General features: G+C 35.6%; 1 protein-coding gene across 5 annotated transcripts; it reads left to right on the top strand.

Annotated features, from left to right (window-relative positions):
• The first annotated feature begins 37,238 nt into the window (after window positions 1-37,238).
• On the top strand, window positions 37,239-53,175 carry Mmadhc (metabolism of cobalamin associated D). 5 transcript variants are annotated; one of them, XM_005007701.4, is made up of 9 exons: window positions 37,297-37,370; window positions 37,693-37,738; window positions 38,050-38,128; window positions 40,990-41,134; window positions 45,672-45,889; window positions 49,840-49,945; window positions 50,521-50,651; window positions 51,680-51,766; window positions 52,659-53,175. In XM_005007701.4, the coding sequence occupies exons 3-9, from the start codon at window positions 38,123-38,125 to the stop codon at window positions 52,857-52,859; spliced, it is 894 nt and encodes a 297-aa protein (XP_005007758.1). In that variant the 5' UTR covers window positions 37,297-37,370; window positions 37,693-37,738; window positions 38,050-38,122; the 3' UTR covers window positions 52,860-53,175. The 5 variants fall into 5 exon arrangements, with proteins under 5 accessions (XP_003478634.1, XP_005007758.1, XP_005007757.1 ...); XM_063259052.1 differs by having other exon boundaries at window positions 37,318-37,430; XM_003478586.5 differs by lacking the exon at window positions 38,050-38,128 and having other exon boundaries at window positions 37,239-37,370.
• The last annotated feature ends 18,914 nt before the right edge of the window (window positions 53,176-72,089 follow it).

Raw genomic sequence — 72,089 nt, 5'->3', positions numbered from 1 at the left:
TTCAGTTTTTGGTCATTTAATATGATACTGGTTGTTGGTTTGTCATAGATGGCCTATATCATTTTGAGGTAAAGGCCATCTATTTCAATTTTCTGTAAGGTTCTTAAAATGAATAAGGGTTGGACTTTATCAAAAGCTTTTTCTGCATCTATAGAAATGATCACGTGATTCTTTTGGCTCTATTGATATGGTGGATTACATTTATTGATTTATGTATGTTGAACTATCCCTGCATGCCTGGGATGAATCCCACTTGGTCATGGTGTATAATCTTTTTGATGATGTGCTGCATCCTATTTGCCAATATTTTGTTGAGGGTTTTGTATCTATGTTCATTAGGGAGATTGGCCTCTTTCTTAGTTGGGTCTTCCTCAGGTTTTGGTATTAGAGTAATATTTGCTTCCAAGAATGACTTAGGAAGAATTTCATTGAAGAGTTTGAGGAGTGTCAGCACTAAGTCTTCTTTGCATTTCTTGTAGAATTCCACAGTGAATCCCTCTGGACCTGGGCTGTTCTTTTTAGGTATGGATTTAGCTACATTTTCAATTTCATTAATAGAAATTGGGTAATTCGGCAGTTTTACATCTTCTTGACCCCTCTTTGGTACTTCATATGTTTCTAGGAATCTGTCCATTTCTTCTGTGTTATTGAACCTATGAGAGTAGAGATTTTTGAAATAGGTGCTGATGATCTATATTTCCACAGAGTCTGTAGTAATTTCACCTTTTTCATTCTTTATTGCATCAATTTGAGTTTTTCTTTCCTTTTTAAATAAGGTTGGCTAAGGGCTTATCAATTTTATTTATTCTTTCAAAGAATCAACTCCGTGGTTCACTGATTCTTTGGATTGTTCTTTTAGTCTCTATTGCATTAATTTCTGCTCTGATTGTTATAATTTCTTCCCTTCTTTTGGCTTTGGGTTTGACTTGCTCTTCTTTTTCTAGATGTTTGAGGTGTAGCATCAGGCTGTTTAGCTGTGTTCATTCTGTTTTCCTTATGTGTGAATTCAGTGCAATAAATTTTCCTCTGAGGACCACTTTCATGCATCCCACAGATTGTGGTAAGTTGTATTTGTATTTTAGTTTTGTAGGTATTGTTTAATTTATTCTTTAATTTCCTCTGTGAACCATTGATTGCTCAAGTGTATTATGCAATTTTCATGTGTTTGTGGGGTTTTTGCAGTTTATCATTAATTTCCAATTTCATGGCACTATGATCTGATAACATGCATGGGATAATTTCAAGTCTTTTGCATTTACTTAAATATGTTCTGTGGGCTAGCATATGGTCTATTTTAGAGAATGCCCCATGTACTGTTATGAATGTATTTTCTGATGTTGTTGGATGGAACACTCTGTATATGTCTATCAAGTGCATTTGTTCATAGGTAAGATTCAGTTCTGTTATTTCTTTGCTGATTTTCTGTCTGGTTGACCTGTCCCTTGCCGTCAATAGTGTGTTAAGGTCTCCTGTTATAACTGTGTTATTGCTTATTTGATTTTTCATTTCTGTTAATACTTGCTTTGTACATCTGGGTGCTCTGGATTTTGGTGCATACATATTATTTAAGATTGTTATCTCTTCCTCTTGAAGTTTTCCTCTAACTAGTATGTAGTGACCTTCTTTATATCTTTGGATCATTCTTGGTTTGAAGTTCACATTGTCTGAAAACAGAATAGTTACTTCCACTTTTTTTGGGTTCCTGTTGCATGAAATATTGTTTTCCACCCTTTGACTGTCAGTCTATGAGCTTCCTTTTGGGTTAGACGGGTTTCTTGTAGACAGCTGGATGTTGTTTCTTGATCCATTCTGCCAGTCTGTTTCTTTTAATTAGTGAATTAAGATCACTATACATTAATGGTTATAACTGTTACATATTGGTTTGTAGTTGACATGTTATCTTTCTGCTGTTGTATCTTTCCATTTCCATTCTGTTTAATTGTCTGACTTGCTTAGTGGTTTTTTCCAATGTGTATCTAAAATGTCTTTTAGTATTCTTTGCAGGGTTGGTTTGGTGATCATGAAGTTCTTCAGCTGTTCTTTGTCATGGAAGTATCTTATTTCTCCATTTTGAATGGCAGTTTTTCAAGGTACATCAGTCTGGGTTGGAAGTTGTTTTCCTTTAGGAACTGAAATACTTCACTCCATGCTCTTCTTCACTTCATTGTTTGTGTTGAGAAGTCTGCTGTGATTCTGATAGGTTTTCCTTTATAGGTGCTCTGTCTTTTCTAACAGCTTTTAATATTCTGTTCTTATGTTGGTTTTCTGGGATGGTGATGATTATATGTCTGGGTATAGTTTTATTTTGGTTATGGCTATTTGGAGTTCTACATGCTTCACTAATCTATATGTCAGGTTCCATTCTCATGTTTGGAAATTTTTTAGCTATTACTGCTATAAATAGCCTCTTGATATCATTTGTGTTGTCCCCTTCTTTTTCAATTATCACTATCAATCTTATGTTGTTTTTCTTTGCATCATCTTGCAGCTGTTGAATTGTTATTTCCTGATTCTTTGTTATTTTAAAAAGATCTTTCCTTTCTGTTCATTAGCTGCAATCTTGTCTTTGGTTCTGAAATTCTATCTTCACTGTCACTGAAACGGTTTTGACAACTTTCAATGGAATTTTTGATTTCCTGTATATCTCTTTGAATTTGTTTCATGTATTCTGTTTGTTTCTTAAATTGTTCATCCAGGGATTCTATCTTTTTGCATTGTTCCTCTAATTTTGTAACTTTGTCTTCTTTAAATGTGTTCAGCATTTCTTTCATTACTTTTATCATTTTTCTTTTACTTGGGAGATTATTTCTAATTTCAATACCTTTATAGCTTCCCAGAGTTACTTCTTTATTTTAGTTGTTATTATTTCAGGTATTTCAGGTGTATGGCATATATTTTCTTCTATGTACATGCCACCTAGGCTTTCTTTGAATGGGCTGAATGTTTGAGATTGTATTTTGGTCTTTCGTCTTGTCATTTTCCTATATTTTCTTGTTTCAAGTTATGTTCCAAAGCTTTCCCTGGGCGTGTTAGAAATTGCCCCTTATACTCTCAGCTCCTGGGACTGAATGGAGGTTGCTGTAGTCCAGTGAGGACTACAGGACCTCCCATGCGACCTCCAGTGTTTCAGGAAGCTTGGTGGGCTCCTATCCTCTGTGAGTGATGGTCCAAAGCTCTCCCTGAGCTAGCACTGACATGCTGGAACTCACTTTGCTCCTCTGCTTGAACAAAGCTCCTCTGATTGAACAAAGGTTGTTGGGCATGGTCTACTCACCCCAGAAACCTCCCGAGTGTGTCTGGAAGCTGCACAGACACTTAACTGTTGGGAGTGATGATCTTAAGCTCTCCCAGGTCCCATAGTGCACTGGAACTCACCTCATGAGGCCTCATCTCCCTGGATTGAAAGAAGGTCGCTGGGGATGATCCAGTTAGTCCTGTGACACCTGCTGAACCTAGTCTAGTGTGGCTGGAAGCTGGGCAGGCACTTAACTGCTGGGATCTATGATCCCATCTTCCCTGGCCCATGCAGGTATGCTGGAACTCACCTTGTGCAGCCTCAACTCCCCGAGTTGAAAGCAAAAATAGCTATTGATAAATGTTGCAGTCATCTTTACATGTTAATGATAAAAACTAAATGTGTTTAAAAGATTATTTTAAGTTAACTTTAGGACATTGTAAAATGGAAATTCAATTAGACAATCTATTTCTGATCTTTGTCTAAAATATACCAAGTTGCCATTTTATAGGCTGGAATTTTTTTAGATAATGATGAATGGACATCATTAGAAATATAATCAGATATTTATTTCTGGAGTTTCATTTTTACTAGTTTTGAAGTAAGATGGTCAAGCTTAGAATCATTCTATAAAATCAACTCTAAGCCACACTCATAGGAAAAATGTTGGCTGAATGCTTTGTAAGAACACATACAAAAAAATTTACAGGTACTTCCCAGTAAGAACACATAAAGAAAGGTAAGGAGAAAGAAGGAAATAAAAATAAGATGCTAGATTTTGCCTCCATTGTACCAAAGAAAGGAATAGTTTAAAAAGGAAAATGATAGTTACTTTTCAGGACCTATTTGATTCTATTTGTTTTCTGGGCTTATTCCTACTGGTTCTTTATATAAAATGCCAAGAAGTTAGAATGCAGCAAGTTATTATTATTAATACTATTAGGAAGGCCTTACTTTGCACTTTTCATATATTTCATCAAGTCCTACTACTTATAATGTTACTGAAATTTATGTTTTGTTTATTCATCCTGGCTTCTGATGGCATATGACTTAGAAAATCTGTTCTTTATTCACCTCCTCAGTCAGACTATTTTATTTCCTATCCCAGAACACTATTGACTTCACAAGTCCACTTTCAAATAGCTTCCATCATGTTCTCTTTAAATATCCCATTTCTCCATAAAATGCATTTATATGTTTATGAAGGGATATGTGAACTTACCACATTTATTATTTATTAGCAGTGGTGTACTGGTAAGTGTTTAATAGCTAGTACTCCTTGAATGAGAAAGAGATTTATCATGTTTAGTTTTTGATAATGTTTGTGGTATAAATTCTATCACAGCCAATTTCAAAACTTGAAATTGGAAAAGTGCCCACAATTGCTCTTAATAGTTTTTGAAAGCTGGATTGAAGACATAACTGTTTTATGGAAAAAATTATCCATAACACCATGGTATTGTCTCAAGGTGTTGTGTTGTTAAGAGAGATGATATACAGTATACTAAGCAGAAGTTGAGAGCTGAGTTCTAGCTCTAGGTCTAGCAGTACACAACTAGGCCACACTACAGCCACTTAAGCACTCTGGCCTTCTCATCCATAAATTTCTCATCTACAATTAATAAATATGTATTAAATAAGATTCTAATGCTACAATCCTATATAATACTTCATATGATCAAGTCCTGAATTCACCTGAAATTCACTTGATAGTAGACTGTACCATAACACATTATACTTTTAGCACATGAAACATGATGCTGTGTACTGAATAGGTACTTCATACAGAACTGCTAAATAAATGATTCACCTGGAGAAATGGATGTGGATTAAGTATGTGGAAGGTTAATGAAATAGAATACAATATGAAATTATACTAAAGTAAGGAAAAAGACTTCAGTGATTAATTTGAAGAATAATTTTTCTATAAATACAGGTGTTTTTTAGACTGATAAAAGACTAATTGGGAAGTGCCACATCTAATTGCTCATGATTTTTATTCTTCCCTTCACTTTGGGCACCATCCTGAACAGGTGTCAAGCTGTCCTCATTTCCATCTTCGAGAGGAAACTTCCTTTTTTCTGTCTTCGAGGGGAAACTTCCTTTTCACAACCTTTTTTCTACTTTCAAGATCAACCCATATTGTTTTCAGCCTTTCTTTGCTATTTGCATTTACCCCCAGCATGTTGTTATCAGATTTATTTCAGAGAAAAAAATACATCTTTTTAAACCAATTTCTTACTTTATTTCCATTTTTTCCTAATATCATTTGTGCAAATAAAATACCTTAAGGGTGGTTGATTAGGGCACTATCATTAATACCAATGTGATAAAGATTAAGAAGACTATCTACTGAAGTAAAATTGGACATTTGAAAAGATAAGAAATGAAGTTCTTTCTACTCCAGCTTTGGTGAAGTCTTCAAAAGTACAGTGAGGTAAGAAGACCCCTGCAAAGAATTGCTAATGCTTCAGCCAGCATTAATTATCTCTGAGAATAAGAAATTGTTATGGTTTGTGTTTGGATGTCTTCCCAAAACCTCATGTGGTCATGGGGAGTAGGCCTCTTTAAGGCAGCTGAATCTAGTATTTGTGATTGGTTTATTGTCTAGCACTCGGATTGGCTGTATGAGTGCTGTACCTGCTCAGGGGTAGGTAGCCAGCATAAAATATAAAGGAAGGAAAAAGGGATACTTTCCCCTTTTTGCTTTTGTCACCTTTGGACCTGCCACCACATGAAATGTTGCTCTGGTGCCATGCCAGCCTGCCTTTGAGCCTGCTGATTATGGACTAAAACCCCATAAACAATGAGCTAAATAAAGCTTTTCTTCCCAAATTTTAGAGGTCGAGTATCTTGTCTCAGCAATGAGAAAAAGTAACCAAAGTAGAACTCTTGAGCTGGAGGAATATGAAAGAAAGAATTCCGTTGACAGAGTTATTGGAAACATGATTTCCAGTAAATATGTAAAAATTCCAAGTAAAAGAAGACATTTGGAGAGTTTGATAAGTGTCTCCTAGAGTTCCAGGTAATTCAGAAAAAATAAAGAACACATGGCTAGACTGGCCTGAAAGAGTCATGCAAAGCAAAAGAAAAGAATCAGATTTTCAGTAGATGAGAGGTATGTCCCACAGAGAGGAAAGGAATAGAGGTATTTAGAAAGAACCATGTGGAAGAACAATGTGCCCAAAAGCAGTATTAAAAGCAAACAGCTGCATGAAAAAAATTATTGTTGTAAAGTTATAGTTGTAACTGAGAGTCCAAGGAGAGGAATAACCCCAAATCACCATCATGATAAAATCAGCTTTAAACATGTATGATATTAGATCCAAATTACATCAATGCGATCTAAGCTGATCCCTCAGCTGTCCTCTGTCACCCAGTTATAGTGCTGGAAAGGCCAAGAACCACTGATAGTGAATGAAAGAGGATTAGAAGAGATAGAGGAGGTGCTGTCTTTCACACATATGCACCATGGATATCTATGGACACACATACACATTCATATATAGGCACTCATACACACACACACACACACACACACACACACACACACACACACACACTTACCTGAGGCTTCCAGTATTTGAATAGGCCCTGCCTGGGTTATGGAAGAAAACATAAAGAAGACAATAGATTTCTGTTATCATACTGGACAGACCTTTCAAAGCTTTAAAGTGACTAGAGGACCACTCTGTCACTTTTTATTAATTATCACAGAGTAAAGAATAACTTTAAAAACTCAGAAATCTACTCAAAATTTTACCCAAGTCAAAAGGAAAACTACTCAACAGTATAGGTTAAAGAGACAGTGAGAAAACAAAGTTATTTTAGGTACTTTCTTCTAATAGTACCAGCTTTTTACTGGAACAATTAGAGATTTAACAGAAAAAGCCTGGTGTCCAACACTTGAAGTGATTGCATGTTTTCAAAACCACTTTAAACATCTGAAAGCATTGATTCACTTGCCAATTCACTGCCTGCACTAAGCTGCAAAAACTCACATTTGAAAAAAGCACAACACTCTTTCTTGTTTGGTTCTTCTATTTTGCCTATTTACAGTATTATATCTTGTGCTTTCTACCACTTTTGGTTCAAAATACGAAGTGCATTTTACTTCCTTTAGATTTTTATGTGAGCTTGAACTAGGCTCTGAAGATTGCTTGTAATATTCCTCATAAAGTAAAATGTGTGCACTTTCCAAAATCAATAGTTAGAACCCAACCCACTTGGTGACTTAAGTTTTGCTGCAGTCTGTACATTCTCTAGTGATGACTGAGAGCAAAATAAACCTCCTTATTCAAAAGGATAATCCCTATGTATAATGTGCTATACGGATTTCCCAAAGGATGTAGATGCTTTTCCCCAGCAGGTTGGTCTCTAGGATAAGAGAGACTCACTATTCCATCTGTATTAATTTGTCATGGTGTGTATGTTCATATACTCAGCATAGAAATGCTACAGCAGATTTCCAGGCTGACTGTCTCTTGAGAGTCCAAGACACTATTAGTTGACAGAATGGATAAAGATATATTCTAAGAAATATGAACCTGCCCATTATTTTTCTGGGAACAGCAGCCAAAACCAATAGCCAAAAAATGACCCAACAGTGTCAGGCTGGCAGGCATTCTTTACAACACTTCATGCCAATTATTTTTTTTTCCACATGACAAGCACGCATTAATTTTCAACTCCTGACCTATTTCACATACCTGGGTTTCAGACCAAAAGAAACACTAGTTACCATAAAAATTCTATGACAGCCTGCCAAATGATGAGGAATCCTTTTAGGCCTCCAGCCATCTAGTTGGGTCTGAGTCTGCAAAACTTTTAGAGACTAGAAAAGTGAGATGGGAAAGAAAGAGGGTAAGTGTCCTCCCTTCCTAGAGGGACATATTTATTGCAGTGTCTTCTACATTACAGAAGTAGAGAAAATGATGGAAATAATACACTGATGTCTGCATGTTTCCATGGTGTCTCAGGGGCCAAACAGACCATATCTTTGTCTGCTTCCCCTCTTCCAAGCCCATACTAATTATTTAAATAAAACTTCCAAACAAAGATATCATGCTTGCCTGCAACATTCCAAAATTATGGGACAGGAAGTAGAGAATACATCTAGACTGAAACCTTAGAATAGAGCAAGGCATTTTCTACATGAGCTGTCATTACCACTGACATTTTTAGTGGCTGAGCAGGGATTTGAATGTGATGGTACGGGTTCACTAAAAGGTTTCCCAGGACTCCTAAACAATAAAAAGTAATACTCAAAATTACTCAGTATCTTCCAAGAGTAGATTTTTCAGGGGAAGGATCTCACCCAGTAAGGACTCACAGTGTGCTAGGTTGAAAAACATAACGAAGACACATTCCCAGCTCTCTAGAACAAACGCCAAACATAGAGAAAGAACCAGATCATAAAATAGTCTCCTATTTTAGTCAAATTGTAGTTATCAAAGCCCAATAGGAGATCCATTTAAATTTCTAAGGTAATACAGTAAATCCAGAAATAAGTATTTTAAATGAAATACTTTTTGCCTCACTATAGGCAAAGTCTATAAATAGTAAGTCAGTACTATCTCCATTGTTTCAAATTTCTAATATTATTTCTAAGCATAATAAGAGAAGCATGGGGGAAAGGGTCAGATGGTATGCTACATTGTTATTCAAAGTAAGACCCTCAGCATCTTTCTGCATGCTATTCACTTCATTCAAATATTTATTCAGTTACAAACATGTATGAACTACTACATGTAATGTAGTGTGCCAGCTCATATAGCCAAAACTATAAAAAGACTCCTGCTGTTTTGAAAAGCCAAGAGAGCACAACTGTACTTCAAGCCACAAACAAGTTTAGTTCAGCCAAAATCCAGGGACTATCCCTTAACATACCTGGTCAAGAGGGCCAAGCTTTGTAGAAAAGTAAGAATTATACTTTTGGTTCTCTCCAATACTACTAACCTAATAAGTGACCTTAAATTAGTCATGAACACAATAATTTTCTATCTCTCAATTGCAAGACAATGTACCTGTTTTAACTCTTATTATATGGAGCTCTCAAAGAAGATGATAAAGCATTACAAGGCATTGTATAAAATTCTTTCTAGCAAATGTTAGAAAACAACTGTAACAAAAATACTTAAAGAGTTACCATTATATTTATTACCTAAATTAAGCCTAGCTCCAAAAAAAATCTGCTGTCAAGTGATGAGAGCCAAAAGGGAGAAGCAGAGAGAAATAATAACTAAATATTGATGCAGTGCATTCTGAAGCACATATAACACTGGGTTCTGTGCAGTCACAAGCCAGAGAATAATCATGTTTTACACAGAGTTGTCTTTGAATTATTCATCAACTAAGAAAAAGAAAATAGATTCTTCCATCTAGTAATTTTCAGCGTAAAACAAAAATAAGAGAAACAAAACAGATGGTCCTTTTTAAATAGCTAAATATTATTTTCTTTAATGAACAAATAGGTTCATTTTAGTGAATAACAAGAAAAAGCAAAGTAAATGGAATTGTTCATGGAGAGTCGGGTTTAGAAATTATTTTTCCTTCCTTCCACTTCTCCATTAAAACAAGATAGTAAAGAAGAATATTGAAGGGGCTGTCTTTTTCATCCCTCAATAATTCAATTTCTTCCAATTTAAAAGGAGACAAGTGTGATCGAGAATGATGTGTTTCAGCTTCAGAGAGAATGATTAACAGCAGTAAATATGTAGTGCTTGTGCAACTGTAGTCACATATAAGAATTTTTCCTACATTGGAAACATACATGAATCTAAATAATTTGGGTAGCTTTTCCTCTAGATAGAACACCTATTTTTAATAGAGGGAATATGTAAAAAAACAAATCAGAGGTGAGTCTACCAGGTTCCTTTCATGGCAATAGAAAGACCAAGGGTTTTTATTTCTAGGTAGTGAGGACAATAGGTTTATAGTCAAACCCACTGAGAATCAAAAATTGCTCTGTGAGAGTAATCTGTGTAAAAAGATTTTCCATCAATGCTTTTAGCTCTGGAGACATTGTAGTGCAGTTCATGAGGACTGGCTTCTTGTCTGCCAGTCCTGGCACACATCTATGGGAAAGCTCTGACTGCTTTGTGAACAGTCAGTGTGACTGCCTCACCTTTGGTGTGGTGGGGCCCGCCTCGCCCTCTAGTTCACTTCCCATAGGGCAAAATATTAGCTTGGCATGAGATGATTTATCATGCAGTTACTCTAGGCATGGCAGGGTAACTACAAGGGGCAAACATTCTAATGCACTCTCACTCCAGGAAAGCATAGATAGGCTAAAAAAAGACCATTATAAGCTTAAATCTTTCACAATTTGATGAAGTAAAGATTTCAAATCAGCTCCTTGACAGCATAGGTTAGACATGGAAAGGAAGGGTCCCAAGTAAGCAGTGAACAAACAATAAACACACACACACACACACACACACACACACACACACACACACACATACATTTTATGAAATACAGTTCTAAAAATTACAGAAAAGCTGCAAAGAAGTTTTCAATAAAGATTGTTTAAAATGTAAAATATCACTGTAAAAGAGCTATGAAAATATGATAAAAAGGAAGACACTGATCAGTTGGATAATTGCTGATTTATTCACAAAAATGTGTTAGAAAAATATCATAAGAAAAACTGTATCTTAAACAAAAGCATCTGATGACTGAACACTAGGTGCTTGTATATACATTTTTTTTCTTTTACTTTTGTCTTAGCAGCCGACTACAATTTTGGATTTAATAAAAACTATTGTTTTTTTCTACAGATGAAACCTGTATATTTGAATTTCTCTTTTCTGAAATCTTTCTTTAGCCATATAAGATTCCAGTGGATATGGAAATAAATAAAAGATACACAAACACATATACCTATATTAAACACTTGCGGTTTCTCATTTATTCAAATCTTGGGAATAACAACATATTTTCTGATGGTATAAAATATCCTTAGGGAAAATTTATCATTTCTGGTTAATAAATATTACAGTCTTATTGCACTTTTCCAGCTGTATCTCAAAGAAAGTAAAGGGTTGATTTTACCTACACTACACTTTAAATTTTCTGAGTTCACCAAAGATTAGCCTGAGTCTACCAGCATGCAGGACATAATAGGCACTGCACAAATTTTCATTAAAGCATTAAAAGTAAGACCAATCAGCTAACTCATCATTTCACTGAAATTTTATCTTAATTATTTCAATAATCTAACTTTTTTCACAATATTACTAGTTACAAAGTTGTAAAGATCTACTTTGATTTCACAAATGTATTCAGATTTTATGTCTTCCTCTGCCTTGGCAGCACACAAGCCTCTGTCAATAAGTGCTTAGTGATATTTCAAGTCCTCATATCTTAAGCTAACAAAACTAGGAAGGTAAGAAGCAAATTTATGAGAAATTATGTGATAGTTAAAGGATTGCCTAAAACTATTTTTCTTTCAATTTACTATTGGTGTAAACTGAAATTGCTACCATCAATCTACTTCTTAGACTTAAAGCATTTGAAGGCTTTTGTAAAAGGCAAACGTGTTAATAGCTATAATAATCTGAATTTCCTTAGGCTCTAGCACCTGTGAGTTGAAACAAATTCCATTTAAAGAATAATTTAAATATTCCTGGCTTGTACATCCATTTGTTTTGACAAGCCCTCAGGCCCTCAACCATTCCTACACTACTCCCTCAGTCCCCATAAACTCCTTTCCAGTGTCTCAGAGAGCATCTAAACCTGTCCCTAAATAATCACATTCCTGCCACTCCTGTGATGACCATGGCTAGGCCCAACCATTATCCTGTAAAGAACCCTAATTTGTAATAAAGTCCCCAAAGAGTCAAATCTATGCAAAGTACTGTGTCACAGTGAAGCACATGTCCTTCCATTTTTCTTTGGAAAGGCACTCAAGGACTATTTCTTAAATCCCAGAATATTCAGAGTGTTCTCCCTACCCCCAACATCTCTTACAATTTTAGTTAGCATGGCCTCACTCTCCACAGAGATCAGAGGTATTCTAGAAGGGCTGGGAGACACATGCAGATCCAGGCCACCCAAAGACCAAGGCCCTCTGGTGAGAGTTCATCCTTCAGGTTCCTTCTGCTAGAACATTTCTCACTGTTTATGCCAAGCACTGTCAAGCACTGTCTATCAAGTACAAGATAAAATTTTGTCAAGTGTGCCTGAATTAAATTTCAGGTGAGATTACAACACATATAAAAGATGAAAAGTTAAGCATTAACCCAATGGCATCCATAAACATCTTCATGAGAGCTGCATTCAGACCCTGCAATAGAAAGTAGATCTCTGAATGACAAAACACATGTGATTTGACAAAAGGGAAGAGATACAGAAACACTAAAATGTTGAAAAGCTGGAGCTCCTACCCAGGGAGAAAATACCCAGGGGTCAAATCCCTTTGAGGTGAATGATTATGAGCAGCCTGAGGATATGGGATCCACAGAAGGGGGACACTGAGGTACAGAAAGCTGAACCAGAAAGGATAGACTCCAGAAATAAACTTGTCTATGTCAAAATGCATAGAAAACATAAAAATGTTTAGGGGTGTGGCTCAGAAGTAAAACACCTGTGTTGAATTCTCAGTCACAGACACACACACACACACACACACAATCAAGATCAGTGAACTAGCCAGCTATTTTCTGTACAAAATACCTAGTGAGAAAGTAGAAATTTTCATTTCTAGATTGATAGGAGTGATCAGATGTTCTGGCATTGTGTAAAAGTGCCAGGCACAAATAGGAGTGTGTGTTCTCATTTTGCACAGTCTTGAAATAAGTGCTTGCTATTTTCCCTAGCTAGAACACAAAAACAAACAAGATATCACATAAATACAGGCAAGTATATGGACACATCTATACTGAAATTGTAGTAAGTATGTGTATAGGAACATCACAGAGGTGGCGCTGGTCTGCTAAATTAATCTGCATGATCTCCATTTCACAAAACATATTTGAAGGGCCTGTCTTTTCCCAGTCCGTACTCATCCTTGCCCTTGCCCTGCTCTACTCTGGATCTTAGATCTTGACTCTTCCAGGATTTTCTACCTTGCAAGGAGACTGGGATCAAAAAGCAGGAGGAAGAGAATAGCTAGAGTCCCCCACCCTTTCTGTGACTTTGATGCTTCAAAAGCTGCAGCTAGCCCTTCCAGTCAGACAGTCCCTCCTTCCTCAGGTCTGCTACCCATCTGAAAGCCCTATTGGAGTCCCTCACACTTCCGCTCCTGCATTTGTTTAATGATTTCTGAGAGACTTCACAAACATGACTTATTTTTCTGGCTGTATCCTTACTGAAACATAGGTAAAGGAGCTTTTCAAACTACTGTTTCCCGGGCAGCTGAGGCTTAGTAAGAGAAGCCAAGGTGCTGAGCCAATAAAAGACGGCAGAGAAAGGAGACTTCCTCCCTCCCCCACTTTTTTTTTTCATCTCTTTTCCATATCAAGTATTCCAACTAGCAGGAAAAATAAAAGTGATTTATTGCTTACTTTAGAAATACTAGAATTGGAATGATACAAAGAAGATTAGCGTGGTCCCACGTAGGCATAACAGAGAGATTCACAGAGCATTTTTCATTTTCTAGATATATCCCATAAATTGTGTGGCATACACTACATATACATAATAAACCTACCTTTTAAAAAGCCATTTCTCAAATTCTGCTCCGAAAGATTCCTCCAGTACTTCTTGTGAGACAAAACTCCCCAACAGAATGTCCAGAACAATTTTCAAAACCAGCAAGCCCTCTTTTATCTTGCCTCCGCTGTCTATCTGTAAATAAACTTATAAAATAAGATAGCTCTTACTTCCCCTCCCTACCACCGGGGAAGAGATAGTAATGGTTTCTTCCAATGGCCCCCAAACTGTAATTCAGGGTTGACAGCTTTTCGATTTTAAGTCACAAGTCATTTGAAAAATCTTATTCATAAATTTAAGACGTTCCTACATCATTTAAAATAAGATTTTATTAATGTTAGTATCTAGTTTCCCTAGAACAGTTTAATAAAGTATATTCACACAATCCCTTAGCATTTACACAGATAAGGGAAAAAAGGAAATGCCAATATCAAAAGTAAAGAAAATGTCAGTGGAGAAAGGAGAAATCATTAACATGGACAAAAGCAAATGGGATAAAGTCCTTCTACACACACTTGCTGAATACTCCTGTGTCCATTCTGTGATGTGTACAGAATATATGGTTTAAAATATGTGCCTCCTAACCTGAGAAAGCTCACATGTGTAAACTGAGAGTGACATATTGTAAAAATGTAACCTTTCCAGCATGCTGGTGCACACAGTACTCTCAGCTGGCGGGAGTCTGAGAGAGGAGGATGGCCAGAAATTTGAGGACAGCATGCGCTATAAAGTGAGTTCAAGGCCACTCTGAACTATATAGCAAGAACTTTTCTCAACCCCCCAAAATGTTTCTTTCTAAATAATCTATGTGTGTTATAAAATAATATGAAATATAGCTAAAAACAGAGGATAAAACTCATCTACACTGATAATCTGACTCTATTCTTAACATATTTGCATATATTATTTCTAGACTCTATGTATGCATATATGAATGTTTTTGTCCATAAATTATACAGCTATTCTAATTGTTTTACACTAGCAATATATTATGAACATATCTATGCATTAATAAATATGATAATCATTTTATACATATATCTTATTATATGGGATATATATCTTATTGCTAAATAGATAATATCCAGTGCATTGGAATTTTAAATTATATTGCAATGTAGGTCTTACACACACACACACACACATATATATATATATATAGTTTTGCACTTGTACCAACAATGTAAATATATTTCTAAAAGTAAAATAGAGTAAAACTCTTTTACAAAGCTAGGTGTGGTGGCACATGCCTGTAATCCCAGACTCAGTAAACTGAGGCAGGATTTTTGCCAGTTCCAGACCAGCCTGGACTATAAAGTGAGTTCAAGTCCAGCCTAAACTGCATAACAAGACCCTATCTCAAAAAGACCAAAAGAAAAAAAAAAAAAAAAAACCTCTTTTTACACATCATAAAATTACTCTTCCCTGAAGTCTTATACCAGTTTATAATACCATCATCTGTATATGTGAGTAAACTGATTCTTTTCCATCCTTACCAAAGCCAGGCTTCATGATTCACTGAAATCTTAAGCAATTACCATGATAATAAATGATACTTTAAATTTATTCTTATTTCTTTGCATATCTAAATTAGGAAAATTCTTCATGTTTTTTGGTTATATTTTTTAATAATCATTTAAATATGCATGTGTATAAAGATATTTATGTAGAAGCCTTAAGCAAAGAAAATTAAGAAACTTTTTTTGGTTAGTATACCAAAAAGTACAATACAAAAAGACAATTATATGGAAAATAAAACAAAAATAATAACATAAGGAAAACAAAAAGGTTTAAACATTTTAATAATAACAAGAGTTCAGAGAAAACAAAGAGAAAAAGGAGAGAAGGCAATCATCAAACAAAGAATCCAATACCTTTTAACAGAGTTGAAGGATCTGAGTTTCAAGGTTGAAGTTTCTAAGCAGGACTAAATCAGGACTACATCAAATGCTACCACTATGAGATTTCAGGACACACAGGAAGAAAGGACCAGACAATCCAGTAAGAGTCTAGAAAAGAGGAAAAATAATTTCATATAAAGTTTCAGTAATTACAGTGGCAAAGATCTTTGTAATTCCAAACCAATATCAAAGAATAATGAAAGTATGCCTGTAAAAGTTTTAGGAAACACTATTTTCAGCCTAGAATTCTATATGCAATAAAAATCATAAATACCTAGGAAGGTAAAATAAGAGCATTTTCAGAAGTACATAAATTCCAAAATTTTACTTCTGTAAACCTTCTCAAAAAACTAGCGGAGAATGTATTGCTTTAAAACTATAGAATAAACTGAAAAAAAGAAAGTTGCAGAATTAAAAAAATAAGAAATATGACACAGGAAATAGAGGCTTATGAAGGAATATCCCAGGACTATTTGTTAGGAGTAGAAACAAACTGACCCAAGATGGAAACAGGTCAAAGTATCAAGAGAGATTTTTTCAAGCAGCAGCTGATAAAATACTTAATAAATTAGGTATTTTAGGTATGTTCAAAAGTTTCAAGATTTCCACAACTGAGGGAGAGTTTGGTCTAAAGTAGTAATATAATCACAGAAAACGAAGAACAAAAATAAAACCAGACAAAAAACTTCAAGAAAAATAAAATATTGCTTGCTCAAGGAAAAAAAAAATTGTGGTACTGTACCTAGATAAATCATGAGTAATTAATTACTCATAAAAGTTACCTTGATTACTGTACTAATCAAATTGCCATACATTCTAGTTGCCTTGAGAGGTGGCTGAAACCAAATGGATTAAGTGAGACAGAGAAAGAAATTGAAGAGTTCAATCTTCTTCCTCCAGAGGAAAGTCAAAACACAATACTGCAATTATTTTCTATTTAAATGTCTCTCCTCATTTATGTTGTAAATGCTGATACATCTTTTGTATTTCTTAATCCTAGAGAAAAATGTTAAGAATGTAATGGGTTTTAAGTGAAACATTATGGTAAATCAGTTGCCGTATTTTTTGATGAATGTTTCAACTTACTTTTATGCAAAATTTTCCTCAGTAGTTTCAAAGTGAAAAAACATTTTGAAAATATATGTAAAAATCTGAACTACCTTTTGCAATTCAGTTTATGACATTCTCTTAACAGAAGATTTGATTATGTAAAAACATAACCTTTAAAAATAATTGAAAAGAACAAATTCTTATCTATGATATGCAGAGTTGTTCCATAAATCCAGAATTCTCCATGTAGTTCATCTCTATTACATATATGCTGCTCCAAATTACAACACCCAATTACATTTCCTGTAATGTAAGTCAAGTAAAGAGAGGCAAATCAATAAAAAAGGCCATTGAAAATCTCATTGGTTTACTTATGAGTATTTTTTATTAAAGATACTAGAATGTCTTCACCTTTACCTATGTGCAAATCTACAATCTAACATTTAATCACCAAGACCAGCTCATCATAAGGCTATAGAAGCACAAACCACACAATGGAATTCAGAGTGTAATATTCAACTGACTCATTTCTGTTTCTCCATTCTCAAATCCTTTGAACTCCTTGACTGTTATCTCCCAGTTCCCCGTAGCTTTCTAATTTTTCCCTAGCAATTGGAGTCTCCAGAAATTTGATAGAAAAAGAAGACAAGGTACAAACCTAATCAGAGTAAGATTGATTACCATCCTGACATTCTATAAAAGGAACAATAGCATCTTAAGGAGCTCAAAGGCTTTCCTTATTCATCCATTTTTAAAATAAACTTTTAATTGAATCATTTGTCTTTAACTGCTTCTTTGATTTAGAAAAGCAAATTCATTATTAGTATTCAAAGACTCATGTCAAAGAGAAATTTATTAAGAATCATGGTTAAGATTTGTAATTGAATGATATAAGAAAAATTTCCTATTAATTTGAGATATTTTCTGCAAAACATTCTGTAAAACTTATTTAAAGTAACCTATATTAACTAGGAATTAAAGTATATTAAACATAGTTCAAACTATCGCAAAAGAGAAAAATCCCATAATGTATTTCATTTAACATTGAAAACCATAGCCTATTCTCAGAAAGCAAAAAATTTACATATCATTGCTTAGAAAAATATCTTTAAATATAGAATAAGTATAATTTTATTTGAAAATTTGTGTAATCTTAAAGAATAACAAAAAACCAAAAGTATAATTCCTTATAGAATTGAAGCTATCTGCATATATTCATGCCATGTGTATATTTATAATCTTTCTGAGTGGTATTACTGTACTCATAAAAATGCTGTACTCTTTAAGGAAGATTTAGATGCTGCAGTGAATCTCCAGGGATTTGTGTCAAAGCTAAAGTAACATATCAAAGCAAGATTCTAGCAGAAGCTGTTTTTTAAACAAAAATGAGCTGAAAGATAATAATGTGTTTATCTATTAAGGATTTAAAAATATAATCTTTTAATTTGAAGTCAGAAGATTAAAGTTGCCTTCTATTTACTTACAGCACTACACAATCCATTAAGGCAGTTGTCACATAAATTCTACTCTGGCCCCTCCTGCCAATTGTCTGCCAAAGAGAAATATAATGACTTCTCTGAATTGGAAGTATTGCATTTAAAATAGCAAGAGCAATACTTTGTAAAATCCCAAGGTTTTTACAGAGCCTCTAAAACAAAATATCATATTTCCTGGTATTATTCAATCACAGATGATGCACAGTTCAAATTCAGTAGGTCTTTGTAATGCTTTTATCTACCCTTACCCAGAAGTTAGCAGAATATGTATATAACATTGGTCTTATTAATGGATTAGGTATTGGCTTCTGTCATAAACTCTAGGGTGCTCACCTGGTTTTCAGAAATAAGGTATCAGAAAAGAAGAACAACCCATCAGCACTAACAACATCTCCATGTATACTGCTTCAAGCCAAAATGGAATACAAAAGGATAGATTTAGTACTGTCACTCCACTCTACATTATAAACAACTAGAAAATGGAACAAAATAAGAGAAACAGTGGTTTATAGACTTTATAAAAGAAGCATTGTAAGACTACATTCTCTAAGAAAAAAAAGAGGACCAAGGCTCAACCTTCACCAGCTGTCTCCTAAGAAGCAGTTTCCAAGCAAAGACATAGAATCATACACTGTTTTTGAGTCAAAGAAGCAGAAACTAAAATTTAGAGAGACTAATAAAGATAGACTTCGTAGAGCCCAATATCACAGAGGAAGAGCTAAACAAAAAAAGAACTCCATATCTATGTCATGAAACAATTGCTGGACTGCTGTGCTATGCATAGAGATGAGGAAATGATCCAAGCTGTGGAAATAACATGGAAAGAATAGTCAGTAAAACCCCTGCATCTCGTAAAAGGAATAATTCATTTTACCACCATCCAGAATGAAAAATAACAACAAATATATAGGGCATGAAATTGGATGTCTCAGAAGGACACTGCATTCCAATGCACTATGTAATCAAATTTCTGGAAACTAGTGATAAAAGAAAATCTTAATATCATCCTAGAAAATATGATATATTATAATAAATTATATACAAAGCAATTAAGAGAATGACAGCAGACTCCATATAATAAAATATGCAAGTTAGATATATGGAAAGGAAAAAATTGTGTACCTACAGCTATTTAGTAACAGAAATTAACAATGTTAAAGGAAGTTCCTTGGGCAGAACTAAAATGACATCAAATGGAAAGTTAAACTCTTCTGAACAACTAAAGAATACCAGACATGGTAAGTTATAGGGAAAGGCAAAGGAAATAATTATAAGGTTCCATACTATTTGCAGTTTAAGGCATTTACTAGGCATCTTTAAGTATAAACCCTGTGGATTGGGGGTGAGAGGACTATTGTGACTGACCCTTTTCTTTCAATAATTAATGGAATAAGGAGTAAGAAGTTCTGAAAGATACAGAAATCTGGAACATCACCATCAACTAATTTGACTTAAATAAAATTTATAAGCCATTAGGCCCAACAATAGCATATACATGAACCTTTCAAGAACATATAGAACATTCACTATATTCAGTATTGTAAAATATTTTAATAAATTTGGAAGCAGGATTATACAAAGTTTGCTCTCTGAAGAGTTAACAAACAATCTGGAAAATCTCAAAATATTTGAAAATTACTTCCAAGTAATTTTAACACACTTCTAAGTAACTCATGAATAAAGAAAATGACAAGAAAGTAGAAAATATTTGAGTCAAATAAAAATGAAAACATCACTTCTCAGATGAATGGAATGAAAAACCTATGCCTTCCCATGAGCCAGGAGCAGCCACCATGGGAAATGAGAAGAGAATGAGAAGCCAACCATGCCTTTCCATGAGCCAGGGCAGTTGCTGTGGGAAACAGGAAGAGATTAAAAAGCCAAACCATGCCTTCCCATGAGCAAGCCAGTGCACAGGCTGTGAGACAAGAAGAGCAAACTTCCCCCCACCCATAAGCAATGGGCTGATTCAGAGGAAGTCAGGCTGAGATGATAGCAACTGAAGTAAAAAAACAAAACAAAAACTCAATTCTTGTATTGTTTATTGACTTGGCAGGCCTGGTGGTCTGAGCATCTATTTGGAAGATAACAATATGCATTATAGCAACTGTGTGGAATTTCTTTTGTCTTGTTTTTGAAATCCAATGTTTTGCTCCATTTTACTGTTTTCATTACTGTATCTGGTAACCTGGGCAACTATTTTGAATACAAAATAGTTGCCCAGGTTACTAAATCCAATCATCTTGTTTTGAAAATCTATATAGCTATTGATCTTTGTTATTGCTGGGTTTTTTTATTTGTTTGCATCTTGATTTTTGTTACTTCTTTTTTCTCTATAAAATAATAATAATAGCATCTTAAGATATATGGGATGCATATAAAGGAAAATTTAAAGAAAAATTATAGCAAATGATGGCATTTAAAAAAAAACAGGGATCTCAAAAAAATTTTAATGTTATCTCTTAAGAACATACAAAACAAGGCAAGCCACACAAGTTCCAGGAAGAGAAAAGTCAGCACCTCCTGAGAATCAGCCATGCTGGAACTGGAGGAGCTCACCAAGAAGCCAACTAGCCAGCTTTTCTGATAAACCACACAAGTCATATGGAGCCCAGGAAAAGAAAAGTCACACAGCACCTCCCATGAGCCTACTGCATATGGGCTGACATTCAATACTCTGCCCCCAACCCCCTTATGAAACTGGCTGGTTGGGAGGACAGGATAGGTTGACAGCAACTGAGGTACAAAAAGCAACTGGATGGTTGTATTATTTGGTTGGCTTTGCAGGCCTGGGGTTGGTGGTCTGAGCATCTACTGAGAGATAACAGTATACAGAGTGGCAAATATGGGGGATTACCTTGTCTTTGAAATCCAATGTTATTTACACTATTTTGTTTTGTTCCTATTGTCTTGCTTTATTCAATGTTCTATTTTGATTGATTTTATTCTGCTTTGCTTTTGTTTTATTTTGCTATATCTCATGAAATGGACAACTATTATGAAGATAACAAGACTTACTATGGTAGCCATTGTTGTTTTCCTACTATCCTGCTTTGAAGTTCTGTACCAATTTCACTTCTCTGTTTTGATTGCCTTTATTGTGTTTTGTTTTGTTAGATTGTATTGTCTTCAAAATAAAAAAAAGAAAGAAAATACAAAAAGAATGGCAATTTAAGCCCAAAACAAGTAGAAAGAAAAAGAGCAGATGTGGATGGCATTCAAAGCATAAAAATCAATGAAACAAAGACTAATACTACAAGGAAAATAATGAAGCTGGAAAATGTAGTTAGATTGATTGGAGGAAAAAGAGAACACACAAATTACCTATACTGGGAAAGAAAGAGGGATATCATTATAGTTGCTACAAACATGGAAAAGAAAAATTTAGAACATAGTATGACAGGCTCATGATCATAATCTAATCTTAGTTGATTTACATGTGTGCTTATGCATGTGTGTCTAATTAGCTTGATTTTTTTGAAGACAATAGCTATACCCCAGTGACATCAAGCAATTTGATGTATATTTCATGGAGCAAAAGGAATACAAATTGCACCGTGAAAATTCACTTGCATCCAGGATTACTGTTAAGAATGTAAGACTCATAAATGTCCTGCAAATTCTAACTAAACCATTTTGCTTCACTTATGTGGGAGAGAGGATAAGGCAGAGAATCCCCAAACAACAGAAGAAACAAGATTTATATGCACATAACTTCTTGAGAACTCAGAAATATCAACAAAAACTAAAATAGAAGAAACTTTACCTGGTGTGAAATTTTTTAATCAATAGCTCCTTTAAGCAATTAATAAACGTATCACTGCTCCCACCAAACATCATATGGAAAGTAGGAACTTTATACCAAATAGGAACATAATCACTGATGCTCCTGTGGGCTGGTGACATGCCTGCTCTGCTCAAATGACAAGGTACTACTAGGCCTGCTGTGTGTCCAGGGGATATCCCCATTGCAATTTGTCAGCAGATTAGCAAATGTTCTTAGTGACAGGTGTGCACAGGCCAAGGATACATCCTTACCCTCATACTTGGCTCAAATGACCCTCGGCTCTCCTGGCTCCTTCTAATGGACCCAATGCCAATTAAATAACTTCCTCTCCTCTGGAACTAAATTTGAACATGGGTATCAAGTTCTGGTGGCTTACAAAACTAATTGACTCCTTTGCAGAAGAGTGAAGTAATCAGCCCCAGAATAGGTGAAAAGAAAGAGAAGAAAATCCTCAGATATAAGTCTGAAATGATTTCTGTTCTATTGAAGATTCATAAGATCACAGCTGAAACAACATTCTAGCATAAATTGAAAGACTCTGTTAACAGCGGGGAAACAAAATCTCATCTCCTGAGTCTTCCCCCACTAATTCAACACAACCGCAAGTTATAAAATCATACATGGACACCTAGTGGCCAGGAGTCAGCTAAGCCCTCAGGGCCAATTCCTTTTTCAGTCCTCCTGCAAAACTCACTGAACTTATCATTCACTACCTCCTACATCTAGAATGATTCTAGTGTGATTTTTCACCCTTCTGCAAGGCATATCCATGAAAGTTTAATTATGGCTTATTTTATCATAGATAAAGTCTTAATGTTAAACTATTTTTAAGTACTTTGAAATTGCAAACTATACCCTATGATAACTTGTCTTTTGCAATACATTAAACCCTCACCATTCCTTTACTCTACTTTCTTCCATTACTGGGGTGTGGATTCTCTACTTGTAAAGTCTATGTATTTTAACAGCATAACCTGCTCCATTAATGGAAAAGACTGAGGGCCTGTGGATTTAGCTCAGCGGCATAAGCACCGCCTGCTTAGGCGGTCGTGAGTTCGATCCCCAGTACCGGGAAAAAAAACAAAAAAAAGAGAGAAGACTGTACCAGAAATATATTGGAACTACACATATCATAACACAAATATTTGAATGACATTAGAGTAGCATTGTTTTTGGAGAGTTACCTTTTCTCTCCTATTCCCACAACCACAGGGACAGAGAAAAAATGTTAATAAGAAACAGTAGAATAACAGAATATAACAAAAATAAAAATAATCCCAAAGTGTAACAACTTAATATGTCATATTTCTGTCTAATAAATTTTTAAAGATATGTTTGAGCCATTTCTAGAGAAGGATGAAAATTTGTGAAGATTTAAGCTTTGAGATAAAAAAAAAGTCACAGAAATCATTTTTAGACCTATAGGCTCATCTTCAAATCCGACTTTTCCACACTATACATAGATAAATGTAAGCAATCACAAGAGACTGATTGTAGAATGACAAACATGGGATGGTGTTTTTAACTGGTCTTAGAGCTAGATTTGCCAGACTGCCATATAATATCTGGTATACTATGTATTAGGTGGCCCCCTGGTCACTTGGACAAAATACCCAATATTCAGAATTTAAAAGAGAAAAAGTTTAGTCAGGCTTATGGTTTTGAGATTTAGTCAAAATGTTCAGATAGCTCCAGAACTGAAATGGCATGGTGGAAGGGTGTGATGTAGGAAAGCTGCTCAAGCAATGCAATTAGGAGACAGAGAGGAGTTAGGAAGAAATATGTCTACCCTTTTCAGGTCACATTTCCAATAACCTACCTATCCTGAGCAGGCCTCAACAATGAACATAGGAGACTTACAAGAAACATTTTAGATCTAGAACATAACAAGTTACATTTCAGAAGTATTTATTGTTTATCTGATACTCCATCTTAAATGAATGTACTATATTTTATCAGACACTCCAATCTAGAAGGGATAAAAAGACCTAGCTGAGAAAAATAACTGCCCCTGGCAGAATATGAGTCATTTTTATGAACTAAAATGGTGCTTTGAATGACACATTAAGTTTCCAAATTATGAACAAGTTCAATTCTAAAAGAACATTTGTAAGTCTGACAATGCGAGTGTTATGTACCTTTGACACAAATATACAATATAAACCATAAAAAACACACACAAAAATACTGTAAATAACCTACTTTTACTTTTAAAGTTATTTATAAATGGTGGGGCAGTACAACACTTGGCATAGGGGATTGAAAACAGTGAACTGACAAGAAGAGTTACTACCTGGTGCTGGAGGTTGGGCGGGAGATAGACAGACATGGAGAGTAGGATGGAACTTGGCTCACACTTGATTTTGACAACTCAGGGTTTTCTTTGCAGACTCAAGTTTTGTCTACCGTCCTGGGAAATCACTCTACTGATGTCTGATTAGTAGTTTTTTTTCTCATCATAGATGATTCTGTAGCATGCAATGACATTATGAATGACTGCTGCTACCTTTATGTATCATCATATGTTTGGGTTCGGTGCTTTGAAAGCTAACAGTGTCTCTTCAAGCACAGCACTTCTGAAATTTGTTTGTGTCTATGAATATTTGCAAAATGAGGTTCGTTCACAACTGGAATGCTCTTAAATCAGGGGTTTACTGCATCAAAAACAGACATGTGGGGCTGAGAATTTAGCTCAATAACACAAGCACCTGCCTGACAAGCACAAGGTCATGAGTTTGATGCCTGGCACCAAAAAATAAAAACCAGACAAGAGGATCAGTGAGGATCAATGGAACAAAACAGAGGATGGATGCAGAAACAATCCCAAGTACATTCAACTATGTGATCTTTGATAAAGGGACTAAAAGGGGCACATTGGATAAAAGACAGCCTCTTCAATAAATGGTGCTGAGAAAATTGGCTATCCACATGCAAAACACTGACTCCAAATTCATTCTCTCTCACCATGTATTACAATGAAATCAAAATGGATGAAAGAACTGTTAAACTAGAAATGCTTAACCTGCTGAAAACAAAGGAGGTAAAATTCTTGAAGTTGTAGGTGTAAGTGAGGACTTTCTGACCAAAACCCCAGTGGCAAAGGAAATAACTTCAAGAATCAACAAATAGGATCACATCAAATTAAAAGTCTTCTGCACAGAAAAAGAAATAACGAGCAGAGTGAAAAGATGACCTACAAAATGATTTTTTTTTAAAAAAATGCCAGTGATTTCTCAGACAGAGACTCATTCCTAAAGTCCCAAAACACTAAAATAGTAATTCAGTTTGACCCAGCTATTTCCCTTCTAGGTGCATTTCTAGAACAGTTAAAGACATCATATTACAGTGATACATTTATACCCATGTTTATAGTAGCACAATTCATAACTGCTAAATCTTAGAGGCAGCCCATATGTCTACTAACAGATGAATGGATAAAGAAAATGTGGTGTTTATATACAATGGTGTACTACTCTGCCATAAAGAAAAATAAATTTGAGTCATGTAGAAAAATGGATGCACCTTGAGACCATAATGTTAAATGCCATAAATCAGACACATAAGCTTAAATATCATATTTTCTTTGATATGATAAACCCAAAGTAGAAATAAAGAGTAAAATAAAAGATAAAGGAATTAGGGAGATAGAACTTTCTCAAAAAGGAAGAGAATCAAGAGATGGAGGGAGAGGAGCGATAGAAAGTAAAGGGAGGGAAAGGAATTGTGATGTGTTATATACGCATACCAACTCCACAAAAGGAATATAAACATTGTGTACTACATACATGTACTAATAAAATATTTTAGAAGTAAAAAAAATGATGCTCTGGTGGAATTCCAAAGACTAAACAGCAAAGCAAATTTCCAATGTTGTAAGCACAAATATTTTACATTTATTTAATGATTCATAATTGCTAAAGTAATTCATATTTGTCTTAGTCACTCTTTCAATGCTGGAACAAAATAACCAAAATCCATAATTTAGAGGAAAACAGGTTCATTTTGGCTCACAGTATTAGGGGATTCAGTGAAAGGTTAACTGCCTTCAAGGCAGAAAAAATTCTGGTAGAGAAAAGCTGTTCACATCATGTTAAACAGAAATCAGAGAAAAAAGGGAGAATCCAGGGACAAGAACAGATCCTCGTAGGTCACACCTTCAGTGACCTGCCCCTTTTGACCAGGCCCCACCTCTGAACACATCAGACTTTTGGGAAACAATTTAGATCAACATTATAACATTTCATCCCTTGTCTTCACAATGATCGTGTAAATCTCATTATTCAAAATTCATGAAATCTAACTCTAAGAGCTGGCAAACTCTTAATGGTGCTAACACTGTTTTGAAAGGTCCAATTCCAAAGTCTCCGAGACTCAAGGCAAACTCTTAGCTATAAGCCCCTTTAAGAATTAAAAAGAAAGTTAAACGTTTTTAATATATAATGGCACCAGGTAAACATACCCATTCCAAAAGGGAGAAAGAGGGAAAAAGAAAGTAGTAGTATCAAAGCAAGACAGAAAACCAGCAAGGCAAATATTAAGTCTTGTAGTTACATGTCCAGCACCAAGGACAGGTTTTAGAGAGACATGAACTCCAGACAGCTCAGGAGGGCCTGTTTCTATGGCCTTGCAGGTGGTGGGCCACATGGTTTTGCTCCTGGGCTAGCTCCACCTCTTGCCTATGGTTTCCCTCAGTAGATGTTTCACGTTTCTGGCATTGCCAACTTCCTAGGGTCTCCACTGCACCTTCAGCTTCACTCTGACAGCTTCACTGATTCCCCTGACATGGGCTCAAAGCATGGAGTATGACACTGTCACACATTTTTCTGGGCTTCTCAGGCCTCTTCTGAAGTCTTGATGACCTCATAACTCTTGAATTTTGTGTCCCTGAAAAGCCAGCACCACCTGGATGATGGTATGGTCAGTTGCCAGCTTTAGCATTGCCAGGCCCCCTTGCACCACAGCTAGGTTGGAGTACCTGGATGACTAAGTTTGGGGATATACTTCCTTAGACAGCCCTAAACAAGCAGGCATCCCAAGAACTCTGTCCTCAAATGAAACATTTTTGGTTTGGTACCCTTGAACCTGAGATGGGTATGGTCTCACTGGTTTCTGAGATGCCACCAAGCCAATTTTCTTCTTGTCTCTATTCAAAGTACTTGGTTTGTTTTTAATAGTGCTAAATACTTCAACATCCCCAATCTTTTGGACCCAACTACACACGATTCTTTTCTGCCCACTAGCAAAAATGTTCACATCTTTTGGCTCTGTTGTTAGATCCAGATTTTCATTGTGGACTTGACCAAAAGCAGGACCCATGCCACAGCCTAAATGTTGACCTGCCTTGAAATTATCTCCACCAGTTTAATTATTTCAATACCTTTAAGTTAAGCTTCACATGAAATCTTAGAGCACAGGCAAAATGCAGACAGTCTTCACCAAAATCAAATCTATATTAACTCCAGTACAATTTCTAATAGTCTTCATTTTCAACTGCTAGTTATTGTTTGCCCTTCTGTCTGCATTCTGGACCTCTGAGTTTCAACCAGAAATACTCATCAAACTTACCTTACAGCATTCTAGGGCTTCTCTAGCTGACATTTCTAACCTTTTCCTATTCTTCCTACAAACTAATTCCAAATGCTTCTAAACCATATGATCAGGTTTAGTAATAGTACCAATTTCCTGTATTAGTCAATTTCCTATAATTAGGACAAAATACCTCAAACTCACAGTTAAAGTAAAAGAGGTTCATAACTGGCTCACAGGTTCAGTAAGTTCAGTCCATGCCTTGCCATCTCCAAGACAGAAATAGAATAGTAGAAGGGCCTGGTGGAGGAAAGCTGCTCATATCAGCAGCCAGGACGCACAGCAAGAAAGGAGGAGTTAGGGGTAAGAATACACCCTTCCAGGTCAAACCCAGGCACTTGCCTCTTCCAGTCAGGCCCACTATCCCAACAGTAGAGAATTACTGAGGACATTTTAGATTCAAGCCATAGTAATATTTATTATATTATCTGTACTCTCCTCATGACAACTCTTTGTATTTCCACATTCATTTTGGGAAATTACCTTCACCATCCACACAGAACTGCACAGGAAAACCGGAATTTAAACTCAAGTCTCCCAGTAGGCACAGTATCTAGAAATAAAGGAAAAGTTCACATAAACACTATGAAAGGCTCAATCCCTGTGCTTCAGTTGAACACTAAGTATCTTGGAGACCCAATATGAAAGTAACATTGTAACCTAAGTCTAGGAAAATGAAAAGCTATTCTCTAACCTGACATATATCTTCAAACTATAAGTTTGGGTTTTAAGCCATAAGAATATTTATTTTTCCTCCAGGTATAGTGAGACATTATTCTTCTGACTCTGGTTTATTCACATGTATCCAAAACATTTAAATATCTAACTACTACATTTTGTAACACATTTAAATTTTCTAGTGATCTTTAATAAAAGTCAAGATGCTCCAAACCTGATTAACTTAGAATTAGCTCCCTATCTCTTTACATATCAAATTTAGAAAATATTCTTTATTGTTTTCTCAGTGGACTAGCAGGCTCATACCTTGTAGAGCAGTGACACGTAGTGTTCAAAGAGAATATTACACTTCTCTATGTAACAGTTTTTATCTTTAACCTTTGGTCTTCAAACTGCAGTGTTCCTCAAAATTACCTGAGCAGCTTAAAATGCAGATTCCTAAATTTCCCTGTCATAAATTCTGATACTCAATATATCTGGGGACAAGGTAAATTTGCTATCCCAATTACTATCACTCCTTTCCCCATCTCCTGGTCACTCTCATCCAAAGTCTGTAACAGGTCTTTGCAAATGTCAATGTTTATAGGAGGCACTAGGGATCTTGTTATAATGTAGATTCTGAGACTGCAGTCTGAGGACGGAGGTCAAAGAGGCTGAGTTTCTAACAACTTCTGTTTTAAACCTGAGCATTTCTACTTTATGTAGTGAGATCATCACAGACTGAATCCTCAGAGTTTACTTTTACTCAGTAACACAGTCTACATTTCCTCATCCTCATCTCTCCTCTCTATTCTGCCACACACTTCAGTCCTGAAGGATACCCTCCAGCCCCTCAAGAAGCAGGTAGGAACAAATCACATTAACAGTCTGATGGACGTCCTTTCTGAATCCATTCCTGCTCTTCTCTAGACCAAACAATTTCCTAACACAAACAAATAAGCCCAAGCAGTATCATCCCTTATAAGTGCTGTGCACATATATAAGAACCAAAGCTCCTTATTACATTATACCCTGTCAATAAAAATGAAGTTGAGAAGAGTTCAGTGATGACAACAGTGATAATATTGATAATCTGGATGAAAAAGATATTGCCTAACATGTACTGGAAACTTGTTAAGCAATTCACTGGTATTAACTTTTATATCTATATATGTTTGTATTATCTATATACTTCTCAAAATATCTCTAAAATAGATTATATCATTGTTCCCATTTAATGAGGGGGAGCTGTAGGCAAAGGCATATAAATAATAGTTAATATCTAATACCACAACTAAAGCCTAGTTTTAGACTGCATGAGTTATATTCACACTAAAAGCTAAAATATTAAACCATTGTATCCCAAAGATATAACATTCATTCTACCATATCTAACATTAATGTGCTGCAATCAATCCAGGACAATATCAGGTTTTCTAGAAATGGTTAGAAGATATGCCGGTTCTCCTCTTCCTCCTTCTTCTTTCTCTTCCTATTCTTTTTGAAACAGGGTCTCTGTATTCAGTATGGCCTTGAAATCACTATGTAGTCCAGGCTGGCCTCAAACCCATGGCAATCCTTTCGTCTCAGCCTCCCAAGTGCTGGGATTACAGGTGTGCATCACCATGCCTGGCTATGTCAGTCATGATATATCAAATACTAAAGAAATATTGGAGAAGGGACTGGGGATTTAGCTCAGTGGCATATGTGCCTGCCTTGCAAGCAGGCAGTCATGAGTTCAATCCCTGGTACCGATAAAAAGGAAAAAAACAAAACAACAAAAAAAGAAATATTGGAGCATCTACATAGGCAATTTAAAAGATGTTTTGTCAACAGCTGATCTCTGCTGGAGGTGGTGGCACACACCTGTAATCCCAGTACTCTTGGAGTCTGAAGTAGAAGGATCCTAAGTTTGAACTAACCTAGACAATATAATAAATCAAAATAAAAGTTAAATTTAAACAACAAAGATTTGGAATGTACTTCAGTGTGAAAGTCCCGAGTTCATTCACAAGTACTACACAAAATAAAAATAAAAACAAAAACAAAGAGTTCTGCAACCAAGACAAAGAACAAAACTGTTCAAATACTTTTATCTATATCCTTTTTTATGAAATTATCCTTCTTTTACATGCTATTTTATTCAAACAAGTAACAGCTATATGAGACCTTTTCTTAAAATAACACAATTATTGGCTTCAAATTTCTAATACGCTTTAGTATGCTTAGTTGAGCAGAAAAGATTCTCTCGTCTCTTTTGGTTTTATAATACAATATTCTTTATAAAAAGAGCTGGCTGGCTTCAATACAATAATCTTTACAGGCTGAGCATTTAGTAATGACTATGTATTCCCTAGTTTGCTTTAAGTATGTATCCTTTGTTGTTGAGAGTCAGTGTTCTCTAGAACAAAAGGGAGGCCATATGTTTATCAGAAGGCATTAATGCAAGCAGCTGCGAGGATGAGACAGAAAAAAAGCTCTAAGGATTATATATTAGCCTCTGAATAATCTCATAATCTAGGACTTTGATCAACCTTTATAGCTCTCTGTAGGCTCTGCTTTGCCTCTGAAGTGTAAGTACAAACCAAGATCGAGTAAAAGGAAGAAAGCAAAAAGATAAGAGGAAATTGGAAAAACAGTTGAGGGACAGCTATCCACCTCCCCTGTTTTCTTAGTTTCATTGTCATAGAAGGAATAAAGATTTTTGCAGCTATACAAATTGGACTTTGACTCTCACATCCATCTCCATAAGTAGCTCTATAGCATAAGCAGTCTACTTATAAAATCTTGCTCAATTTCATTGTCTGTGAAACATAGAACCTGCAACTCTTCCCAGTAGAGATGCTGAGAAGAGAATGCTAGGTAGATATGGAATCCAGAAACAAAACAATGAAGAACAGCTGCTATTAAAGAGAGCTGCCACCACTTCTTCATCTGTTCAACTTTCAATACATATTTAATAATAACTTCGTAGTGGCAAGAATATGGTGGACTCCCAGGAATGGTGAACAAACAGACAAAATCTCTGTCCTCAAGAACTTTATGTTTCATCCTTTGAATACTAAAATAACCACAATTTCATCTCCAACTCCCATGCCACTCCTTCAGCAAAGTGACCATTATTTTATCAATCAAATAAGACGGCCTCTTTGGTTCTTAATAAGACCTTGGAATCCCATCTAACAATATTATGCAATTATCTTAACAGCTAGAATACTTCTACCTCTACCCCCCACACTTTCTTTCCTTTAATCTCAGATGAAACTTTTAGGCTCTTGTTGCTAGAATTTCTTCTTCTGCTACTCCTTTAATATTTTATAGAATTCTAAATTTTCCCTTTTCTTTCTACAGTCTACACTGATGGTCCGTGATCTTCATAGGAATAGAGTGTTTTAAAATCTTCCTTTCAAGGACTCTTTCAAGGACCCTCAAACCTCCATCTCCCACATAATCCAGTTCCTCGAGAAATAGGTCTGCTTTCCAACAACTGACTGGACAAGTCTACATGAATGTCCTTCGGGCATCTGGAAATATCCTACAGCAAATTCATTATCTTTCTCCTTCAACTTTTTCTCCCCCTGAGAGGCAGTATTCTATGGGGGAAAGAAACACTATTTTAAATCAAATAGACCTAATGTAAATCCTATCTTAGAAGCTTCAGTAATATGCTTAACCTCTTTGGACTTTAATTTCTTCACTTATAACAGGAAAATAATATCTCCATTTTCTCTATTTTGATGAGGAATATAATCAGTAACAGGCAAATACATATCCAAGTTCCTGCCAAGTAGCAAATATTAGTATCACTGAGTCTCAGTCTCAGTAAAGGCAACTCTATTCACTGAGTACCTCGAGTCAACAATATAGATGTGAACTTCAGTTTGTCCCCTTTTCCTCATCTGCAGCCATCCTACATTGCTATGCTGTGTTTGTTCCTTACCTTCCCCTGCCACAGATTCTTGCTTTCTTCTTCACGAGTACAATAGACCCTGACCTGGTGAATCTCATTGTAGTTCCACATCCTCCTACATTGAGGCCAAAGAACATTTTCAAAACAAAAGTCTGATGCAATTACACTGCTTAAATCTGCACACTCACTTCTCATTGCTTTCAGCAAGACATCTATGTGAGTATTAGACTGTATTCTGGTGATGACCTGGTCCCCTTCTACCTCCAGTTCAACTCCTCAAAGTAGTTGTGCACTTCTTTGTTTAAAACAGGGTCTCAGTATGTAATCCAGACTGGCCTTGAGATTGCCTGTGTAGACCAGGCTGGCCTTGAACTCATGGTGAACCTCCTGCCTCTACCTCCTGAATACTGAGATTAAGTAAAAAATATTTTGAAAAAGAAAGTTTTGTTACTTACATATATTCACCATTTCATATATTTATATTCCATTCAAAACAGTTTCTCTTTACTCATTGTGGCTCAGATGAAACAGGAGAGTACAACCACTGGGCCACAGATGGAACGTGTGTAGGTCTTCTCTCTGAGAAAATATGCAGTATTTCTTCAACTTCAAATCTCAGTCTGAAGATTTCAGTCATTGGCCCATCTTTGGAGCTTATTAATTTCCAGCATTAAAAAGCAGCAATTAAAAAAACATAAGTGAGGAATTTTTATTTTCCCTCCCCAACTCTCTCTCTCACAGAAAGAGGAAATACACATACCGTATAAGAACTTAGGGCAAGGACAATTTTCTGACAGTGAGGGTTTCTGAAACATCACAAGGTGTTTCTCAAGGAAAGTACTGGAATCTCCTTCCTTAGACATCCTTAGCTAGGACGTCCTAAGACGTTCTCCTTTTTCTAGGATTGAACATTCATTGATTTGAGCTGCTGTGGGATGGCAGATGGCAAATGATTAAAGCCAATGATTTGGACATCATTTACTATAGTAATTGGACAGAGGTGGAATTAAGTTTTCTCTGTGTTACCAACACAGAAGACATTTGCTAAACTAACTCTGTACATATTCTGGGGTGAATGCTCAAATTATCTAACAGAACTATTTTTATATAACTTATAAAAATACTATTTACCAATAATTGTGCCCCAAAATATTACCCAAGTGATCTGTAATCATATCCACAGAAAACCCTGCATATAAATCTTTAAAGGAGTTTTTATTCACAACCATCAAAAACTGAACAAACCAAAGTGCTGATATAGGGACAAGAAACTCTCAACCTGATAGATATTAGTGTGAGTTCATGTTCTTTAATATTGACGAATGAATTTTAGGAACAACAGAGGTGAAGATCAGAATACATTTACTGTGGGAAAGAAACCTTTCTGACTGAGAGACAGTCAGAAGGGGTCCAGAGCGGATTGCCAAGGAACCTGCCTTTTCTAGGGAGTTTTATAGAACAAAACCATGAGGTGAGGCATGTTCCAGGTGAGGGAAACTGGGAAATTGCAAGGTGGCCATGAGGTGAGATAAAACTGGTCAACCAATAAGATGAGCATAATTGCTCCGGTGAAACTGCTTAAATTGGGATCAAATGAGGAAGCAAGTCACATAGCAAGCGCCATGAATACAGAACAGGAGCTTTCCTGTAGGGGATGAGTTAGCGGCTCTTCCTGACTTCCTTCCATACTTATTTAGAACATCAATCCCTGATGCTTATCTTTAAGAACTATGTGGGTGCATTTGTTTTATCTTTTGTTTTGAGGCAAGGCCCCCAACCCCAACTGGAGGTGCCTGTCACTCCCACGGTTGCAAGGTTTCTGCTCTTCTGCACTGCTTCCTTTGAGAGTACAGCCCTGTCTCACTGCCTGCAATATTTCTAACTTCACTGTCTATAATAGTGCTCTTTAATAGGTGAAGGTATAAACAAAGAATGAAGCATACATGTATTAGAATATTAGTCACAGAGTTTAAAGAGGAATAAGCACACGAAATGAAAATGCTCACATAAGATGAAAATGCTAAAGGAAAATCAGTCTGAAAATGTACATATTGTATGATTCCATTACTATGTTACTGGAATAGTCAAAACTACAGAGATGGTAAACAAATCAGCAGTTAATAGGTGTTTGAGGAAGTATGAAGATTTAATAGACAAACAAGGACTTTCTTTCTTTCTTTCTTCTTTCTCTCTTTCTTAGAATGGACTAAGAATAAAATAACTACCCATAGCATGGTGCTATAATTGGTAAATCTCTTCCACAAACATACCTAATCAGAATTCTGAATACACTGTACATGTACACTGAGTCTGGGTTAACAATTGTGAACCCACCATATATTTGAACTGGAATCGAACAATTGAGATGGTAGATGATGGGAGCCAAGAGCCTCACACAGAAGTGGAAGCTAATATGCAAGTAGAGTGACACAAGCATGATTCTGTAGTGCTGGGTTAGGGCTGGGGATACCAGCATGCCTTCCTGTTTAGCTGACATAGATGCAGATGGGTGCATGTCTAAGTATTTATAAATACGTCTGCTCAGGTTAGTGCACACAAATACAGCTCGTTTTTCTGTAGTTAAATAGGTCTACAAGTACGAATATTCCAAATGTCCAAGTCTTGATTTCTAACCATTTTCCATTAAAATGACCCATTGCTCCTAGGAAAAGTGGCTAACTTTAAAACAGAACCTGAGAGAAACAAAGCTTCTGTCTCCTGTGTAAAATCTTCCCAGGTCCAGGCAAACAATTCCTCCAGCAACTCCTGCCTTAGGAATGTGGACTTGTGCTTTCTCATCCCAGTCCTGTGTTTTTCTACTGATAATGGAGACACATCAATCGGTTTTCTCAGTGGATTCTCCTCCCTTAGAGGGCCAATACGGGGTACCATCACCAATAAAACTAATGAATGGGGTTATAAACAAGCTTCACAGCATCCTAACATCCTGAGATGCACAGGATGTGTTTTCTTTTCAAGTGTAAGACAGGGTTAGTTGCCAGGATTACTAATTGCCATTGTTTCATATCTGTATCTCTACCTGCTTAATATCACAAATTGTGTAAGAGGGGATCACTCAGTGCCTTGGGGATAGCCTGGTTTCAAGCGTTTCTAGTGGCTGGGTTGTACACTAATAAAGTGCTCCTGTAATCCCTTCTGGCTCTCTCCAGTTTCTTGGAAACTCTGCACTATTTTTAGGACTGAGGCAAGGAATACATAAAAAAGATCTTGCAGCATCTTATAATGCCAGAAACTGAGGAAATAATCAAAGAAAACATATACAACTTAGGGAAATGTTTCAAAAATGCAGAGGTGCCAACAAAAATAAATTTCATTGATATAAGAGAAAGAAACTCCCAGCCTACTAGATATCTGGTAGTTCTTATTCTCTAAAATTGAGGAATGCATTTTAGGAAAAACAGAGGTTAAGTGCAGAATGTATTTATTGAGAGAAAAAAGTTCCTGAGAGAGAGACAGAAAGGGTCCTCAGTGGATTGCCAAGGACCCCGCCTTTCCTATGGATCTTATAGAGCAAAAGTCCATGTTGAGGAAAAATGAAAACTTGCAAGGTGGCCATGAACTATGGCCAACCAATAAGATTACAAATATAATTGCTCAAGTAAAATTCATTAAATCAGGAACAAATGGGGAAGCAAGTCAAGTAGCAAGTGAGCATGCATATAGAGTTGGGCATTTCCTGTAGGGAAGTGGGTTAGTAGTTCCTTGTGGTATCTCCAGGGTGATATAGATCTACTTAGAGTATCAATCCCTGATGTGTATCTGTTGGAAGTATGTGGGTGTATTTGTTTTCTCTTTTGTCTTGAGATCTGGCCCACAGCAGAGGTGTGACTCCCTCACATTTGCAAGGTATCTGATCTTCCACACTGGCGCCTTCAAAGGGTCTCGCCCTGTCTGACTGCTTATCGTATTTCTATCTAATTCAGTTGTCTTATAACGTCATGACCAAAATTGGGACTATTTGAACAACAAATTAAAGCAGTATTGAATTATAACTCAAAATTTAAAATAAATATCCACAAGTCCATACTAATATAAATAAAGAATTGAATACATAAACAAATGGAGAAAAACAGACAAATCCCCAATGCAGAAAAACTTCAAATAATTTATGAAGAGCCTCTGCCCTCAAAGAGTATCTCCTACAATTTGGGCAGTACATGGTGACATCCTTTTAAAGGAAAAAAGTGACTTCATAATTGACAAATGCTGACTTAGTGAAGTGATAAAAGTTAGCATCAACAGTCATAAGTCATGCTGATATTATATAACCAGGACGGAAGTAATGAGGCCACGTTATACCTTCAAAAAAACCCATTGCTTCAGTGGAAATATTAGGCAACCCCAATAGACATTCAAGAAAATGCCTGATGGATGAGTTTTAAAACCTTAAGGTTATCAGGAGCAAAGAGATTCTGAGGAACTATCACAGTCTGGAGGAGTCAAAATGATTTAGATGTCTCGATTACATGCGATGTGGTATTCTGAATTCTGGTTAAGGACGTTAAACTTAAAAACTTGGGAAATTTGAATGAAGTATGCACTGTAGTTACTATCTTTAAAAATGTATTAGATAAATTAAAATGATATGTTATTCTTAAATTGTCCGATACGTATTTACTGAGCCTGTGTTGAAAGCTGGTCATCGTAGCATAGCTGGGGACAGAGAAAAAGGAACATGCCCTACCCTCAAAAACAATGACTCAGGAAATTTAAATAATAAAGATATCCCAAAACACTATACTATAAAGGGAGTACGAAAGCCTGTGAGCAGGGGAGGGGCGACCTAGCACACAGATAAAAGAGCCAACCAACTAAATTATACACTCCCCAGCCCAGCTAAAGCAAGGCCCCCTCCACCCTAACTGGTAGCCCCGCCCGACCTTCGGTCCTCCCACGCCTACGTGACAAACGTGCGCATCATTGTCTCGACGATCCTTTGCCTCGATGTGCTTGGAAGCAACTTCTTTAGCCTGCTCGGCCAACGCAGACGCAACTCCCATTGCTTGTCTCGCCGCCATTTTGACGGCAGAAGAGTCTAGTTCTGGGCGGCTGGAGTCGACTCTGTGGCTCGGTACGGAAGGTTTCTGCCTAGGCCCCTCCAAATTCGCCCGTCCTCAGACCACAACGCTCGGTATTATCCCTTTTCACACGGAGGCTGTTTTGAGCTTCCTTCCTTTTCAGTTCAGCTCGAAGCGTTGCCCCGAGCTCTTGTCACACAGCCCGGACCCGGACCCGCAGACACCGAAGTCCGCCGTCCGCGGCTGGAGGTTTCCGACGGGCTCTCGCCAGCGGCCCGGGCGCGGCGAGTTCGGCCGGCGGCGGGGAGCGAGGAGCGGCCCCAGCTGTCTGGAGCGGTGTGATCGCTGACGGCCTGTTTGTTTTGTCTTTTCCAGGACTGCTTGAGGGAAGACTGTCTGCTCTCCCCCAGAAATGGCCAGTGTGAGTAGTCTATCAGCAAACTGCTTGGGAATCCTGTAAATAGTGGAGGGACCATTTAATTACGACGGCATCAGCGTTGTGAAGAGAAACAGGGACCATAAGGATACGTTACGTTTGAGGACAGTTTGAACACAATTTTTTTATATATATGTGGATTCAGTTATACTGCTATGGACAAATTCAAAGCATCTTGTCAGTTGAGATATTATTTCAGCATCGAGAATTTTTTTTTTTTTAGCCCTTTTTGCATCTTTGGCTGACTGAACTGAAGGATTCTTTTTTTTGTTTTTTTTTTTTTTTTTTGTTTTTAGCAGCTCCATTTCCATAGGAAATGACTAAAATGCTACAAAACAAGACCAAAAGATACTATTCACGCACACCAGTATGATTGTAAGTGCGCAGTTGTTAATTATAAACATCCGAAGTTGGGCGTGTATTTCAGTGATAGCGCTTGACTAGTGTGTGCAAAAAGAAACAAATTAGATATATCTTAAGAGAGTTTATGCAATGGGGACATAAGATACATATGAAGCTGCTAGAATGAAAGCAGAACCTAATGGGGTTTTTTTTTTTTTTTTTTTTTTTGAAAGCTTTGAAAAGGTACAATTCACGCTATTTCAAAGCAGATTCCACTTTTTGTGCAGAAGAAAGTGGTAGGGGCTTGGTGTTATTTTATTGGGAAAAAGCATTTAACTCGAGTTTTGAAAGATCAGCAGAATTACAGAGTTGAGAGGGGAAAACCAGAAGTACAGTACAGTGTATTGAAAGGCGTCTCCTCCCCACCCATTTTAAAGAAGTCATTTTTGCCTGCCTGATTGTAAGATACGTGAGAAAGATTACTGGAAGATAAATTTACATTCGGAGGTGCAACCTTGATCAGCCAAACTCAGTAATTCAGATTTTGTTTAAATTGTGGTGACTAATTAGAGCTATGTGTTAGGAAGATTGTTGAAGTGCCCAACGTTAGTGAAGATGGTAGTCGCGCAATTAGTAAGAATCTAATGATTATAGAGTACTCTACCTAGCTGGGCACTTGGCACATTGCCTGTACTTCTAACACTGTAAAAAACTTGAAATTGCAAGTTCAAGTTCAGCCAAAGCAACTTAGCCACTTAATAAAATCTCGTCTCAAAATTAAATAAAAATAAAGGACTGAGATTGTCCTCTGAGGTGTAGAACACTTGACTGGCATCTGGGAGGCCCCATATTCAATTCTCAGTAATGTCAAAAAAAAAAAAAATTCTGAAACAAGTATTTTTGTTTTGTTTCTGTACCAGGAAATCAAACTCAGGACCCTGTACTTGCCAGGCAAATACTGTGCTGCTCTGCTATATGCCCAGCTCTAAATTGAATTTTTATCTTGTCATAACCCGAAGAAACATACACTGTAAAAGAAGCATATAATATTCAGAAAAAAATTGAAATTAATTGAATTGAAATTGAATATTTGACCTGACTTTATTTTGGTTTAAATGAATAATTTAGTAGGGTGAATATTTGGAAGATGCTTTTATCAATTCTTTGCTGAAATCAGCTGAGAGTGGAGGCCCATGTGTTTAAATCCTGGCACTTAGGAGGCTGAGGCAGGAGAATTGCCCGTAGCTGCATGATGAATTCAAGGCCAGTCTAAATCACACAGTGAGAGCCTGTCACAAAAAAAGACAAACCAATTCTTTGCCAGAGTAAAATAAAACTTCAAACCAAACGGCTTGGCAGGAGTACATTCATACCCAAATGATAATTAGCAACATTTCCTATAGCTAGGGGAAGGCTGCCTGCTCCTTTATATGCCACAGGTATTTTTCAGTTTGTAATTTCCTTTTTGCCAACTGTTAGCAGTCTGGGTTTTTAAATATCTGTTCACTGTACAAGACCAGATGGTAAATATTCTATGCTTTGTGAACCATAAACTCTGAATTACAGCTACCTAATTCTGCGAATATGGTGTGAAAACAAGTCATTCACAACAAATAAATTAATGGATGTGGTTATAGTAAAATTTGACCAAAGCAGTGTGCTCTACTAGGACATAGCTTACTGTCCTTTGCTTTAAGTTATCCTGATCCCAACTATTTTGCCAAAAGTTTCTGTATGGGAGATATTTATATATTATATATTTGTACATTATTTGTAAACTACTTTCAAGTCTAGAAAATGAACATAAGATCAGAAAACAAATCAGGAAGGTATTGTATATGCTAACATAAAGGAAAGTGGAAATTCCCATCAAACCAAGAAGAAAGAATTACATAGAAGATAGCAATTTAAAAAAAGGAAGGGTTAGAAAATAAGTAAGATTTTGGTCCAAGAAGAAGTTTTAGACATTCCGAATCTTAAGGATAGAAGAATGTTATTAGTGATGCTACCTTTTTAGTTTTGTCATGAGAAAAATTTTTCTAGACTTTGTTCTCATGCAGCACTCTTCAGTTATGGTCTTTATTTTTAAAAGACACATACTGTTAGCCAACATAATTTAATACTTGTTTGGTTTTTTATTGTTTTTTCTGGTACTGGGATTGAACCCAGATCCTTAATACTAAACTATATCCTTGACCTTTTTACTTATTTTTATTTGTTTTGAGATGGTCTCGCTAACTCACCAAATTGTTCACACAATGCTGAAATGTGATCATACTGTTTCACCTGGAATTACAGGTGTGCTTGACTTACATATTTGTTGTCATTTGTGATGTGTCAATATAAAATGAATGTTATATAGAGAGGCTTTCCAAAGAAAACTGTTCATTCAGGAGTGAGTAATTGCAATCCGTAACATGTACACCATGGCATAGTGTGGTGGAACTATAGATACACCCAAGGAAGCAAAGGGAGGCAAGACTTTCAAACATAAAATGAAGACAGTTGCATAGTTATTGTGCAAAATTATTCTTGGCAAAAAGTCACTAACAAAAATACGAATCCAAGATTGGACAGGCATCATTAAGTAGGCATCTTCATAGAAGTATTTTTGTGTGTGTGCGCAGGATTTGTTTTTGTGCAATTGTGCTTAAGCAGAATCTTTTCTGATCTTTCCTATTATGAAGCAACTATGATGACCCACCTCCCTCCATTATGGCCTCTTGACTCATTTTGTTAGGATTTAAAATAAGTAATTCTATTTTGATTCTGGCAATTTTCATTGAATTTATTTTAAAATTATGAATACATATTATATGTATTACATAGATAAGTTACAATACTTAAATTCATAATAAATAATTTTAATTTTTTTTTTTTTTTTTCATTCTTAGGTGCTCTCTAACAGGGCCAGACTGGTTTCTTACCTCCCTGGATTTTACTCGTTAGTTAAAAGAGTTGTCAACCCAAGAGCCTTTTCAACAGCAGGATCTTCAGGTTCTGATGAGTCTCATGTGGCCACCTCATCCCCAGATATATGTAAGTAAAAAATAATGCATTGAATGTACCTAACCTACCAAATAAGCATACCAATCCAGTACTCAGTAGAGGTTTATTTATAGGATTCATAACTCACTGTGAACTGTGGCTCACTATCCAGCATTGAGAGAGATTGCAACATATTGCTAAACACAAAAAAGGTCAAAATTCAAAGTTTGGTGCATATGGCTTTCACGCCATTAAGTCAAAAGGTCATATGTTAAACCACCATAAATCAAGCATTTGTACTATTTCACAGAGCTTATTTCCTGAGGTTTAATTTCTTTCTATCCTTAACCTAGTCCTCCCTGAAACGTCTCCTTTTAATCCCATTAAGACGTTACTTCTTACCGTTTTTGATAAGTTTCTTAAATGTAGTTGACACTTTTTATGTATTGTATGCATTCAGTAATTTATCTACTACCTACAAAATCTATTTGTTTGACACAACCCCATCAGACTAATGATTTTTAAATGTTTCGTGTCACTTTCTTGATATACCTTTATCATTTCTCATTACTTTTTTTTTTAATTTTAAAGAGAAAAAAAATCGGAAACAAACAATAGCAAAAACAAAATGACAACAGCAAAAAACAGTGGAGATGTCTTCCACACAGTTTCAGTTTTAACGTTTAGTTCTTTGATCCATTTTGATTTTAGTTTAGTACGTGGTAAGAGGTAAGGGTTAGCCAGTTTTCCCTATAATGTTAAAGAGCCTATCTTTTTTCAAAGAGCATATTTTTCCTCTGTTGTATGTTTTTGGCCCCTTCATCAGAGGGCAAATAATTGAATGTGCTTTCAGTTGCTGCATCTTCTGTTGTGTTGCATGGCTCCACGTGTCTTTGTGCGAGTACCATTATATTTTTATCAGTGTAGCTTTGTGGTATAACTTCCAAGTCCAGGATTATGATGGCTTCTACTTCACTGTTGCTATCCAGGATTGCATTTGTAACTCTTTAAGTCTTGCCTGGTTTTATCTGAATTTTTGGATGGTTTTTTCCAGTTCTATGTAGTGTTGCTGTTGGTATTTTGATTGGAATGACATTTAATCTGTAGGTGAATTTTGGAAGAATAGACATTTTGACTATATTGTTTTTAGCTGTCCAGGCACAAGATATATTTTCACTTTATGATGTCATCTTTGATTTTCTTTTTACAAGTATTATAGTTTGCATCATAAAGGTCATTTACTTCCTTAGGTTAATTTCCAAGTGTTTGGTTTTTCTTGGTGCTGTCATAAGTGGTACTTTTTTTCACTATGGATTCGCTCCTGGTGTCCAAGAATGATAATAGATTTTTGTGTGCTATTTCATCCTGCTACACTGATGAATTTGGTTATTTTTAGGAGTTGGGGAAATGTATAGAATCATGTCATCTGCAAATAATAATTCATCATCTTCCTTTTTTATACATACTGCTTTCTTTTTCTTGCTTGATCATTCTTGAAAATGTTTCCGGGGATATGTTGAATAGGAGCGGTGATAGTGGGCATACTTGTCTTGTTCTTCATTTTAGAAGGAAAGCTTTGGTTTTTCTCCATTTAATATGATAGGGAATAGGTTTGTCATAAATGGCTTTAATGAAATTGAAATATAAGGTTCTTTCCTATTTTCTTCAGTGTTTTTATTGGATTTTGTCAAAACATTGGATTTTGTCAGAGGCTTTTTCTGTGTCTACTGAGATGATCATGTATTTTTTGTCCTTCTGTTTTTGTAATGTATTACATTTATTGATTTCTGTATGTTGAACCATCCTTGCATGCCTGGGAAACAGCATACTTGATCATGGTATAGGATCTTTTTGATAATTCATTGCATCTTCTTTGCCAGTATCTTGTTGATGACTTTTCCATTTGTGTCCCTGAAAGAAATTGGCTTGTAATTTCCTTTTTTGATTAGATTCTTGTTTGATTTTGGGTAATGCTACCTTCTAGGAATGACTTTGAGAGTACTTCCTTACTGAAAGCCTCATAGAAGGGTATCAGTGTAACCTAGCTGGCAATATGGCACACATACGCAAAAGAAACACAAAGAGAAAATATTTTGCAGTTGAGGAGCTCTGAGATGACCCAGTGTTCTCTCTGGAACAAAAACTCATAGTTTTAATTTGTTATCAGTCATGGAGGTGAGTGGGGGTGGAGGCAGAGTACATACGGAAAAGAAACTATAGCCATACCAGACACAGAGGCCTTCAATTAACAATGCATAGATAATTTTTTATGTGTGCAAGACTGGCACATTTTCTGCTGGGAATATTTGTTTCAGTAAAGCCAGCTCTACATATATCAGTAAGATGAAGGAGAGGTTAGGGTCCGGTTGTGACAGGGGCTTTTTTTTCAGGGGAAAACAACATGGTGGTCTCCCACACTCCTTCCCTTTTGATTTCACTAAAGAGTTTGAGTATTGGCTTTAGATCTTCTTTGAAGTTCTTTTAGAGTTTGGCAGTGAATTCATGAGGTCTTCGCTTTTCTTGTTGCTTTTTTTCCCCCTGCTGCAATTTTGTTGCCTGCTATTTGATTATTCAGGGATTTAAATTTTGGTTCAGTTTTGGTGATTCATGTGTTATCTAGGAATCAATGCATTTCTTCTGAATTCTTCAAATTAAAGACATACAGTTTTGCAAAGTGGTTGTTAATTGAGTTTCAGCAGTGTCCATGATTTCACTTTTTAAATTTCTAATTGCATTGATTTAAATCTTTTTTCACCATTTTCTTTTGTTTAAATTAGCTAAGAGTTTGTTTTGTTTATTCTTAAAAGAACTCTTCAATTCATTGACTAGAGGGGTTTTTGGTCTTAATTTCATTGATTTCTGCTCTGCTCTTTAAAAGTTTCCTTCTTTAAACAAATTTTGGGTTCTTGTTTTTCTAGGGCCTTGCAGCGCATGGTTAGATTACTTCATTGGGCTCACTTGGTTTTCATGGTGTTGGCATTTACAGCTACAAAATTTCCTCTTTGGCCTGCTTTCATTGTGTCCCATAAGTTCTGATTGTTATATTGTCATTATCGTACAGTTCTAGAAGCTATCGTGTTTAGTCCTTGTTTTCTTCTGTAAACCATTGATTTTAAAGGCGCTTTGAAGCTTAATCTAATGTGTCCTAAAGGAATTGTGTATAGAATCCTTTTTTTCTTGAAACATTACTGTTGTGTAATTTAAGTTCATGTAAGTTTAAAGCCTTCCATCTTGCCCCAGTTCTCTTATAGCTCCATCTTTTTACTAATCCAGTTGACATCACCTGAAGAATAACCCTAAATATAAAACAAGTGAAAGATTTTTATATTTAGATATATAAGGGGTTAGTACCCTGATACATAAAGAATTTTTATAGCTTGATAGGAAAAAGACATCCCAATTGAAAATCAAAGCAGCATGTTCACAGGTCTTTCACAAAAGAGAATTCCTAAATGCCTAACATATGAAAATATGCTCAAATCCACTATTAATGTGGAACATTTATTTCCTTTAAAGAAAACTTGAGACTAGTAGACCTCAGTGGTCTTTTAAACTCATCTTGTTCAGAAATAGCTAACAGGCTTATCTTAGTGGCTGCCTGGAGCCCTGTTACTCAAGATCATTTGAGAACTTGTTATAAATATAAAATCTTAAGTGTCACTCCATACTTATTAAATCAGAATTTATATTTTAACAAGATCCCAGTTGATTCCTAAGTACTTTAAAGTTTGAGAAGCATTGGAGTAGAATGTGTTGAGTGTTTTGAGACAATTCAGCAGGAAAAGAGTTACATGATTGCCAGATCCTTTATGTTAATAGGTGTGGAAGAGGAATGTAATTGCATTCATGACCAAGCAGTGAGTCAGCCATATTGACATAGCCATTTTCAGACATCACTTCTGGCAGGATATTAAAAAATAATTATTTTACTACTAAGTAATGTGCACTGCAGTTGTCTCTCTTTTTCCCTAAATAAAAATTGCACTCTCAAGTGTTTTTTTGTTTAATTTCCTACTTTGTTTTTTCTGGATCTTTATGAATTTTTTATAAATCAGTGTATTTTTAAAATTGTATGTAAACAAAGTATTATGGTCTGTTATACATATTTATAATTTGTATTAATTCATGCAGTTTGTAAACACAGGATTATGTCACATAATAGATGCTGCCCCCCCATTCATTAATGCTATGTGCCCTTAGTGAGCAGCAGATGAATTGCCCTGCCTAAGGGTAACTACTGTTAAACTTAGCTTTTCCTTTTAAATCTTTTTCTCATTATTTAAAAATAGGAATAAAAAATATATAAATGTTACTGTGCTATTCTTGATACAGCTTTTTTCTTTTAATACTATATAATGTAGGCCTCACTCAGGTCGGTATATAAAATTTTACTGTATTCATCTGGTACTTTACTGACTGCTTCCCCTAGTAGTTGATCTACCTGGAAGCCAATAATTACTTGTGGTGATCAGCATTTCGGAAACACCATGAAACTAATTTGTATTCACTCAAGACAGCAGATTTCAAAGATCTATAATAAAAACATTCTTTCAGCTTGCCTGTGTGGTGTTGTTACTGTTCTCTTTAGGCTCTCGAACAGTGTGGCCTGATGAAACTATGGGACCTTTTGGACCTCAAGATCAGCGTTTCCAGCTTCCTGGGAATGTAGGCTTTGAGTGTCATCTCAATGGGACTGCTGTACAAAAGAAAAGCCAAGGTCATAAAATTTTACCTGATGTTCTGGCAGAACCTTTATCAACTGAAAGACATGAGTTTGTGATGGCGCAATATGTTAATGAATTTCAGGTAAGTTGTTATTTACCACTGGGACTTTTTGGTTCACTTTTGTTTTTGTTTTGTTTTTTGGGGTTTCTGAGGTTTTTTTGTGGGAGCAGTGACGAGAATCGCACTCAGGATCTCACATTTGCGAGGCAGGCATTGTGCCACTGAACTAGATCCCAGCTCTTTGACTCTGTATTTTTCTGATTATTAATGCTGTATTTTTTATGAGCATATTTTATTGAAAAAGAAAAAAATCCCACTATGTACGGAAACAACTTAAGTAGCTTTAAAATACTTGATGTTGTCCAAGTTATATCACGTTTGCTATATAATTTTATTTAACTTTAGGTTATTATCTCAATTAGGTAATTAAGTTATCAAAAATACATTTTTAATAACTGTTGCAATTGTACCTAATTTTGCTTTCTGTATTGCTGGAAAACTGTTTTTCAGTTTTAAAAATGACAGTTACAGTGTAGATTTAATTCCTGCCAGCTTTATATTTTTCCACTCATTTGAAAACTTAAAAAATTTTGAGGTCACTGAAATTGTTCGTATATACTAAGCAAAAAAACACTGTAAATGTTTGAGTTTTATTTATTTGTCTTGAAATGGATTCCGAGGAGTATGGGGGTAATTTTTTGAGTTTTGTTTAAAGATTTTAAACTGGTATTGCATCCTTCCTTACTCAGGGAAAGCTATATATACTATTCAGGGTTTTTAGTCAAATGCCTAATGTTTATTATTTTTTACTTTGCTACATAATATCAGGCAGAGTTTTCAATCAAAGACACAATACTAGGAGTAGGCAGTTCCTTACAGAAATTATGAGTTAAGCGGATGACCTGACACAATTGACTTTCCCTGTCCTTCTCACTCTTTTTGGCTCTTTGATCCTTGCGTATTAATTTAATGATATTTCCTATATGTTTTGTTCCTTTATCTTATTTAAACTACTCTGGCCTGGTTTGGTAGCAAACACCAATAGTCATAGCATTCAGGAAGCTGAGGCAGTAGGATAACTACACGTTTAAGGCCAGCCTGGACTACATAGCAAGACTATCGCAAAAAAAAAAAAAAAATGAAAATGAATAATTTTTTGATCACTTAATCCTTTAGTTTCTTCCACGGGCTGTATTTTTATAATTCATATTGATCGTTTTATTTATGACATTTTGGGCTCTATGCTTCTGTTTGCCTATCAGGTATCTAAAACAGTCACCACTTGGTACATGGTATTAGTTACTTAACTTCCAGCAAATATTTATTTGGCTTATAGTTCCTATGAGTTCAGTTCATGGCTGGCTCCAAGGCAGACAAGTATGGTAGAAGGACCTGTGAGAAACCTGCTTAACCCATGGGAACCAGGAAACACAGAAAGGGGAAGAACCAAGAACAAACATACACCCTTTCAGGTCACGTCCCCACTCCAACCAGGTTCCATCTCTAAACAGAAAATTTTTGTGGCACATTTTAAATCAAAACCATAATATTCCTCCCCTGGCTCTCAGAGATTCACTTGTTTTTCGTTAATAAGGTACATTTAATCTGTCTCTTAAGAGTCACCAAGGTCTTTAACAGTTACAGCATTATTGAAAAGTTCACATCCAGTATCTTCGCTGAGACTTAAGACAAATCTTAGCTTGGACTCTGGTAAAAAAAATTTTTTAAAAAGTTAAAATACCTTCAACATACAGTGGTATAAGATAAACATTCCCATTCCAAATGAAGGAATAGGAGGATAAAAAGAAATTCAGACAGGGGAAACACTAAATCTCATAATCCATGCCCATGTGGCAGGTTGGCGAAAGACACAAACCCTAAAGGGTTTGGGCAGCCCTGTCTCTGTGGTCCTACTGGTTTTAACCCACATGGCTCTGTTGGACTGCCTCCGCTCACAGCCTGCAGTTTTGCTCAGCAGACGTTCCTTGTTCTGATGTCAACAGCTTCCTGGCGTGCCCATTACACCTTAAGCTTTATTCTCACAGCTTCACACACTATCCTTTCAGGACCATATTGCCTCGCTTCCCAGTTTTTTTGAAATCTAGGTAGAACCCTTAACCCCACAACTCTTGAATTTAGCATTCTTGAAAAACCAGCACCACTGGAGTGACATTGAGATCTATCAAGTGACTTGATATTTAGACAGCATTGGGACATACAATCTCAAGAAATAGCTGGACACCGATGGCTTCAGAGGCCAGTGAGTGACTGGATAAGCTGAATTTGGGAAACATTTCTTAGGTTGTCCTAATTAAGCAGAGTACACAAAGGCCCTCCTCTCAAAGCAGAGTGTTTCAAAAACATTAGTTTTACATCTCTGAGCCTGTATAGGAAAATCCGATGTACCCTTGACATCCTGAAAGCAGAGAAGAGGGTACAAAAGTGTACCCCGCTGGATCATGTCCCTAGAGACGTGACACTTCTAGCCTGGGCTCATCTCCCAACATAGGGCTTCTGGGGGACATTTTAGATCTAAACCATAGCAGTTGCATTGGAATGCAGAGAAAATGAAAATAGTGGGAAAGATTAGGGATGAAAATTATAAATGGCCACTTACACTACATTAAAATAGAAAGTCCTTTCTCTCAAAACCTGTTCTTTTTTCCAAGTGCAAATAGTATAAAAGTATAACCACATTATACTAACAGAAAAATATCAGCCTTGATTCCCCTTTGCATCAGATCTTCATAAGTAGTATCAGAGTTACATTATTTCTTTGTAGTTTCTCCTTTCAGTTTTCTACAAGAGTTCAAGGTTTATTTTATCAGGATTATGAGACTTTACAGGATGATAGACTATGGAAAGAGAACAAATTAAAGGCTTAAAAGTTGGCTGTGTGAAAATGTATATAAAGCACTTAAATCTACTAAATGATAAATAAATGTTGGTTAATTAATCTCTTACCTGCTCTTCATTACCCATAAATAATCCTCCACATTAAAGCTAATGATAGCTTTTTATATTTGATCTATTTCTCATGGCTTATAAACCAAAATCAGAATTTCTTAATGTAACACAAATGGCCTTTCACAATTTTGACTCCTTACTTCTCCCATTTTATTTCTCACTACTTTTTTGTCATTCCAACTACAACATACTTCCTTTTGTTAAAAGTATGCCATTCTCTTTCACTATTGTATATCTTTGTATTCTTACCTCTCTCTTGATCTAGGTAGTTTTTCCTCTTTTGCTAGCTGATTTTTTTCCTCCTGAATTTTTAGACTATATTCTACTTATTACCTGGGCAATACACAGGAATTAATATGTTTTATGTTTTAATTTTAATGTTTTCCTGATTCCTCCCAGCAAAGCAGGTTTCTTTCTTATCTGTGTTCTCAGAAAAATTTTCTTCTCCATATTGAATTGCATTTATTTATTGTGCCTGTTTTTCTTCTTAGGTCTGATATACCTGACAATAAAGGCTGGAGATAGATAGATAGATAGATAGATAGATAGATAGATAGATAGATAGATAGGAAAAAGTGTCTGCATCTGTCAAAGTGCCCAGTATATTAATAGATTCTTAATTATTTCAGTTAAATAAAGACCTCAAAGCCCTTCTCATAGGAGAGGCTATATTGTCATGTTACTTTTGTTTGTTTGTTTGTTGGGGTTGTTTTGTTTTGCTGCCAAGGATTGAACTCATGTTACATTTTTAAATTAGTGTTCAAATCCCAGTTTTACAAATTACAGCACAAAAATGGTAGATGTTAAAATATCAGAAGAGGTAACGTATGGCACAATTTATGCTGTTTTAGTTTCTCAGCCAATTTCAGTTTATATACAGTCCTAGAATATCAGTATATTGGTTTTCTATTTTATTCAGGATTTCAAAGTTTCAGATCATATTCATTCTTGGACAGAGGTTTTTTTGGTTACATAAGCAAGCATTACCTCACCTAGCCAGTTAGGATTATTTTAAAAAACTTTTTAAAGATGCCTTTGTTTGCTTAAATCCTTATTTCCCATAGGGTAATAATGAGCCTGTAGAACAAGAAATTAACAGTGCAGAAACTTATTTCGAAAGTGCCAGAGTAGAGTGTGTAATCCAGACATGTCCAGAATTGCTTCGGAGAGGTATGTCATACTTTATTCTTTGAAATACTAACGAATATGAAATAATATTGTTAGTTTTTTGATGTGTAAAGGAATAATGTACTCTTGAGAAATTTTAATGCTTTTCAGAGGCTTCTTAGTATCTCATGTCAGGCTGCAATTATATAAAAATAGTAGAACATTACACTGCTGCTGATGTTACTTACAATTTCTTGAGCTAATATACAGAAAATTTGAAATTATATTAACAGCAATAACATGTAACTTCCTTTACCATTCGGAATTGATAGCAGTGAGTTTTTCAGCTCTTCCCTTAAAACCAGAAGTGATCTAAGTTTGGTTCAGTCTTAAAAGTAACTCGTCAGGCTGGAGAGTTAGCTCAGTGACTTAAGCACCTGCCTGGCAAGCATGAGGTTGTGAGTTCTATCACTAGTACCAAAAACAAAACAAAACAAAAAAGTAACTCATATCTATAAAAATAACTTAGTACTACAAAAACAACTTAAACATCATTTTCTAAAAGTATATTTTTATAAACTATATCTTTCTTAAAAAGCAGATTATTTTCTTCTTGAAATTTATGTTCATATTTGCAGACTTTGAATCACTATTTCCAGAAGTGGCTAATGGCAAACTAATGATTCTGACTGTAACTCAGAAAACTAAGAATGATATGACTGTTTGGAGTGAGGAGGTAGAACTTGAAAGAGAAACACTCTTAGAAAAGGTAAATCTTTCAGTTGCTAGCAATTTTATTTTATGGTCTTATTTAGATACCAGTAAACCAGTATTCTAAAATGATTTTTCCAGCCTTTCATTCTGTGAAATATTTCATTGCTAAAGAACTTGCATGAATTTTTTTTTAAAACAGTTTAACTTAACATCTTCTCACTGTCTATATTTTTGGTATAGTTAATACAAACATTATAGAAATTAGGCTAAGACCCAAATTTTGATACATGTGTGGTACGAAGCAGTTATACGCTTCATGGGGAAGCCCAGCGTGGTCATGGCACATACATGAAGCCAGTATTCCAGGAGGCTGTTGTGGAGAATCACAAATTCAAACCCAGTCCTGCCAGCCTTAATAAGACCTTGACTCCATATGAAGACTAAAAAGACTGGGAAATGTAACTCAGTACACAGGGCTTGGGTACAGTCACCAGTACCACCACCACCACTAATAATATTGATGATACATGGATGTGTAACGAAAAATAAGTATCCCATTTACCCTTCTACTACTCCTATTAAGTTTAAAACATTTTTATGCTGCTTCTCAGAAGTATTTCGTAACTATGTAAATAGACAAATGTGTTTTGAAAGATGCAAAAGCAATATAGATGTCTTTATAAACAATTTTCATTCAGATTAATGAAAGCTTCTGATGTTTTTGTAGTTTTATTTTCATTTTCTTACCTATTTCTATTCTCCAAATTATATAGACTAGTAACTGTAGATACAATTTTCACAAGTTTGTGAATTAATTATGCAAAATTATAGGACATTTCATAAAGTGGAAAATAATATAGAAAAAACAACTTAAGACTTTTTAAAAGAAAACCGTTGTATTAACCATTAGTCTTTTGAAGTAGTAAAAGTCTAATGCCTTTACAGTCTATTTTGAGATCTTTTATTTTGCAGTAATCTTACTGAGTTCTATATTTGAAGCAAGTATTTAAAAGTTAATTTAAAAATTTATTAAATTGTAGTGGTGCTACATTGAGCATATTCTTTCTACCTTTTTCTACACAGTTCATTAATGGTGCTAAGGAAATTTGCTATGCTCTTCGAGCAGAAGGCTACTGGGCTGACTTCATTGACCCATCATCTGGTGTGGCAGTGAGTAATTAAATAATTTGAAAGCTAGATAATTTAAAGTAGCAATGTTTTTTATTATAAAAATATTTATAATTATTCCTTTGGTAAATATAGATCATTTACTCTTGTTTAATATTTTACCCAGAGTATATTACTATTAGTTGCTTTCAAAACTTTGGAAGGACCTGTTACTATTCATGGTTTCTCAAAATTTTAATTATTTTATTAAAAATATATTATTTCACCCATGATAGTAGGTATGATTGTTTACTACTTATGGGAAAATATAAAATGAGAGTTTATGTACTGAAAATTAGATATTAATGTTTCTGGTCTAAAAGTTTAAAAGAAACTTACAAGTAAAGACAATACTGCATACATAGTAAAAAAAATTTAGAGTAGTAACTGCTTAGAAATTAACACTTAGTTGCATTATACTTTGAAGAAAATAACACCTTGTCCTATTTTAAATTCTGACTATATCTTTCAATTACAATTAAGAATGAATTTTTTTTAATCTTAAGAATATGCAGTGCTTCTTTTGACAAGTAAAGATGTGATACAGAGTAGAAATGGAAGACTTGTACTCTGGGCTGTGTTTTCCTTATCTAAAAGTGAAGAAGGTAAACTAAAGATTCCCTTAAGCCTCATCCCATACTTAATCTTTGAAAGTGTTACAGATTTAATTCTAAATAACATGAAATTGTTAGACCATACATACCATATTTCTAGAATGCACAGGTATTGGAGGAGGGGTGTTAGGACAGTTTCAGTAATGAATGTTAACCATTTTATTTCTCATTTGACTTTTTAAATATCTGGACTATTAAAATACATACATGTTTATTCTTGTATAAAACTTACTACTACAATATCTTTCTAATGAATGTATTAATTTTTTTGTTTCCTCTAGTTTTTTGGACCATATTCAAACAACACTCTTTTTGAAACAGATGAACGCTACCGACATTTAGGGTTCTCTGTTGATGATCTTGGCTGCTGCAAAGTAATCCGCCATAATCTCTGGGGTACCCATGTGTTTGTAGGAAGTATCTTCACTAACGCAACACCAGACAGCCATATTATGAAGAAATTAAGTGGAAATTCGCAGTAATGTCATTTTATCTGCTCCATTACTTGTATGTAAAAGGATTGATCAATATAAACATTGTCAAAGACTTCACTTTTCAAAATATACTTCTTTTGAGTATTTATTTTAACATACATGAATTTACAACATTGGTGAGTGGGATTTTAAAATCATAAATGTTAATTATTTATATTATTGAATACATGTTAAGTATATCACACCAGACAAGATGTGGTAATTAACATGTAACCAGTTTGTGATCTATGAATGTGAATTCTCGCTTTTACTGGAAAAACCTGTTTTAATTTTTTTCCAAAAATAAATCATAATTTGGTAATAATGTGTGGCTTTTTTGTTGCAGTTTTTAATAAATACAATTCTTAAAGGTTCTAAGCAACATTATTAATTTTTTTAATTTATTTTTTAGTAACACAGTTCTAAATTCATTTTAAAAGTTCCTTTTTCTAATACTCTTTCACTTGCCTATTTCCTGGTACCAGGTTGAGTATTACTTTAAAACAATATGTGAACAACTAAAAGAATAATAAGGATAATAAATATATCTCTATGTATAAAAGCATGTGAGTCTTATTCTGTGTCGTTTGAGTGGCAGCTCTTAAATCTTTTTTGTGGTGAGAGTACTGAGTCCATAGAGAACTGAACTACATCCCCAGTTCATTTTACGTTTTATTTTTAGCCAAGTTCTCACTAAGTTACCCAAGTTGGCTTCAAATTTGCAATCCTCCTGGCTCAATTTCCCGAGTTGCTGGAACTATAGGTGTATGCCACCATGTAGGGTATGAATCTCATTCTTATACTCACTGAAAAAAGTAATGTATAACTCGTATCAAGACAGGTAACTTTCAAATAAACTGCCTCAGCCACCAAATTTTTTGTAGTCACTTTACAGAAGTGGCTGTTGCTGGAGATTTAGTTAAGTGGCGTAAGTGCCTGCTTGGCAAGTGTGAGGTCATAAGTTGATCCCCGGCACACACACATAAAGTGACTGCTTTGGGCTGGGTATGGTAGCTCCAGTGCCTTTCTGGTAGGTGCAAGGTCCTTAGTTCAATTCCCCGTACCAAAAAAACATACATACACACATATAAACAAACATAAACAGTGACTGTTTATGATAGCTTTGTTTTTTAGCATTATGAACTTTAAAAGGATTATCATTTGTGAGGCTTTGACAAGAATTTAGGTGAAGTTAAATGATGAATCTTTCAGATCACCTGATCTGTATCACCCACTGTTTAAAAAACCAGATGGGAAATAGTAATGAAAGAGCATCCATCAGGTCACTCAGCTAATGTTAAGATTATATTGGAACTTTGATGTTAGTCCATTTATAATATGCTTTCTACATTTGCTCTTCATGGTTATCAAGAAGTCTAGTAAGTGTCTAATGGAAAATATCAGAATTGCAGATTTTAAACAAAAATTTAGGATTAACTACTATATTTTATGGATAACTTCAGGAATTCATTCCATGGAACTCTTTATGTTCTGAATTTCTTTGAAAATTACTGAAATGTATCAAAAATTCAGTTACAGAGTGCTGCACTCAAGTTCTTAAGCTTCATTTAAAACCTTGTATTTCTTGGGCTTGTATCTCTTGTAATCTCAACCTAAACTTCATATTTTAACAAAATTCTGCTTTTAGTTCTGTTTTTGTACAACTGGTTCTCTTGTTGCTCCAAAGCACGTTTTATTTACCTTTGTACTGTATATATTTTGAACCAAATAATTCTTTAATGTGAGAATCGTCCCTTACATTGTTTAGCCTCATTTCCTATTAGATAAGAGTAGCAAACTCATTGTCATGACAAAAATGTCTCCAAAGATTGCCAAATTTCCATTAGAGAACAAAGACTTTTCTTACCTAAAGTCAAATTAACTAGGTGTTTCTTAATCTGACAGTCCTACCTGTAGTTGAGAACAACTGATTGAAGGACCTTCTAACTTAGTGGTTCTCAAGTTTAACTGTATATTTGGATTACCTGAGAATAGTGTTGATTTAGCCTGTCACCCATGAACTTGAGCTCAATAGTCCAGTGGGTACCAGTATGTTTTAAAAGTTGTGGTGCTTTATTATGCAATCAAAATCATGAGGATGACAAAGCTCAGTGAATTGAAAATCTTAAGGAAATAACTACAATCATAAATTTCATAAGATTTTTTAAAAGGCTCCAATGTTTTGCACTAAAGTATCCTAATCAGGCCTAAATCAAGGATTTATTCTAGCACCCACTTAATGAAATCTTTCCAGACTACTATGAAAGATCTGCATTGGCCTTGTCTTTCCCACTGTATTGTTGGTTAACACCACACTGTTTTGTACTTGGTCACATTGTGCTAATACACAATTCTGGGTTTGGGGTTTTGTATTAAATTTCTCCTCCCACATCTACAAAGTAGAAATCCAACTTCTTACTGAAATACTACTAAACATGCAATAGTAACCTTGATTGTCATTCTCTGCTCAATAGAATATTTTAAACTTTCATAGGTTTTGTTTTGTCTGCCCTATTCTTTGTCAGTAGAACACAGGTAAGCTGTAACTGTATCCAAAAGATTTTAAGTTAAGGCTTTGAGCATTTGACTTCCTGAAAGTTATAATCGCTTAAAGCCATGTCTATATGATAAAAAGCATACATGAAGTTGCCTAATTACCTGTATGTAGTGCTGTGAGGACAGTCTTTGCAATACATGTTGCTGGGCCATTGGATATGCATGTAGAAAAAGAATATTTTTACTTTACACCCTACACAAAAGTTGCTTCCAAATGATTGCAAAGGCTATACGGAAAAGGGTAGAACTTAAGGGAAAAAAGATCTTTGTGATTTTGACAGACTGAAAATTAGAGCACAGCCATGCAAGGGGAAAAATTGAGTTGGATAGCACTAAAATTAAACTTTTAATTCATCAAAAGACATGAAAGCAAAGACATCAGAATTGGAGATACATGTACATTTAAAAATACAGCAATATACATCTCCAACAAGACTCATTGATAATATATAAGGAGATCCTAAAAGCAGTAAGCAAAACAAAAACATGTACAAAGATACTCAAATGGCCAATAAATGTAAGATCCTTTACTAGGTAAATCATCAAAAATGCAATTAGACTCACACTACCATACCACTACTTATCCCTTAGAATGGCTGAAATTAAAAAGATGTAAAGTGTTGATAGAGATGTAGAGCAATTTATACTACCGCTGATAAGAATATAAAATAGCATATTCTGGAAAACTAAAGAGTTCTGAGGCTTAATATCTTGCAGGACTTAGCAATTTCACTCTGAGGCATAGGTCAAACGTGCAAACATTCACCAAAAAGCTAACTATAATAAAAAGGAAGCAAATGTCAACCAACATGGGCAGGAATGTATCAATTGTAGCACATTCATATATTGAGACACATAGTGTAGCAGTGAAATGTTTTATGATTGTTTAGAAAAATGGAAGAAACTAAAACAGTGGCATGCAAAAGAAGTCAGACCCAAGAGTACATACTACAGGACTCCACTGTAAAATACAGACCTCTACCAGAAGTCAGGACAGTTGCTTAGCCTTGTTTCATCTAGAATATCCCCCAAAACACGTGTTAAAGGCTTAATTGCCAGTCTGTGGTACTAGCAGAATGTGATAGAACTTTTAGGAGGTGGGCCCAATAGAATTTAGATCATCAGGGTCGTGCCCTTAGAGACCGTACAGGGACTCTGTCTGATCCCTTCTACTTTCTCTTCCTCTGCATGCCATTGTTATGAAGTAGACTTCCTCTAACTCCCCTTACCATGATACACATTCATTGTCCTGCCACATAAAGCAATGGGGTCAACAGACCATAAACTGAAATCCCTGAAACTATGCACCAAAATAAACCTTTTGTTGTAATTGATTCAAAGCATGGAAAGCTAGCTAACACTAGCGGTTACTGGATGGACAAAAGAGCATTCTGGAATGTTAAAAATAGTCCTTTTTCTCAACTAAGGTTTTCACTGAGCAATTTAGTTATGTAAATTTATGTGCATGTTTTTATATACAGAGTATAATGAAAAATACAACTGAATCTGCTGTTTAAACAGTGGTAGAAACGACTGAAAGACAGCTGGTATCAGCAACAGCTCCTAAACTCCATGTTTTGAAAGAAAATTTATAGTTAACCCTGAGGGAATTTTGAAATGAAATTCATGTTTTTTTAAATATGTAGTTAGTTATTTCAACTATGTATTAATGCTTACATTTAAGCAAAATATCGTTTGCAAAGTATTTCATTTTTTTTACAGTATTGTAATATATGTGTGTGTGTATGTGTTACATTTTTTTTGTGTGAACTGTAATCAGTTGGGCCAGAATTTTAAGAGCTTTCTAAATTTTTTAATCCTTGGATAGTTAAATAATTCTCTCTTAGAGTTCTTACTCTGTAGATTTTTCTCTCTTTAATTTTTAACAGGTCTAACAGTTTTTCATCATTTTTAGTTATTTCATGAAATGTTGAGCATATTCACAATTTTACTTCAGGGTCTGTATATCAAATAGCACAGACATTAACTTCATTTGCTTAGAACAAAAGCAGGCAAATAAATCAGGATTCAGTGCTACAGTCTGATCTTGTTCTGTATAAAAATAGAAGCTCTAATTGTTTTAATTTTGTTATGTAGACATGTATTTAAATTACAACTTCTTATCTATTCTAGTATAAAGATTTTGTAGTATTGTCTGTTTAAAATCAGTGACAATTTAATAGAAAAATAGACATTAAACTTTTTAATTGGTGTATAGTCATAGTTCATATTATAGTTATTGTAATGGTTATTTATTGTGTAAACTTGAGAAGTTTAGAAGCTTAGTGAAGGACTCATATGGGGGCTAGAGTCCTCACTTTGCAAATATCCTGAGCCTGTGCAAGAGGAGGATACAGAGATAATGTGGGCAAGTAGTCTGCTTACAATACAAGGGAGAAAAAGAGATTTTGCTCTTCCCCTTTTGCTCTTGCTGGTTTTGCTGTCTTCTGCTGCCTTGAATGGTTGCCTCTGTGCCATGCTACCCTGCCTTGGAGCCAGCTGATTGTGGATTGAAACCTTCACAAACTGAGCCAAATAAACCTTTCCTCTTTATAACTTTGAATGTTGGGTATTTTGTTCCAGCAACAAGAAAAAAGTAACCAAGACAATTGTATATCCCATTTCATTACAAATTGAATTTTTAATTTTTTTTTATTTTACAAAGAAAAACAAGGATTGAAACAATTCAGAATTTCAAAATATAGGAAATTAACACTAATTAATATATTGCATATTATCTGAGAAGTAGTTCAGATTACAAGATTTTTGCATGGAAAAAATGATCAAGCAAACAATGAAAGCAAAAACTTCTTTTTGATGAATTAACAAATTAGTAAAGTTATCTATCATATATATAATATACACAATATATACATATTTTATTTATATATATGTATAATATTTTCCCTTCTTTGCTTTCTCCTTCCCCTTATCTTGGAAACAACCCAAATGCCCATCAACTGCAGAATGAGTTTTTAAAAAGTGGTTTTTCTATATACAAATTGAATCTTTGATAGTTTCTATAATATGAAGTCATTCTTGCCACAGACATCTTGAAAAAGTGTTAATCAAAAAGGTGCAGTATTATACTAGTACCATGCTTGAGCACCACTCTTGTCCCATAAATATTTAATGATAAATATGAGTCAATGTTGTAACTTAATGATGCTTCAGAACGGTAAGTTTAGACTTACCTGGTGTCCTGGTAACCACCATAGTTCAACAACCTAGTGTAGGGAACTCTCCAATTAGTTTCAGTTGATTTCAGCCTGTTTTATGATTACAGCACTGTTTAATCAGCACAGTTGGAAGGATATATTTAGTGAAACATAGACCTGTTTCCCAAGTATTAAATAGTAGATACCAGTATTTCAAATTATTTTATATGAAATTCAAAATTACCTTAATGTAGTGTTTTATTCAGAAATCTGTTGACCCTGAGTAAATGACATTTACTGTCAACAGTTTTATTTAATAAAGTTGTAGAGGAAGATTTGGGAATTTAACTCAATGGCATAATCACCTGCCTTGCAAGCGTGTGGTCATAAGTTCAATTCCCGGTACCAAAGGGGGGGAAAAATTGAGAGGAATATAAACAGAATATCAAAGTAATTTTTTTTTAAAAAAGTATCGGCTTTGAGTAACCTGAAAATATTTTAGAGTCAAACCTTTTTGGCTCATCTATTTATTTTAGGATTTTACCTTTCAATGGACATGGTCACTGTCTGTTAATTGCTATTTTATCTCTCCTGTTTGTTTTAAATTGTAACTAAATTAGATGCTCTTTATTAAAATCAGTAATATTTTTGGTTTTTGTTTTCTACATACCTATTTGATTATAGAAAGACATAAGCTCCATTTGTCATTTGGTCACAGAGCATGTGGCTTCTTATACCCTGTTGGAAGTCATTTTAAATACTACAAATTCCATCCCCAGTGACGCACAATGTTAATCATCAATTACAAGCATTGTTTTCACTTAAGATGAGTTAAATAACTTGTAGGGTCAAAAGGAAGACTTAGGTTTGGCACTGAGTAAGCAATCTGGGAAAGTAGGGGAAACTATATTTATTACAGGATAAATTATAGTAATAAGGTTTCCCTCTACTATACCCACATAAGTTAAAATACCTTCTCAGAGTCAAGTGGTTACTCATGGGAAATAAATTAACTCTCCCAGGACACTGGAGCATGAGTTAGTGATCTGGAAAAGGCAATTAATCTCAGATGGATGAGCACTTGGCTTTTAGATTGCTCTCCATTTATAGTTTCCTCATAATCAGATGTAGACCAACACACAGTGTACTTTTGTGCAGATAAAGCAAACTACATTAATTAAAAACAATGTCTCCAACTGGCAAAAATCATTTGATTGTATTGAGAAAGAAAAAATCAAATTTTATAATAAAATACTATGTTTTTCCCAGGCAATATATTGAAAAGCATCCAATTACTATTTGAGGACTATCACAAATTCTGACCTACAATTTACCGTTTTCCATTTTATAATTAAATATATATTGGTGGTACACACATGTAATCCCAGCAATTTGGGAGGCAAAGGTAAGGATCACAAGATCAAACCCGACCTTGGCAACTTAGTGATTTAGCAAGGCACTGGTCCTGCCTTAAAATAAGAAATAAAGAAGGGCTGATGATATAGTTCAGTGCAAAAGCCTTGAGTTTAATTTACACTGCCACGGGAGGAAAAAAAAATAATTTTCATAAGTTAAAGATATGATAGTATTTTTCTGTCACTGTGATTATTGTGAAGGACAACTGAAAAGAACTAAGAATAATTAACCCTACAAATATAAATTAAAAGTAAATATTAATCTCATTACCTTTCGTCATTTCACATAGTAGGTTATCGGGCATGTGGCTACTGGACCTATCCATCAGGAGGAGGTGTTGCAGATCTAGGATTGCTTTTAGCCCTTGAGTTTTCCAAAATATCCCTCCATTCATGGAGTAAAAATAATCTAATGTCAATAGAGTGTCTTTTTAATGAATGTATACGTTATATATACATGTCATTACCTAAATATACACACATATGTAAAACTAAAACTAAAATAGCATATATGTAAGATGTGTTCCTATCTTAAAAAATATTATGGTTTATCCACAAATGAATATCTCAAATGGAAAAGATCCTCTAATTTTGCACTTGAAACTGCTGACATTTTAAATGGCTCTTCTAGACATTTAAAAAGACAGTCTGCTATGATACATTTGACCAATAGGTGTCACCATCTAATTACCTAGAAATTCCTCAGTTTCGTGATGATTTGAAGGTTTCTGTCTAAAAAAAAAAAAAAACCTATCATCAATTCTGCAATTTAAACTAGTCTGTTTAGAAAAAGGAATATACCTATATATGTATATTATTAGTCATTATTTAAGCCATGAAGTTATAAGTCCTCAAAATAGAAAATGAAATTAATTTTCCATGTACTCACTCAGATTGTTTATTCATTATACATAATTTTTTAAATTGCAGGTTCCTCAAAAAATAATCTGTTTATCACAGTGGAATCTAGTGTCTTCAATTACAGAACTATAGAAAGAAGGCTCCTATATGCTAATACTTAAGGAGTAGTAGCAAAAAGATGCACGGTGGTCAAATATTGCTTTGCCAAGGCAGATATAAATTCCAGAGTAGTCAGAGAGTGCTATATTTAGTTAAAAGAGCTAGTATGATCTGAGATTTAATTTGTTTTCCACTGGTTAAGCAATTATTTAGTGTTCCTGGTCTATAAAAAGGTGACTCTGTCTGGAAATATGAAAACAAAAAGTAAGGGTGAGTTACAGGGCTTTAGAACTGTCATAGCATGGTACATTTATGGACTCATTTAACAATATATAATAGGTGAAATACCGAGAAAAATCCATCCATGAAAAATGAACAGATTGATTTTTTCAAGTTAATAAACAGTATGTATGTATGGATGTGTTTTCTTTTTGACACAGGGTTTCACTATGAAGTTCAGGCTGACCTTGAACTCATGTTGTAGCCCAGGCTGACCTTAAATTTGAAGTGATCCTCCTGCTTTGGCCTTCCAAGCGCTGGGATTATAAGCAGGCACCATTGCATCCAGCCTACTAAGCAGTATTTAGAACAGAACATGATAAAGTATTTCTGAGTCATAAAGGAAATTTCAAAATTTATAATTATTTCATATTAAGAAGTTACATTCTAATTTGAAAAATAAGCTATATGTGAAATAGAATCATTTAGTAAATGTAAGCTCAAGGTAAGTATGCAGTTTATACTGTAAGAGGGAAGAAAAGAAAAAAGAATATTAAAATATTGATGTTTTGGGGGGGTCTTAGAAATCTATTCCTCCACTTTATTTTTTGGATGAAAAAACTCAAGAACATGCATAAGTAATCTGGAGAGAGGAGAGACTGAAGTTATTTGCCTAAGGTTGCCTTGTAATCTAGGTTTCCTGGACCTTAGTCTGTGATCTGCTTCTTTAATTGGTCATTACTAGTAATTCATCTAGGTGGCTTTTAATTGATATTTTATTTTCTGTGAAATGTTCATATGTGGCACAGACTTTTATATTATTAAATTGTACTACATAGTCATGTATTTGTAATGCAATCTTAATGAGAAAACTTCCCTGTTCTGAAAAGGAAACTCCCAGTGCTCCTGCTTTATTTGAGCACCTCAGCTCTACTCCACTTATCCCATCAGTGATGAAAGAAATGATAAAATGCTCTGTCTGATGGTGGTATAGGAACTAGTAAAGGCCAATATCCTTCATATGATAAAATATTGGATATACTCGTTTGTATTTAGATTTTATAGTTGCACATTTATGGCTTTCAGAAAGCATCACTATTATCAGAATTCCTTCAGAAACTATAAACTAAAACTCCTGGTTTTCCATTAACTTTTTTATCATGCCAGATCTCTTAGGCATACAACTGTCATATTATGGCATAACACACATAAGTGACATGATGTGGCTATTAATTTGATCTTGAACAATTACTTCGGGCAATCTGTTGTTCACAGTGTGGTCTGTTTATTAAAGCAGGCAACAGCAAAATTCCTTGCTAATTACTTAATTGGTTGTTTCCTATCACTGTATATTTTAATATGTATGTTCCTCCAAAATCAGCATGTTAGAATTTAAACCCTCAGGTTACACTACGGTCAGGAGTCAGAGTCTTTGGGGAAGTGATAAAGTCATGAGAGCTCTGCACCTAGAAAAAACAAAAAAAGGCTTCAGAGAGCTTCCTTGAACCTTCCAGCCCTTCTGCCTTAGGCAGAAGCTGTGTTTCTCCCTCTAGGACCCAGCAACAAGACACCATCTTGAAGCAGAGAATGAGTCCTTAGCAAATGTCCAGTCTGCTGATGTCCTGATGGTAGACTACTAAGCCACCAGTACTATAAGAATTTTTTTTTAAAAATTATCTAACTTGTGTTATTGCATTATGGCAACACAAAGATACTATATAAATAAGAAAATGAGTAGTTTGAAATTTTTGTAATTAAAAGAGTGTTTATCTAACCCAATACCTTTCATTTGTGTTACTTAACTATGCCCAGTATAGGTACATGTCCAGACTGAATTATTAGGTTTGTTGTTTTATTTTGCCTGTCCCAAGATGTGAAGTTTATGGCATGTCTAGAGACTCTCAGAGGAGAGAGAAATCAAGGCAAGCCTCTAATAGGAAGGAAGGATTTCAATAGTGAGGAAAAGCACCATTCCAGACCCTAGGAATCTTTTAGGGACACAAAAGAACAAAGTGGCCTGGGTTGTCTTCTCATACAAAGAAGTGGAAAATGAGGCCAGAAAGAGAGTTTAGAGTTTAATTAAAATGGTTTTTAGAGCTAAAATGAGGAATTCATCCAATCATTTAAAAAAATACACAAAAATCATAGGAAAAAAATAATGTATCAAGAAAAATGCTATTGTAATGGGTACGTAATAGAGGTCTAAATTAGGATAAAGTTGTGTATTCCAAAATAGAAAATGAGAGTGCCACATGTGGACCACTGCTACCAGGGGCACAGTCAGACCCCAGCATTTTCCTGTGAGTCAGCACTGTCTCCAGACTGTGGGGGAAGAGAACAAGAAGTCACCAAGAAGCCAGCCCTCCCTGCAAATCAGCACCACGTGTGGGTCCCCCATGGGACAGCCAGACACCAGCCCCTTCCAGTGCACAGGCTGGGAGACAAGAAGAGATAAGCCCCCCTATCCCCCACCCTTAGTTCTAGGAAATCTGGTAGCTTATAATATTTTAATGCTTGTTTTTAAAGTTCTAACCTTTACCAACTGTTTTAGGGTCCTGAAATTCTTTACATTGTAATATAACATGCAGACATCTAGACACATATCAAGAACTCAAAGAGCTAAACAGGTTCATGGTTAAGAAAAGCGGCTTTGGAATAATGACTGGATTTGGATCTTGGCCCAGCCACTTTCAAGTTTTCTTACAGTGAGCTTGTTATTTTCCATCTGTAATAACATCCATGTCATGGGAAGGCTTAAGAAGGATGACATACACATGTCATTTCTTACTATTCCTATGAAAGAAGTCAGTGAATTTTAGCTGCTACTATTATCTGATCTCTAATTATGTACAAATTTTATGAACCTCTAAACAGATAAAACTACCCAAAACACATTTTCCTTCACTTCTTGAAGATACACACCCACACTTCTTCAAAAGATATGTTTGCAGAACACTTTAGTATTTAATCTAATCAGGAGATTGGAGAAGGAAAAGATAACACATCACAAACAATTTATCACATCCAAAACAAATACAAGATGGGCACTCACTAGCCATTCGTGCCTAGGTAGTATATTGAGTTAGATAATCATGGGATTTGTTGCCTTAGCATTAATCAAACATTACATCTCAGAAATACTTGTCAGAAAAATTTTACAACCATTTTAAATAGTTTCCCTAAAATCCAAAACATAAGTGCTTAGTTGAACAGAATTCTACCTCAGAAAATTAGAAATACACATATATACACTGAAGATATTTACAGTGAGTACTGTGTGTTTCTATAGCCAAGTTTTAAGTTTCACCCTAGTGTAAAAATAGTTCCTTTATGGAAATAGTTTCCTCTATGGAAATTTTTCTTTTGAAACTGTTTGTTCATATCTGTTATGATGCCTTTATTTATAAGTCAGTACAAGAGTCAAAGTTAACTTTTTGTGCACACATTATTTGTTGAAGTTTGCATGAATATCTCATTTAATATTCACAAAATCAGTGTGGGATAAGTTATGGTATCTTCAGTTCCTGAGTAGGAAATTGAAATTAAGATAAAAGAATAAATTACTTAAGTCACAAGGCTTTTAAGTAATAAATTAGGAATCCAAACCCCAGTCCTCCTCCCCAATGCCTCACTGGGGATTAAACTCAGAGCCTCCACATTGAGCTACATTATCAGCCCTCTTTAGTTTTTTAATTTAGAGACAAGATATCACTGTCACTAAGTTACCTAGCCTGGGCTCCAACTCACAATCTTCCTGCCTTAGCCTTCCCAAGTCTCTTGAATGTAAAAGTCCCAAGCTGTCATAGCACTACTGCCCCTAGAGAACCATTGGTCAAACTTCTCCCTTTAAGAAATAACTTTGCATATTTTAATGGAAGAATTAGCTGTTGATTAAAACTGAATTTCCCAAATGATTTTTTTTAGGTTCCCAGTGGTTATGATATGGATAGTTTAAATCTTTATAAGGCAGGTGGCTCAGCATATGTTCTTCTGTTTTTGGAAACTAAGAGTTCAAGAAACCTGGAAGTTCTCATTTCAGAAAAACAGAACTACTTTTTAGGCTTACCTAAGAATGTATGATTAACATTTAGTCGAAATGAAAGTTCTAGGCCGCAGTCTTACCTCAGTGGTAACCACTGCCTCATTATTGTGCAAAGTTCTGGGTTTGATCCCCAACATCACAAAAAAATACCCTCCTAATATTGTAATCCTCAGTGCAACTAATGAATAATATGGAAATATACCTGCTTTATATGATTTGGGAATGGAATCTTTTACATAATGGAATTTTATTAGTTGTAAACTACTCATATGAATGAATTAGAAATATTCTAGAAAAACTCTTAGTAGGTATACATTATTGTGGTTGCTTTCAATATAAAAATTATAGATTCTCATGCATATATCTTCAAACATAAGCAAATAAAGTTTTGCTCTGCTCCTAATATTTTATAATATTACTTATTATAAATGACAACACTATTCTGATAGTTGATATTGTATATTTTTACAGTTACAATTGTATGTTTCTTTATCACATCGTCTTAAAAAGCAACCTAGAAATACAGTGGTACTTTGGTTCATGCACTTAATTCTTTCCACCATTCCGGTCACAAACAAATTGGGCAAGAACCAAATCAAATTTTCCCACAGGTAAATATTGAACTAACCATTGAATCTGATTCGGTTCTTATCCAATTCAATTTGCAACCAGAAACATGGTAAGAATTAAGTTCATGAACCAAGATCCACTGTATAAATTCTGAGAGCAGCAGCCCTGCTATTTTAAATTAGATATTCATTGCAACATGGAATAAATATCTTTCAGGGATTTTCATCATTCTTTAATGCCGGGGGCCTTTTTTCAGAATAATGTTTTAAAATGAATAAAATAGACATAAAATAAATTATTTTGAAATATACTCAAAAACATTTTTAAAGTTTCTGATGTGTGCTTTTATTAATGCATTAAATGACAAGGTCTAGCAGCAGTCAAGCAGCTGCTATATTTTCAAGTATGCAATAAAGACAAATGGTCTTAGAAGGTATCTGTAACATCTATAATGGGATAGGGAAAGATCTGTGTTTTCTATTGGTGGCATTAGTAACAAGTCAAAACAATGGCTAATAACACTAGATTTCTTGTATTTATTTGTAATGGAAAGAAATACTAAATTTCAGTTAAATTAAAATAAGACTATGTTAGGGTTCTCTAGAGGAACAGATCTAACATAAAATGTATGTATGGTTAAAAAGAGATTTATGATACAAACGTGTAGGATCTGAAGATTCCCAGTTGCCTGTTTCCAGTTTATTTAAAATAGCCATCTGGGTGCTAGAGAGCTAGCAAATCCAGTGGCATCTGAAGGCTGAAGGCTAGAAGCTCACTGTAGAGTCACCAATGTGAGTCTGTGCAAGAACGCCAAAGAGGGGCTGGGTTACAGTTCAGCAGCACAGTGCCTGCCTCGAAAGCATGAGGTCATGAGTTCTATTCCCAGTAAAAAACAAACGAAAGAAAGAAAGAAAGCCTAAGAGTCTGAGATGGAAGACTAAGGCATCTACCTGGAAGGCTGAAGGAACTGGAGATGAACATTCAAAAGCAGAGGCAAAGTGCAGAGCTCTCCCCGCAAAACGAGGATAACCCTTCTTTCCATATTTATTCTCTTCAAGCTACAAGCCTATTGGTCGGTGCCCCACATCTTGGGGTGTCTCTCCCATCTTCAGTTTGCTTACATGTCAGTCATCCACAGACACGTTCAACATTTACTAATCTGCTAGGCAGTTCTTATGCAAGTTGATATACCATAATTATGATCATAGGGTTTTTTCCTAAACAAATTTATGCTACACATGGGACTCCCTGGGTTCCAGAGGGCCCAGATTAAGGAAACCTGTACTAACCTATTTTCTAAGTGCTTATATCAAAAATTATTTACTATGATTCAGGGCTATACAGCTTCTACTTTAACATTCTTATAATATTTAAAGAAGTCTAACATACTATGAAAAATTGATCTGGTATACATGTTTGTGTCTAACATAGTAGAAGTCTTATTTCTCAGTCATATAAAACTAAGGGCTTCTTCCATAGGTAATTCAGGAAACCAGGCTCCTTCCATCTTGTGGCAGATAAGGCCCCTCCCAGGGCCTTGCTATTGTTCACATCACATGGATGGAAGAGGAAAGACTGTATAAAGGCAGCACCCTTGCTTCTTAGAAGCCTTTGACCTTAAAGGTGAAATGTATCCCCACCTCACTCATTCTTTTTTTTTTTTTTTTAAATCGGTACCCGGGATTGAACCCAGGACTGCCTGCTTGCAAGGCAGGTGCTTATGCCGCTGAGCTAAATCCCCAGCCCCACTCATTCTTTTGTTAAGAATCAGTCACATGGCGGCAACTGAACACCATCACTTAGTAATAACCTTAGTATAAGGGAAAATACAAGATTTAAGCAGATATTTAAGTGTCTCTACCAAGTCATGTCTCCTCCTAAAGCTTTCATAACTTGGAGAATTTTCCTAAAGTTATATCCCTCACACATCTGATATGATTCCTATTTGGTTTTAGAGGGTGGTTGTTTTTCTAAATTCTTCGGAGATGAGACAAGATCGGGCACACTCAGGGTGGTATGGCCGTAGACAACAATCTAAATTCTTGAGTCAAGGAGGGGAAAGAAAAGGCACTCATCAGTCTTTGCTCTGTGATGAAAGCACCTGAACTGCAGACACAGGAAGCATCCATTCGGTGTTCTCTCTTCATTCATCAGAGGTGATCTGCTCCTTATATACTTTGCATCCTATATACCACTTCAATCAAGACTGCAGTTGCCACTGTCAGTGCTTTCCTTGGGGTCCTCATAAATTCTCCCATGGTCCCCTTCTTCAAGGGATTGCTCTCCACCTCCAGCATCATCCTCTCTCCCAAGGCCATTTCTCTATCAACGTCCTCCAAACTTTTAAACCTTTGCCCGTCTGTGGGTAGGAACACTGAACACACAGCTCCGTGCACACTGATGTTTTTCTAAGTAATGACTAATTGTGCTTTCATTATGTTATGCATGTGTTAACAAAATAAAATGTTTACATAACAATTTTAAACAAATTAAAACATAAGTAGAAATAGAAGTCCTGAAATGATCAACTCTATCCAGTGGATTACTTTTCTGATTTTGTGTTAAAACCTTCTTCTGTTTGCTGTCAGGGGTTCACAATCACTTTAGCCTTGAACATTTTTGTTCATTTTCCTATGTAGAAGTGTTAACAAATAAAGTATTAGGCTTTGAACAGAAAGAATGCTGGAATTCTCTCATTACCCCAGTCTGTGTAGTACCTAGACTGTAAAAAGACTTGCAGGTCCATAGAACCTTTTAAAATACACCACCCTAAATGATGACGTCAAAGTAGTTAGTTTGGCATATAAGGTCCTTTACCATCTGCCGATCTTCTCAATTTCATCTTGTAATAGCATTCAGGGCACCCTGCGTGCTGGTGTTCCCAACTTAATTATTCTTACCGTGGAGCTTTTCCTTAACATTTCTTTCCTCCCTTACTTGGAATGCCCTTCCTACCTTCTCCATCAGATATTCTCTTATTCACAAATCCTCACTGCCTCCAGATAACTTCTCCTAGCCTAACAATTCTCCTCCTATGTGTACATTATTTGATATAAAGTAGGGTTCCAAAATTATTGATTCCATGAGTTGAGGGAATAGAAATACACAATATCCATTATTTCCACTCCTCATTTCTCAACTCTATAAGCACTTAGAAAAAAATATAAGTAGTATACAATTTTACTTTTGGTGTTCTTTTAGTAGTGTATAGCTTTGTACCTGTGGGTGTATATTTTTGCCAAAACCAAAAGGGTTTCTGAAATTTAACAATGAAAATAAGATATTTTGCTTTTGTTGGAGAAAAAATACTTTTAAAAAATAACAACACAAGTGTTACTTGACTCTGACATTCATAAATTAGAACTATAGCACTCAGACTGTCTCCTAACTGATCTGTGCTTTCCCCTAACTCTGTCACCCATCATTTCTCTAAGGCTGGACAGTCTCCTTACAATATGGACAAGCAGTGCTGGGTTTTATTTCTGAGCTTCCTTTTATATTCCTTTCTTAGAAAATTCTCATCTCCCCTCTCTATTTCCTATGCATATACTTTCTGATAAAAAAAGTCCTGTTCACCAATCCTGCCTCTAAATGGTCCATATTGATCTCTCCTTCCCTGAACTTTATTACCAGTATTTTCTTCATTTAGCAATTAACCCCACGTTGCCTTAATTACTATGTAGATATTTAAAGTATTTTTGTCTTGTCTACTCCCCAAAAGTTACAAGTCCTGAATTATCAAAGATATAGCATTTTATATTTATTCACATCATCTTAATACTTACTGGTTATATGTAACAAGTACAGTAAATATTTTAGGGCTGTACTTCTTAAAATATGTCCGAGGACTAGAAATTTTTTCAGCTTTATTTTAATTAATTAATGCAATCTTTCATCAACAAAGATAAATTTAAAAAATATATTTACACAAGTAAATGAACATTGCTTTAAATAATGGACAGCAACTCACCTGGGGACCAAGATTTGAAAGTCGAGCATAAAACTAGAAGTGTGAATGAGTGAACAGTAAAAGTCTCCTGGAGTACTATATTGCCAAGAACACTGGATCGAGATTTAGAAAACACGGGTTTAGTCCAGGTATCTCATGGCAGGGAAACAAATCTGTGTGACTTGAGCTTCATTGTATATTTCTAAAAAAATTTTGAATTTTGTCATTTTTGTCATTCATTCCCCATTTTCCCACTCCTGTCTCCCAAATTCTCTCATTTGGCTTTGAGAGAAGATTTGGAGGTAAGAAATATATAAGAACTCCAAGAGGTATTAATGGAAATCTTTCTATATTAGGCAGAGTAAGAACCCCACCAAGGTAGCCATATCCTAATGCCCAGAAATTGTGGTGTAGGGAGCGGTTTTAAATAGCTGCTGCTGCCCTGCCCCTCCTGCCTGAGGGCATTTTGTGTGTCAGCCTACATTTCCCATGATCCTCCCCTTGCCTGCAATGCACATGACAAGCAAACTTCCTGTTTCAGCCTGCCTACATTACCCATAATCCTCTCCTGCTTACATCATATATCCGGATATGATGATGACCTATCAGATTAAGCCTTCTTCCTGCCTATGGCCCGCCCCCACCCTATATAAGTTGTAACCATTTTGAAAATAAACGAGACTCGATTGGAATCTCATCCTGTCTCCATCTCTCTTTTCTCTTGTCCTGCCCCCATCCCCGATCCCCTCTCCAGGTTGAGACCCATAGATTGATCCGCAGGCCGGATCAAGTGGCGACCACGAAGGGACCTCACCTGGCACGAGGGATAACGACGCGGGACCGTTCACAGGAGTAAAGCGCTGGCCAGCGTGACTGATTCAAGGACATTGTTCCTGTGATCTGTGCAGACGGCCACCTTACGTCTCGCCTGAATCATGGTAGGTGAACGGCATTAACATGGGACAAGCACTCAGTGAGCACGAATTGTTCGTGACTGGCCTCAGGGAGGCTCTCAAGATTAGAGGGATCAAGGTTAAGACAAAAAAACTAATAAAGTACTTTCAGTTCATACATTCAGTGTGTCCATGGTTCCCCCTAGAGGGTACAATTAATTTAAACAGGTAAAATAGAGTAGGAGATGCTCTCAAGGACTATTATAAAGTTTTTGGTCCAAAAAAGGTTCCTGTAACTGCTTTTTCATATTGAACTTTAATCTCTGAGCTGCTGGCACAACGTCACGCAGATCCCCAGCTCACGGAGACGCTTGCCCAGGGTGAGGCTGCGTTAGCTGCCTCGCACAATTGTACTCCGCCACCACCAGTCTTATCTAAGGCACCCAGCCCTCCCAGCTCTGTTGTCCTTGAGATCCCGGAGCCTGTTCAAGATGGCGATGTGCCGACACTCCCTTTGTCTGGAGACCACGAGGGGCCTCAAAATGGCGCCGCCACGGCCCCTCCTCCATACCGCCCTATTTACCCTGACCTTTCCAATGGCCAGAAAGTTGAGAGGCTGCCCAATGCCATCCCCACCGGGATTTATGGCCCTCTTCCCAAGGGCACTTGTGGGTTAATTCTTGGACGAGGCAGCACAATATTAAAAGGGTTACAAGTTGTTCCAGGAGTCATAGATAACGACTATACTGGCGAAATTGTTGTCATGGTATCCTCTATCTCTGGCCTAGTTTCCATTAGCCAAGGACAACGTATTGCTCAGTTGGTGCTGCTGCCTTTAGTTCAAACTTCTAATGCAGCTGTGGCTTTCCTACAGGGGAAATTCTTCCCTTGGATCCTCAGATATATACTGGGCTCAATTCATTTCCAAAGATAAACCCCTTATGTCTTTATTGCTTAATGGGAAAAGTTTCTCAGGGCTCATAGATACAGGTGCTGATGTAACAGTCATTAGAAAGGAGGACTGGCCTCCCACATGGCCCTTAGAAACCACTATGACGCATTTACAAGGGATTGGACAATCTAAAAATCCACAACGTAGTGCCAGTCTACTTACCTGGAATGATAGTGAAAATAATCAGGGGCACATACAGCCCTATATTGTAGAAGGGCTGCCCCTTAACTTGTGGGGCAGAGATTTGCTAACTCAAATGGGAATGATGATGGGCAGTCCCAATGCTGTAGTCACCAAACAAATGCTCACTCAGGGCTTCCTTCCTAATCAAGGTTTAGGCAAACGAGGCTCAGGCATTAAAGTGCCTATTTCCCCAACTCCAAACCCCTCTAAAGCAGGCCTAGGCCATTTTCAATAGGGGTCATTGACCTTCCTGCAGCCCATGCAAAAGAGATTACTTGGTTATCAGACAAACCTGTTTGGGTCGATCAGTGGCCCCTTACCTCTGAAAAGCTCGCAGCTGCA

Source organism: Cavia porcellus, unplaced genomic scaffold (assembly GCF_034190915.1).
Source record: "Cavia porcellus strain 051 isolate PalLab524CR breed Dunkin Hartley unplaced genomic scaffold, mCavPor4.1 scaffold_12, whole genome shotgun sequence".
Taxonomy (NCBI): Eukaryota; Metazoa; Chordata; class Mammalia; order Rodentia; family Caviidae; genus Cavia; species Cavia porcellus.
The sequence above is the reverse complement of the archived record's forward strand: the minus strand, read 5'-3'. Positions and strand labels throughout refer to the sequence as shown.

Bases quoted from the DNA above. Each gene is read 5' to 3' on its own strand.
- Mmadhc (XM_003478586.5), top strand. The intron at 41,135-45,671 runs GTAAGTAAAAAA...TGTTCTCTTTAG, and splicing joins CACCTCATCCCCAGATATAT to GCTCTCGAACAGTGTGGCCT. The intron at 51,767-52,658 runs GTGAGTAATTAA...TGTTTCCTCTAG, and splicing joins ACCCATCATCTGGTGTGGCA to TTTTTTGGACCATATTCAAA.